Genomic DNA, 72,089 nt, shown 5'->3' on the forward strand with positions numbered 1-72,089 from the left:
GCTCATCCGACTGATCAGGTGTGGCCGGCCTTGGAGCGGGAGAACCCGGCGCGCGACGAAGGCAACCAGCAGGTCGGATGCCTTGAGGCCTTCGGTCTCGGTCAGCTCCCGGAGTTGTTGGATGGCGGCGGCACCGTCTGCTGATACCGGCTTCGGCTTGTAGCCCCGGCTGGCCCGAGGCTCGGCCGGCGTGCCGGCTACATAAGCCGGCTGGTTAATGAAGTCGACGGCCGGGTCCACGTTCTCCACGTAGAAGTAAGATTGCTGCCACATCTTGACCGACTGTGGCACCTTGATGGTGGGGAAGGCGTTCTTCGGCGACGGCAGGCGAACCGCGACGAAAGCACCGCACTGGGCCGCCACCTCCCGGACGGAGGTGCCCAGCTTTGTGTAGAAGAAAGCTCCCCACAGCTTGATGGTGGGGAGGATGCCGAGATAGCCTTCGCACATCGTGACGAAGGCGGCTAGGAGCATCACGGTGTTGGGCGTGATGTGATGAGGCTGGAGGTGATAAAACTCGAGAAACAAGCGGAGAAAGCCGCTCACCGGCAGGCCAAAGCCGCGGATGAAGTGCGAGCGGAAGACGACCCGCTCGCCCTCCCCCGGCGCCGGCGAGATCTCTCCCTCCGGCGGCACGCGCGCCTTCACGTAGCCCGCGTTGGGGAGACGCCGCGTCTCGCGGAGGAAAGTGATATGGTCTTCGTTGACATTGGACCCGTCCCAGTCTCCTCCTCGCTCGCGCGCCATGGAGAGCTCGACGGAGAAAATGGCGCGGCGGGGGAGACGAGAATGGGGCAGGGCCGAGAGGGCTCGGGGCGGACGAACTCGATGTAGACGAGCTACGGCAGCGCTCTGGCATGGCTCGGGGGCGCTGCGGTGAGAGGAAGAAGAAGGAGGCGAGTGCGGGATGGAGGGGTGCGCGTGCTCCGCCGCTCCCTCTCCTCCCCCTACTTATAGCCTATGGGCTATGAAGCCGAGGGGGCGGGCGTGGGATCATGGGATTAACTGTGCCCACGACCCCACGTTCCCACCTTAAATCGCGCGAGTTACTTTGTGCAGTAACTCCGCGGGGAAACGCAACCACCCGCCTCGGCCGCAGTGGATCCGCCCGCGTGCCGAGGCCCGGTGGTGGCAGGCCCAACCTGCAGTCGCGTCCCATCGTGCGTGTGGGCTTGCAGGCTAGCCCGTCTGGCTGGCGCCACGTGGCGCGCCCATGACGGGCGGCGGGCCGAGAAGCTTAGCTAACACGCCACCTAGTTCCCGCCGAGGCGTTCAAAGTTTCGGACAAATCCGGCTGGACGTGGCCGACTCCTACCAGCCGGCTCCCCAGGAGTCGGATGAAGCTTCCTACAGGGCACCCGGAGGAGGAAACTGTTGAGGCTCCTCGGCTCCTCAGCCGCGGCACCTCACCAGCTTCGGGGACTACTATCGGAGTAATGTGCCACGGGTAGCCTAACCCGAGTCCCAGAACCTTTCAAGAGACCGGGGCCGGCTGCGCCCCTCAAGACGTCAAGATGGAGCGCCGCCTTCTGGTGGCCGGCTGGCTGAACGGCCGACTGCCAGAAGACGGCCACACTCAGGAAGTCGGCTCCAAGATGGGCCGACTCCTAGCAGGCGGCCTCCGGAGAGGCCGGCTCCTAGCAGTCGGCCCGTGGCGCCCTCAAAGTCTCCACCCCCATTAAGAAGACAAGACAGGGTGAGGCTATAGTATAGCCCATCACCCCCGTAGCCAGGGTCGGGCGTGGCCACAGCACTCCGTACAGGCGGAGATCTCCGCCCGGCGCGGCACTGTTGCCACTCCGCCCCTGATGTCACTCCTGTCAGGCGGAGCCCTGCTCCCACGACCGCCTGTCGGTATGGCCTGAAGATGGCGGGCCCTACCAGGCAGCGAGAGCCCAGAGGACGGCGGAGGCTTCACCAGTCGGACCCGAGGGAGGCCGGCTCCTAGCAGTCGGCTCGTTCCTACCTTGGGGCCCGTGCACCATTAACCAGATGAGACCCGGAATGGCTACAGTGACCTCCCACCAGGCGGCGGGACTGTAGCCACGCTCCCCTGACCAAGCCCGCATCATTAGCATCACGGCTATAGTAATCAGCAGCCGGCAAGACCCGTAAGCGGCGGAGGCGGCCTGTCGGCTCCGTACCAGACTAGTCGGCGGGTCCCACCAGGCGGCGGGCCCCAGTAGCCGGCGACCAGAGACACTGACAGCCGGGTCCTACACCCGGACGAATTACAATTGTACCCCTAGGGGGTAGGCCTATATAAACCCCCCAAGGCACCCATGCAAAGGGTTCCAACCTGTTAGAATTAGACTCACACCTAGGGGGAGAGGAGAGCAAGCCTTGCCTTATCCTACCTCTAGCATACAGCTCGAGGAGCACCATTGTACTCACTAGTGCCTTAGTGATCATGCGGAGACCCCGCAGAGCAGGACTAGGGGTTTTATCTCCTAGGAGAGCCCCGAACCTGGGTAAAGTGCGCCGGCGTTCGTATCTGCGCCTCATCCCGCTTCCAGGCACAGGCGACGTTCTACTCGCTCCCACCATGATAAGCCATCCATTGGCATATGTAGCACCCAACCCCCGACACTAATTAAAAGTTGTCACGAGCGAAGAAATAATTCAACGGGTCCCACTTGTGCGTGTGTGTGTGTGTGTTTGTGTGTGTGTGTGTGAGAGAGAGAGACCCATCGGTCGATGCCTGTAAATACATCTTTCAGCCATATGCATTGATGATGCTCAGTAAAAACTTATATAGTTGACACAATCATATAGAACATCATAGCACACTGAACTTGCATACAAAAATTTCACGCAGGCGGCACAATCAGGGTGGAAGCAGTGGATCACTACGGGTAGGGCTATGTTGAAACCAACGAACTCGTACATAATGGTTCATCGTCTTTATCAATGACGGGGAAATATCTTGAATGTTGTGCAAAGAAAACAGACAGACAACACAATATATAAGTTCTACTAGAACATTAAGTTGACGTATAGCCCTTTCTAAAAAAAGTTCAGGTAAAAAAATAGAACAGGTCATCTGACAAGATTCAGTTGTTACCTCAAATTAGAGCACATCCAGGTAGCCAGCCCTGCCTCTTCTACCAAAGAAGCAGTGGCCTCCGCCGCGCGATGGAGTAGGCCCTATGCCATCCATCGTTCCGAGCAACACGGGGAAAGTCTAACGCCGACTCCTGTAATGGACGTCGTCGACGGCATCGGGCACCAGCGGCGGCGGCAGGACTTCGATTGATGGATTGACCACTTCTTCGACATGCACGAACACCTTCTTTTGGCATTGCGTTACTACTCGGCCAATATTCAACGACACCTCACAGGCCCAAACAAGTGTACATCATCGAAAAGACACTGAGCTCAAATTATAACTTGAAAATAGGAGATATACTCTGAACACTGGAGAATGGTGATGCCCTCATTTAGCCCACCAGCAGTTCGAGACAATAAACAGTTCGAAACAACGATATATACAACATTCAAACATTGACTAGTGACTACTACTGACATAAACAGCAAGACATGATAGTTCATAAGAAGTCTTGCTACACCACCAAAACGCACCCATCTGCAGCGCTCAGACTCTCGTGATCCATATGAGAATGACATTCTAAATAGAGGCAACTATTACATAGTAAGAGTGACATAGACGAGGATGACCAAATGACAAGGAATATGCATAACAAAAGAGAGAACTATCCATCCAGAACAAGCAGCAAAGACAACAAGTCATTCGAAGAGGGATGATCCAACACCATCATAATTTGCAGCCCCGGTTCAGCCACCAGTGATCCGGAGACACCAGTACTCCACCCTTTCGACGCAACAGCCCAATCACCTATCAACCTGAAGGCTTGAACCACATCACTGCCTGTCGGACTCGACACATCCAAGGATCAAATTTAATCCAGATGCCTTTGTCATTCTCACCTTCTTTTGGCTGCAGGCTGTATCGTTGACAATCAGGGGAGTTTGCTCCCGAAGTCCTAGGGCTCGCCGTGTAGACACATTTTTCCATAGCAAACAGAGCTTCTCTGCCATCAAGGTCCTTGACAATGGTGATCTCCTGGTTAATCGGATAATTGAGTCTGAGAAACAGAGAGTATGCACCAAGGCTGTTTACCCGCCTCCAACTCAAAAATCCTGCATGCCCCAACAAGCTGGTATCCTGCTCATAGACGTAACAACCACTGTCTGGATACTCACGTATTCCACGGTGCTGGCATACAGTGGGGTTTTTGCAATATAACTTTTCCGGCTCATGTGTCCGAATGATCATCGATCTTTTGCCGTCCTCTGATCGAGCGAGGAACCAGTTGTGCTTCCCCGTTTTTGGCAAAGGTGGTGTGATTACAAAGGGCAGTAACTGTAGGGACACTGCATCATATCAAAAAGGACATGCATTGTTAATGTAAGATCAGCATTGTTCAGAGTATGAGTAGGATAATGCAAGAAACAACATTGATATGTCCCTGTTGGAACTGGGAGGAAAATACAGGTAAATGTATATTGGGTTCAAAAATATAGACGTGCCATGCATGGTTATACTCATGTTATCTCACAATCGATTCTTCACAGGAAACTACCATGTCATGCATGTTATGTAATCATGTTCTGTCCTCACAAAAAAAATCTTCAAGGAAACTAACAGACCATGCATTGTTATATACTCATGTTCCGTGGGCAAGATTTTTGTGAGCATATTATTCTAGCTATTGATTGCTGAAGGGCGAACATAGGTATGTACACATGGTAAGCATTACATGATTTCACTAGTTCAAAATATAGAGTTCTCCATATGCACATGTACATCCCTAATGTATGGTTAGATGAAATCAACAGTGTGATGCATGTTTCTACATCATGAAAATGAGGAAACTAACATGGCCATTGATACACACTCATATTTAGTAGTATATAGATTACTATAAAATAAGGAGAATATCAATATCTTCCTAACAGTTTGATTATTCAGGGGTACAAATTGGTTGTAATGACATGGTCACAATCGCATGAATTAACTCATTCCAAATATAGCTGATTTACGGCGTCTCTAATATATTGCCATAGTTCTACTCAAATTCAGCTCAAACAGGGATATGTCAATCATCACAAAAAGTTCAAACAGTGTCATGGCGTCATCATTAACATCAGACAGAAACAACTTACATGCGCCGTCCCAGCAGTACGTGGTGCCATCTGCTTTGTCGATCGCGTAGATGATGCCATTGTGTTCAATAGCATCACAGAAGTGTGTATTAGCTTTAACGACGATCCACCGCGAGCTGAGCTGTCTCCAGCTAAAGAAGGCACCGGCGGAAGATAGGCGAGTCCCTTGTCGAACAACGCAGTTAGCTTGAAGTCTGCGTAATCCGCATGTCGTGTTGGCACTTGGCAGATTACAATCTTCTGCAAAACAAGGTGCGTCCAACTGACGATGTAATCTTGATGAGTTGGACCGCGAAGGTAAAACTCTATATCATCCAACGGATGAAGGATAATACCATGGGAGGTCTGGAAGTTCAAGAGTACCAAATTTTCCCCGTCTTCTCTGACGACAGCCATCTAGTGGGAGTTCATGCCGACCCAGTACATACCTGCAAGAAGTTTCAGGCGATGGTGATCGGATCAAATTCGAGGGAAATGATTTATGGCGACCCACTACATACCTGCAAAGAAGTTTCGGCTAATGGAGGTCGGATTGAAGTCGAGGGGCATCATGTATGCCTCTATATCATGGTGAGAAAATCTCGCAAGACCAGATAGCAGCAAGCAGGGTGTCTTGAAAAGCTTAGGCCTCGCTTCGACGATGGCCGTGTGCATGCCCCTCGAGCATGCAGCCTGCCGCAGGGCGCTCAACATATCCATACACGAACAACAGAGGTCGAGGACGTCACTGGGGAGATTGCTCCAATCGCGGCTCATATGGATGTTGCGTGGTTCGCATTCGTCCATGGTGGAGTTTGGAAGGTGGGGTTTTGGGGGGCTTGATTTACGGGGGAGAAGGCTTTCGGTGCTGGAGCGACTAGCGAGGGAATAGTGGTACTGGGGGAGGCGAGCGAGGCGAGGGTACGCGGGGGCACAGTGAGATGATGAAGAGTGACCTCAGGATCTCCGGCGAGACGGAGATGGAGATGGAGTGGTGCTAGGGAGAGGGAGACGAGGCGAGGCATGCTATACAGCGGCGGTGACAGTGACTGCACAGTGCACAATGTGAGGATGAATTTGGTAACCCGGACACGCCGCCTGGACTGGTGTCACTCGGGCGTAGGGTCTTGTCACTTCACTGTGAGGACCGGATGAATAATAGTATTTTGACCATCAAGTGTACCACAGTTGTACTACTACTACTAGTAGGAGTAGTAGGAACATGAGTAGTACTCCCGTGCTAGCATGCCTCTGGGTTCACTTCATCCTCTAGGTATCATCCATATTGCGAGCAGAACAAAATTCTTGTGCATGCGGAAGCGCGAAGAAGGACTTTTATTTTTTGAGGATAACCGCATACTCCTTAACTAGAGAATGTTGTGTCTCCCACGCACGCGACAATATCCATCCGAACCAGCTACGTCACAATTTTTTATCCGTTTGCATAGGTCCCACTTGTCAGGAGGGGTGCAGAAATAAAAAAGCAATCATAAAATGTCTCGCCACGGTGATTCAAAAGAGTGACCTCAACTAGCCAGCGGCACATGTAGCGCTGGAAGGATGGGCACGTACAGGGACAGGTGTCAGTGTCAAAACAGGCGGATCTCGGGTAGGGGGTCCCGAACTGTGCGTCTAAGGTTGATGGTAACAGGAGACGGGGGACACGATGTTTACCCAGGTTCGGGCCCTCTCTATGGAGGTAATACCCTACTTACTGCTTGATTGATCCTGATGAATATGAGTATTACAAGAGTTGATCTACCTCGAGATCGTAATGGCTAAAACCCTAAAAGTCTAGCCTGTATGACTATGATTATGATCCTTGCCTCTACGGAATAAGCCCTCCGGTTTATATAGACACCGGAGGGGACTAGGGTTGTACAAAGTCGGACACAGTCTTCGGTGTTCGGTCTTGTATCTTCACAGCCCATCAGTCCGGCCCACATACCATAGTCCGGATGCCCGAGGACCCCTTAATCCATGACTCCCTCAGTAGCTCCTGAACCAGGCTTCAATGACGATGTGTCCGGCATGCAGATTGTCTTCGGCATTGCAAGGCGGGTTCCTTCTCTGAATACTCCAACATAGTCTTCGAACACAATGACCGTGTCCGGCTCTGCAAAACGAGCACCAGGCACAACCGCAGAGAGTATAATATTTCACAAGTCCAATCCGCTGACAACTTTTTTGTAGCGTGACATCACGTCTCCACCCGGTCATTATTTCGAATCGTTTTTCGGCCTACCACTTCATATTTCGAGATGCGGTCTCACTGGCACGTCTTGTCAAAGCAGAGATCGTGTCCCCTATTGCGGGATTCTCATCAGTACAGCCGTGGGTAATCCAACCGTGTCGTTTGCACAGCCCATGGGAACAGGCGAGTTTTAAGGCGAGTGGGGAGGCTCTTGATATTCACTGCCTTTATAAGGAGATAAGGATTCCTTCCCTTCACCACGCCTTCTCTCTCTCTCTGCCCATCCATTCTCGAGCTCCAGCGCCCAAATCCTCGTCTTTTCCGCCCCAAGAAAGCACTCGATCATTTCCGGATATGGTGCGCAAGGAAAGTGGATGGCCTCCTCTGTCAAGGCGAAGGACATCATCCAGCTTCGGGAGGCTGGGTATCTGGCCAAGGAAATCGCCCACCGGCTTCCGGCAAAGGGGCAGATCATCCCCACCCCGAAGCCCAATGAGAGGGTGGTTTTCATCCCCCACTTCGTCCGTGGGTTAGGGTTTCCTCTGCACCCTTTCGTCCGCGGACTCATGTTCTACAACGGGCTAGATTTTCACGATCTGGCCCCAAACTCCTTCCTCAACCTCTCGGAATTCATTGTCGTGTGCGAGGCCTTCCTCCGCATTCCACCCCACTTCAGACTGTGGCTTAAGATCTTCAACGTGAAGCCGAAGGTGGTGGATGGCCAACACGCAGAGTGCGGAGGTGCCATGGTGATCAAAATGCCCAATGTCACATGGCCCAAAGGTACTTTTGTGGAGACCGTCAAAGAGTGGCAGAAACTGTGGTTCTATATCACAGAGCTCCGCGACGCCACCTGGGCCGCGGCTCCCGAATTCAAGTCTTGAGCTCCAATGCAGCTCACCTCCTGGCTAGAGAAGGGCCCGAATTGGTCTTCGTCGGACGAGCTGACGGCGCTGCAAACGCACATCCAAAGCATGGTGGACAAAAACATCGAGCTCGTCAACGTGATCCAGGTGATGCTAGTTCGCCGGATCCTTCCATGCCAGAGCCGGACTTGCCATTTATGGGAATTCAATCCGGACGAGCACCAGACCTTGGAACGGCTCTTCGGAACCACGCACGAAGATATCTGGAAGGTGCTTTTCAAGGGCAACGAGACACCACTGGAGACAACCGAGGACCGCGGGCATGCCCTGGCCCATCCCGCCAGTGCGGTAAGTATTTCACGTTTCAAGGTGCATACTTTACTTGCTTAGTCAGGGAAGATATCTAAACCTCACTATTTATTTTTTCCAGGGCTGGACAAAGAAGGAGGAGCGGATTCGGTGTCCGGCTCCACTGCCCGAGGAACCAGCAATTCCGCTTCTGATGAAGATGCTGGTTCCGGTGCCCTACCAGGCGCCGGAGAAGAAGGCCAAGAAGAAGGCCAAGGGGATCCGGAGTGGCCCCTGCCGCAAAGGAGCTTCGGACATGATGTTCGAAGACAACGAGACTCACTCCTCCGTCACCGAAGACGACGACGAGGAGTTGGAAGAAAGCAGCTCTCCCCCTGAGGGGGGAAGGAAGAAGAGGGCGGCCTCCACAAATCTGAAGGCAGAGGCGTCCAAGAGGGGGAAGGGCTCCCTCGCGGATAACTCCGCGTGGGACGTTGACAACAGCCCAGAGCCATGCCCCCGAAACAAGCCCTGGCCGCATCGTGAGTACTAAAAAACCTGGATGCGTCCATATATCCGGCCTCTCTACTTCATAGTCTTAACATGTTGAATTATGCAATTGCAGTCCGGCCCACGACAGCTCCCTGCGATCCTCATCAGGGGGTTCGCTGGATTCAAAGGCGATGGCCAGCGAGTCACCACCGACGGCTTACTCTCCCAAGGCCAAGGGCGACGCCGAGGTGCTGTCCCAAAGGACCTTCCCAGGCCAGGGAGAAGTTCAGGAGGCCGTCAGGGTGGCGCCAGAGGGTGACCCCTTGGCCACCGGACACCTGGGGGAGAAAATCCCCATGGAGAGTGGTGATGGGGGCCATATCCAATTCGGCCCCCAGCCGAATACCATTCCGGAGACATACACGGCTCCGGAATCAAGCAAGCAGCCTCCTTAGAAGGGAGGAGGTGCGCCTATTCCGCCAGTGACCTCTGTCCAAAAAAAGGCACCGGATAATCTGCTGGAAGCGCTGCGAGGCACTTCCATTATGGAGGAACACCGTATCCTTATGGGTACGGTGGTTGAGAGGGTTCAGTCCGTCAAGAGCAGACTGACCGAAGCCTGCACCAGCCTGCTGACAGGCTTTGAGATAAGCGACGCAAAAGAGAAAGTCATAGTATAGACAGTAGCCCCCGAGACACTGTCCGGTGTTCGAAAAGAAAATCCGGACAGAGGATCAAGTAATTTTCCTCGGAAACTAACTAAATATGTCTTATGTGAATAAGCAGGCGTCATTGCTGGCCGCAACCTCTCATGTTGCTGAGGTCTCCGGACTAAAGCAGAGTCTAGAGCGGGCCGGAGAAGAGCTCGGCCGTGTAAAAAAGCAACTGGAGGACAAGCAAGGTATGTGATGACCTTGTCTATATCCATAAAAGGATGAATGAGTTGTGCTGACCATAGTGCCATGATATTTGTAGGAGCGGATACTGAGGTGGAAACCCTCAAGAAAGCGCTGGCTGAGGCCAAGAAGAAAGCGGCAAAGGAGCGAGTCGCCCGTGAAAACACGAGGCCGGGTTTGTGAGGTCCAGCAGGAGCTCCAGGACGCCTTCAAGAAGTGCAAGTCCTTGGAGCACGATATTGCGGATCAAGAGACCGAACTCGCCAAGGCTCGCCAGAGTGCACAAGAGGCCCGGGTTGAAGCCCAGGGCGCCCTCTAGGAAATCCAGGAGGCCAAGAAAATCACTGCGGGTAAGGCTTTTATTATGCAAAGTAAGTATGTGAAGAAGAGGTATCTCTTACTAACCCGGATTTGGAGTTCTCCAGCGGCGTTTGCGGATCTACCGCGCATCGTTTCTCCTGTTGCAGAATTCTTCCGAGCTGAAGAGGGGAGCTCAACGGAGAAACTGTTCCGGTCGCAATACCTTGCGCCAGAACATCCGGTGCCCTTTAGCGATCAGCTAAAACAGCTGGTCGAACTGCATAGGGTGGCCAAACTGGCCATGAAGGACTTAATAATCCGGCTGTGGCCTGCCGAAGCCATACCCAGCAGCTATTTTGGTCTCGTGAAGCGGCTGTTCAATGCCTGCCCTCGGCTTGACGCCATCAAGTGGTCGGTCTGTATCGAAGGTGCGCGGATGGCCTTCGCCCGTGTCAAACTGCAGTGGGCGAAGATGAATGCCGTCAAGCTCACGACCGAGGGACCGCCCGAGGGCAAGGAGCACCGCACGCCCGAGTGATACATTAGCGATGTCCTGGAGGGATCCCGCATTGTAGCGGAGCAATGTGCGAAAGATGTAATCTTTGAATGAATACATTTATGTTATCTCGCCCTGTATTATGAAACAAGTTCGGCTATGTAATATAATGCTTGTTTAATATTTTACCTCCTGTGCGGCCGTGTTTATGAAATTTTGAGAGCTGGCCAGTCGTTGGCTTCAGCCCCACGTAGGTAGTACGGGGTTGTTCGGGATGGAATCTAAACACTCTTGATCCAATTGTTTGGTCCTTGAAGGAGGTGTTTAGCTCAACAAACCAGGCAATCAGACTATGTGGCTTTATCACCCTCACTTAGCCATAGGAGTTTGACAATGAAAATTTAGGCACATCCCCTAGTATCTGAACTAGGGTGCTGTAAACACCTGATCAGGTAAGAGCCGATTCATCACGTAATGTGGAAAAAATCGCTAAAGATTTGAGACCTCCGAAGAGCTGACCGGCTCACGCCGCATCATGATAGTCAGTTTTTGGCTTTCTCTACTGAGGTGCTCATCCGGATAAACCAGGACACAATCGTGGTAGTTCTCCCTTTAGTATGCTAGTCGATATAGCGGAACATCAGGTAGTAAGCACAGGAGCCGGGCAACCCAACTATTGACCAAAGACATGATTCGGAGCCAATGCATATAATGCTAAATTCGGGGTGCCGAACTATACTGTAAAAAAGTGTTCGGACTTTGTTGCCATATTATGGGTCGCAATGAAGCCCCTGGCAGAGTAAAGCGTACCAAAATCTACGGGTGCAATTTGATAAGAATACTAAAAAAAGAAAGAAGAGAAAAGGGGGTAGCCGCAAACTATTTCCATTATAGTTTGATTAATACGTCAAAGCATATTTGTACAAGTAGTGCAATAAGCCACAGGGCTATTTGACATGCCACAACCAAGGGAGAGCTATGTGCGGGTCCTGAAAACAGGTAGAGTGATCGTTAAAGAGACCACCTGAAAATTCCCTTATGCGTCAGTGCTTCTTGCCGTTTTGGTGTATCTATCCTTTCAAAAGGACCGGTTGATCAGGTCATCCACAGAAGCCTATGAAAAGAAACCTGAAAAGGATAAAAAAGGAAAAAGTGAAAGTATCTGTGCCCAGGGGCGGTCGAGCCATATTATGGATCACAAGCTAGTTATGCCTCCGTCTATGCCCATGGTATTTTGAGTGCGTAGTTATGTACGCGCGGTACGAATGCCGCCACTTGGTCGGGACTGGGACGGAGGCCAAATTGCTATTCGAGCTCTTGACGAGCTGGGTTGTCTTGCAGCGGAGTAGTCTGGACTCGTTTGACAGTGTCCGGGAGCTCGGCCGCCGAACTAAGGTTCTGCTTGAGAAGGCCGCTCTGTAGTTATGGTGCTAAAGCAGCGGTGTGCTCCTTGGTACGGAGGGAGCGTTCCGTGTTTCCATTGACTGTTATGATGCCGCGTGGTCCGGGCATCTTGAGCTTGAGATAAGCGTAGTGTGGCACCGCGTTGAATCGAGCAAATGCGGTTCGTCCAAGCAGTGCGTGATAGCCACTGCGAAAGGGGACGATATCGAAGATCAACTCTTCGCTTCGGAAGTTGTCCGGGGATCCGAAGACAACCTCTAGTGTGATTGAGCCCGTGCAGCGGGCCTCTACACCTGGTATGACTCCTTTAAAGTTAGTCTTTGTCGGCTTAATTCTTGAGGGATTAATGCCCATTTTGCGCGCTGTATCCTGATAGAGCAGGTTCAGGCTGCTACCACTGTCCATTAGGACTCGCGTGAGGTGGAATCCATCAATGATTGGGTCGAGGACCAGTGCGCCTGAACCACCATGACGGATACTGGTCGGATGGTTCCTGCAATTGAAAGTGATCGGATAGAAAGACCATGGGTTGAACTTTGGGGCGACTGGCTCCATCGCGTAGACGTCCCTGAGCGCGCGCTTGTGCTCCCTCCTGGGGATGTGGGTAGCGTATATCATGTTCACCGTTTTGACCTGAGGGGGAAACTTCTTCTGTCCCCCTGTGTTCGGTGGACGGGGCTCCTCGTCATCGTCCTTGCTTTGCGACCCCTTCTCCTTGTTCTCGACATTTAACTTGTCGGCCTATTTAAAAACCCAACAGTCTCCGTTGGTATGATTGGCTGGTTTGTCGGCGTTGCCGTGTATCTGGCATGGGCGATCGAGTATGCGGTCCAAGATGGATGAGCCCGAATTGTTCCTTTTGAACAGTTTCTTCTACTGGCAGGACTTGGAGCCACTGAGTCCAGCGTTGACCGCCGTGTCGTCAGTATTATCACCGTTGTTTCGACGCTTGTGTCTGTTGCGTCGGGGCTTGCCGTTGCTATTTCTGGCTTCCGCAGTGCCAGCTTCGCTTGCATTGTTATTGCTACGGGCTAGCCAGCTATCTTCGCCCACGCAAAAGCGAGTCATAAGTGCCGTAAGGGCTGCCATGGACTTCGGCTTTTCTTGGCCGAGGTGTCGGGCGAGCCATTCGTCCCGGATGCTGCGTTTAAAGGCCGCCGGGGCTTCGGCATCCGGACAGTCGACGATCTGGTTCTTTTTGGTTAAGAACCTAGTCCAGAGTTTCCTGGCTGACTCTCCGGGCTGTTGAATTGTGTGACTTAAGTTGTCAGCATCCGGAGGTCGAACATATGTGCCTTGGAAGTTGTCAAGGAAAGCCTCTTCCAAGTCCTCCCAGTTGCCGATGGAGTTTTCGGGCAGACTGTTCAACCAGTGCCGGGCTGGTCCTTTGAGTTTTAGTGGGAGGTATTTGATGGCATGGAGATCATCGCCGCGGGCCATATGAATGTGAAAAAGAAAATCCTCGATCCATACCGCGGGGTCTGTTGTCCCATCATATGATTCAATGTTTACGGGTTTAAACCCTTCTGGGAATTCGTGCTCCATTACCTCGTCAGTGAAGCAAAGGGGTGTGCGGCGCCTTTATATCGGGCCACGTCGCGACGTAGCTCGGATGGAGTCCGTCTGCGGTTCTCGGCCCGGGCGTGAGTATGATTGTTGCGTCCGGCTAGGTAGCCATTGTCGCGTGTCGGGGCACATCCGCGTGATCCATAGATCGATCTGTTCTGACCTACTCTACTATCCAAGTCCTGCCGCAGGTCGTATGTATGTCCCCGAGCTATTTTATCTCTGCCTTTACGGTGAGGTGGGGCGGGCTGTTGTTCGGCTTGAGTTGCCGCTTTGTCCCGACCACGTGGTGGTCGGTCAGCCACATTGCGCGATGATCGTATGGGCTCCAGCTCCTCATCATCGAACTGAGGTAGCAATTTGCGCTTCGGGTAACTTTTGGTTGGGCGCTTGAGGCCGTATTCCTTGGCTGCCAGGACATCAATCCATCTATCATTGAGTAGATCTTGATCAGTTTGAAGCTACTGCTGCTTCTTTTTCAGGCTCCTTGCAGTGGCTATTAGCCAACGCTTAAAGCGCTCCTGCTCGAGAGGTTCCTCAGGCACGATAAAATCCTCGTTGCCGAGGCTCACATCATCCTCGGAGAGCGGAAGATAATTATTGTCCTCTGAGTCTTCGTGTATGGCCTTTTCATCAGGGCTAACTTGCCCGTCTTCCTGTTCGTCCTGTTCGGATGTTGCCTCAATAGGGTCTTCATTGTCTTCGGCATCGTCCGGAGTATTGTTTTCTCCCGTGCCGGTATTGCTGTCTTTTCCCCGGCGTGACTTGGAGCGGCGCCGCTGACGTCGCTGCTTTGGTTATATCTCAGGAGGTTTACCCTCGACTGGGTCTTCCTTGTCGTCGCCGCTATTCTCTTTGGGTGTGTCCACCATGTATACGTCATACAAGGAAGTGGCCGTCCAACGTCTGGAAAACGGCGGGTTTTAGGCCTCCTCTTCTCCGGCATCATCGTCCATCCCGACGATGTCTTCAGAGCCGTAATCAGCATGTCGGTTAGGTCCTCGACAGTGGCTATGAAGTGGGCGGCGGGTGGGAAGCGAAATTCTCCGTCATCAGCCTCCAGTTCGAACCGGATATAATTCGGCTGTGAGTCCCCCGCTAAGGAGAGTGTTTTTAATGAGTTTAGCATGTCGCCTAAAGGCGAGTGCCGGAAGATGTCCACGGAGCTGAATTCGACGATCGATGTCTGATCAAGCTCGACGTGCACGGACGCACATGGTTCGGAACCTATAGCCGGAAACGAGTACGAGGTTCCGGTGACACAGATCCCACTCGAGGTTGGGTCTGTGTGCGGCTCCGACGCTGCCGAGTCTGCGGCTTCCGTGGCGGGGTTGAGCCTCCCGTCCTCGGATGGCGCGATCTGCTCCGGATCTAGGGCCAGAGCAGTTACACGCGCTATCTCCTCGGTATGGTCCGATGACAGATTTAAGTCATGTTCATCGCGGTGACAGGGAGCGGCTGCCTTGGTCTCGAATCCGTCGAAGATCAAGTCTCCGCGGATATTCGCGACGTAGTTCAAGCTTCCAAATCTGACCTGATGGCCAGGGGCGTAGCTGTCGATCTGCTCTAGATGGCCAAGCGAGTTGGCCCGCAGTGCGTGATACGTCCATTTTGCATCATGCTTTTATATCGATATTTATTGCATTATGGGTTGTTATTACACATTATGTCACAATACTTATGCCCATTCTCTCTTAAGTTACAAGGTTTACATAAGGGGGGAGAATGCCGGCAGTTGGAATTCTGGGCTGGAAAAGGAGTCTGCACAACTCCAAAAGTCCTGAAACTCCACGGAAGTTATTTTCTGAAATAATAAAAAATACTGAGCGAAGAAAATACCAGAGGGGGCCCACACCTTGGCCACGAGGGTGGGGGCGTGCCCTACCCCCCTAGGCATGCCCCCCTGCCTCGTGGGCCCCCTGGTGGCCCTCCGGTACCCATCTTCTGTTATATGAAGTTTTTCATCCGAAGAAAAATCACAAGCAAGCTTTCGGGACGAGACTCCATCGCCACGAGGCGGAACATTGGCGGAACCAATCTAGGGCTCTGGCAGAGCTGATCTGCCGGGGAAACTTCCCTCCGGGAGGGGGAAATCATCGCCATCGTCATCACCAATGCTCCTCTCATCGGGAGGGGGCCAATCTCCATCAACATCTTCACCAGCACCATCTCCTCTCAAACCCTAGTTCATCTCTTGTATCCAATTCTTGTCTCTAAGTCTGAGATTGGTACTTGTAGGTTGCTAGTAGTGTTGATTACTCCTTGTAGTTGATGCTAGTTGGTTTATTTGGTGGAAGATCATATGTTTAGATCTTATATGCATATTAATACTCCTCTGATTATGAACATGAATATGCTTTGTGAGTAGTTACGTTTGTTCCTGAGGACATGGGAGAAGTCTTGCTATTAGTAGTCATGTGAATTTGATATTCGTTCAATATTTTGATAAGATGTATGGTGTCTCTCCTCTAGTGGTGTTATGTGAACGTCGACTACATGACACTTCACCATTATTTGGGCCTAGAGGAAGGCATTGGGAAGTAATAAGTAGATGATGGGTTGCTAGAGTGACACAAGCTTAAACCCTAGTTTATGTGTTGCTTCGTAAGGGGCTGATTTGGATCCATATGTTTCATGCTATGGTTAGGTTTACCTTAATACTTCTTTTGTAGTTGCGGATGCTTGCAATAGGAGTTAATCATAAGTGGGATGCTTTTCCAAGTAAGGACATCACCCAAGTAACGGTCCACCCACATATCAAATTATCAAAGTACCGAACGTGAATCATATGAACGTGATGAAAACTAGCTTGACGATAATTCCCATGTGTCCTCGGGAGCGCTTTTCTATATATAAGAGTTTGTCCAGGCTTGTCCTTTGCTAAAAAAAGGATTGGGCCACCTTGCTGCACTTTATTTACTTTCGTTACTTGTTGCTCGTTACAAATTATCTTATCACAAAACTATCTGTTACCTGTAATTTCAGTGCTTGCAGAGAATACCTTGCTGAAAACCGCTTGTCATTTCCTTCTGCTCCTCGTTGGGTTCGACACTCTTACTTATCAAAAGGACTACGATAGATCCCCTATACTTGTGGGTCATCAAGACTCTTTTCTGGCGCCGTTGCCGGGGAGTGAAGCGCCTTTGGTAGGTGGAATTTGGTAAGGAAAAATTTATATAGTGTGCTGAAATTTACTGTCACTTGTTACTATGGAAAGTAATCCTCTGAGGGGCTTGTTCGGGGTATCTTCACCCCGACCCGTAGAGCAAATAGTTGCTCCTCAACCTACTGAACCTACTGAAAATGAAAATGTCTACTTTGAAATTCCTTCGGGTATGATAGAAAAACTGCTAGCTAATCCTTTTGTAGGAGATGGAACATTACATCCTGATGAGCACCTAATCTATGTGGATGAAGTTTGTGGATTATTTACGCTTGCAGGTATGCCCGATGATGTTATCAAGAAGAAGGTCTTCCCTTTATCTTTGAAGGGAGATGCATTGACATGGTATAGGCTATGTGATGATATGGGATCATGGAACTACAAACGATTGAAATTGGAATTTCATCAGAAGTTTTATCCTATGCATCTTGTTCATCGTGATCATAATTATATATATAATTTTTGGCCTCGCGAAGGAGAAAGCATCGCTCAAGCTTGGGGGAGGCTTAAGTCAATGTTATATTCATGCCCCAATCATGAGCTCTCAACATAAATGATTATTCAAAAAATTTATGCTCGGCTTTCTGACAACAATCGCACCATGCTCGATACTTCTTGTAGTGGTTCTTTTATGATGAAGACTATTGAATTCAAATGGGATTTATTGGAAAGAATTAAATGCAACTCTGAAGATTGGGACCTCGACGAAGGTAAGGAGGCAGGTATAGCACCTAAGTTTGATTGTGTTAAGTCTTTTATGGATACCGATGTTTTCCGTAAATTTAGCACTAAATATGGACTTGACTCTGAGATAGTAGCTTCTTTTTGTGAATCTTTTGCTGCTCACGTTGATCTCCCTAAGGAGAAGTGGTTTAAATATCATCCTCCCATAGAAGTAAAAGTAGTTGCACCTATTAAAGTTGAAGAAAAGACTATCACTTATAATGATCCTATTGTTCCTACTGCTTATGTTGAGAAACCACCTTTCCCTGTTAGAATAAAGGATCATGCTAAAGCTTCAACTGTGGTTCGTAAAAGCAATATTAGTACTTATACACCTCCTGAGCAAGTTAAAGTTGAACCTAATATTGCTATGGTTAAAGATCTCTTGGCTGATAATATTGATGGGCATGTTATTTATTTTTGTGATGAGACTGCTAGAATTGCTAAACCTTGTGCTAAAGATAAACATAGACCTGTGGTAGGCATGCTTGTTATTTCTGTTACAATAGGAGATCATTGTGATCATGGCTTATGTGACATGGGTGCTAGTGCTAGTGCCATACCTATTGACTTATACAAAGAAATTATGCATGATATTGCACCCGCTGAGTTAGAAGAAATTGATGTTACCATTAAGCTTGCCAATAGAGATACTATATCACTGATTGGAATTGTTAGAGATGTTGAAGTCTTGTGTGGGAAAACTAAATACCCTGCTGATTTTCTTGTTCTTGGTTCCCCACAAGATAGCTTTTGTCCCATTATATTTGGTAGACCCTTCTTGAACACTGTTAATGCTAAGATAGACTGCGAAAAGGATGTTGTTACCATTGGTCTAGGTGATATGTCTCATGAGTTTAACTTTTCTAAATTTCGTAGACAACACCGTGAAGAGGAGTTGCCTAGTAAAGATGAAATTACTGGTCTTGCTTCTATTGCCGTGCCTCCTAGTGATCCTTTAGAAAAAAATTGCTAGACCATGAAAATGATATGTTTATGAATGAAAGAAGGGAAATAGATGAAGTATTCTTTAAACAAGGAGCTATTCTAAAACACAACTTGCCTATTGAAATCCTAGGGGATCCTCCTCCACCCAAGGGTGATCCCGTGTTTGAGCTTAAACCATTACCTAATACTCTTAAATATGCTTATCTTGATGAAAAGAAGATATATCCTGTTATTATTAGTGCTAACCTTTCAGAGAAGGAGGAAGAAAAATTATTGAAAACTCTGAAGAAGCACCGTGCTGCTATTGGATATACTCTTGATGATCTTAAGGGCATTAGTCCCACTCTATGTCAACACAAAATAAATTTGGAGAAAGACGCCAAACCAGTTATTGATCACCAACGATGGCTGAATCCTAAGATGAAAGAAGTGGTAAGAAAGGAAATACTAAAGCTCCTTGAGGCAGGTATAATTTATCCTATTGCTGATAGTCAGTGGGTAAGTCCTGTCCATTGTGTCCCTAAGAAAGGAGGTATTACTATTGTTCCTAATGATAAAGATGAATTGATTCCGCAAAGAATTATTACAGGTTATAGGATGGTAATTGATTTCTGCAAATTAAATAAAGGTACTAAAAAGGATCATTACCCCTTACCTTTTATTGATCAAATGCTAGAAAGATTATCCAAACATACACATTTTTGCTTTCTAGATGGTTATTCTGGTTTCTCTCAAATACCTGTGTCAGCCGATGATCAAGCTAAGACCACTTTTACTTGCCCTTTTGGTACTTTTGCTTATAGACGTATGACTTTTTGTTTATGTAATGCACCTGCTACCTTCCAAAGATGCATGATGGCTATATTCTCTGACTTATGTGAAAAGATTTGCGAGGTTTTCATGGACGATTTCTCCGTTTATGGATCCTCTTTTGATGATTGCTTAAGCAACATTGATCGAGTTTTGCAGAGATGTGAAGAAACTAATCTTGTCTTGAATTGGGAAAAGTGCCACTTTATGGTTAATGAAGGCATTGTCTTGGGGCATAAAATTTCTGAAAGAGGTATTGAAGTTGATAAAGCTAAAGTTGATGCTATTGAAAAGATGCCATGTCCCAAGGATATCAAAGGTATAAGAAGCTTCCTTGGTCATGCCGGTTTTTATAGGAGGTTCATTAAGGACTTCTCAAAAATTTCTCGGCCTCTGACTAATCTATTACAAAAAGATATACCATTTGTCTTTGATAATGAATGTGTAGAAGTATTCGAAATACTTAAGAAAGCATTGATTTCTGCACCTATTGTTCAGCCACCTGATTGGAATTTACCCTTTGAAATTATGTGTGATGCTAGCGATTATGATGTAGGTGCTGTTCTAGGGCAAAGAGTTGATAAGAAATTAAATGTTATTCAATATGCTAGTAAAACTCTAGACAATGCCCAGAGAAATTATGCTACTGCTGAAAAAGAATTCTTAGCAGTTGTATTTCCTTGTGATAAGTTCAGACCTTATATTGTTGATTCTAAAGTAACTATTCACACTGATCATGCTGCTATTAAATATCTTATGGAAAAGAAAGATGCTAAACCTAGACTTATTAGATGGGTTCTCTTGCTACAAGAATTTGATTTACATATTATTGATAGAAAGGGAGCTGAGAACCCTGTTGCAAACAACCTGTCTAGGTTAGAGAATGTTATTGATGACCCACTACCTATTGATGATAGCTTTCCTGATGAACAATTAAATGTCATAAATGCTTCTCGTACTGCTCCATGGTATGCTGATTATGCTAATTACATTGTTGCTAAATTTATACCACCTAGTTTCACATACTAGGAAAAGAAAAAGTTTTTCTATGATTTGAGACATTACTTTTGGGATGACCCACATCTTTATAAAGAAGGAGTAGATGGTGTTATTAGACGTTGTGTACCTAAGCATGAACAGGAACAGATCCTACGCAAGTGTCACTCCGAGGCTTATGGAGGACACCACGCTGGAGATAGAACTGCACATAAGGTATTGCAATCCGGTTTTTATTGGCCTACTCTCTTCAAGGATGCCCGTAAGTTTGTCTTATCTTGTGATGAATGTCAAAGAATTGGTAATATCAGTAGACGTCAGGAAATGCCTATGAATTATTCACTTGTTACTGAACCATTCGATGTTTGGGGCTTTGATTATATGGGACCGTTTCCTGCCTCTAATGGATATACACATATTTTAGTTGCTGTTGATTACGTTACTAAGTGGGTAGAAGCTATTCCAACTAGTAGTGCTGATCATAACACCTCTATTAAGATGCTTAAAGAAGTTATTTTTCCGAGGTTTGGCGTCCCTAGATATTTAATGACTAATGGTGGTTCACATTTTATTCATGGTGCTTTTTGTAAAATGCTTGCTAAGTATGATGTTAATCATAGAATTGCATCTCCATATCACCCACAGTCTAGTGGTCAAGTAGAATTGAGTAATAGAGAACTCAAATTAATTTTGCAAAACACTATTAATAGATCTAGAAAGAATTGGTCCAAGAAACTTGATGATGCATTATGGGCCTATAGAACTGCGTATAAAAATCCTATGGGTATGTCTCCGTATAAAATGGTTTATGGAAAAGCATGTCACTTACCTCTCGAACTAGAACATAAGGCATATTGGGCTATTAAAGAGCTCAATTATGATTTCAAACTTGCCGGTGAGAAGAGGTTATTTGACATTAGCTCACTTGATGAATGGAGAACCCAAGCCTATGAGAATGCCAAGTTGTTTAAAGAAAAAGTTAAAAGATGGCATGACAAAAGAATACAAAAGCGTGATTTTAATGTAGGTGATTATGTATTGCTATACAACTCTCGTTTAAGATTTTTTTGCAGGAAAACTTCTCTCTAAATGGGAAGGTCCTTACGTTATCGAGGAGGTCTACCGTTCCGGTGCCATAAAAATCAAAAACTTCAAAGGCACAAATCCGAAGGTGGTGAGCGGTCAAAGAATCAAACATTATATCTTAGGTAATCCTATAAATGTTGAAACCAATGTTATTGAAACCGTGATCCCGGAGGAATACATAAGAGACACTTTCCAGAACGTTTCAGACTCCGAAAAGGAATAGGTATGTGGTACGGTAAGTAAACCGACTCCAAAACAGTTCTAATGGTAATTTTTCTCTATTTTGGAATATTTTGAAAAATAGAAAAATAAGAAGCAGTCCGGGAAGGACACGAGGGCTCCACGTGGGTGGAGGGCGCACCCCCTGCCTCGTGGGCACCTCGTGCGCTCTCCGGACTACGTTTTCTTGCATGATACGTATTTTGGTCGGTAAAAATTCATTATATAATCTCCCGAAGGTTTTGACTCCTGTATCACGCAATTGTCCTCTGTTCTTGTTTCGAGCTGTTTTTCTGACAGATCTATCATTATGACGTCTCCAAGTGCCCCCAAGGACAAGTTCTTCGAGAAGGTCATCAACCCCTACCTCGCGGAGGTGCTCCAACACCCTCAAACCATTGAGATGCATGAGGGGGTGCTACACATCCGCGATGTTGAGGGACCAAGGAGGACTGGAAGCGTGGAGACAAGGCTCGAGGAAATGGAGCAACAAGTTTTCAAGTGCCAGGAGATGGTGGAGCGTGGACTTGACTCCAATCACATGATGATTACGGAGTTCACCAAAAACCACAAGCTGAATGCCAAGGACATTGGGGAGGCCATCTTCAAGCTCCACGAGAAAATCGAGCACCTCCAAGCCCAAATCTATGACCTGCAAAACCAAAACTGTGAGTATGAATATAGATTCAAGAGGATGAGTTTGGCTGCAGATTTAAGGATCCCGGAGACTCGATCATCCTTCTATGATGGTGAGCCTATGCCTTGGAAGATGGACGACAAGCCTACTTCATCAACAACCCCTTCACTAGCAAAGGAGATATAATCATATGGGTATGGGCACTCCCCTTGGCAACTGCCAAGCTTGGGGGAGGTGCCCCGGTATCGTATCACCATCACACTCCTATCTTTACCATTTTTCTTAGTTCGATCCTTTTAGTAATATCTTGATCTAGTAGAATAAAATTTTAGTATAATTTAGTTTTGAGTTTTGCCTTATGATCCCTTTATGTAATCGAGTCCGTGAGCTATATAATAAAGATTAGTGTTGAGTCAAGGGCTTGATTATTTTGCTATGGTCTTGAGTGAATAAAAGAAAGAGAAAAGGATAAAAAGAAACAAAGAGATGATATTGATCTTATGGAGAGTAATGACTTCACATAGAAAGAGTATGATGATTAAAAGTTGTTGAGAGTTAACAAACATAGCTTTGGTCATCGTTGCAATTAATAGGAAGTAATAAAGAAAGAGAGGTTTCACATATAAATACACTATCTTGGACATCTTTTATGATTGTGAGCACTCATTAAAATATGACATGCTAAAGAGTTGACGTTGGACAAGGAAGACAACGTAATGGGTTATGTTTTCTTATATCTGAAATAAAGTATATTGTCATGGATCATCCAACATGTTGAGCTTGCCTTTCTCCCTCGTGCTAGCCAAATTCTTTGCACCAAGTAGAGATACTACTTGTGCTTCCAAATACCCTTAAACCTACTTTTGCCATAAGAGTCCACCATATCTACCTATGGATTGAGTAAGATCCTTCAAGTAAGTTGTCATCGGTGCAAGCAATAAAAATTGCTCTCTAAATATGTATGATTGATTAGTGTGGAGGAAATAAGCTTTATACGATCTTGTGATGTGGAAGAAATAAAAGTGACGGACTGCATAATAAAGGTCCATGTCACAAGTGGCAATATAAAGTGACGTTCTTTCGCATTAAGATTGTGTGCATCCAACCCTGAAAGCGCATGGCAACCTCTGCTTCCCTCTGCGAAGGGCCTATCTTATATTTTTATCTTCTACCTTATGCAAGAGTCATGGTGATCTTCACCTTTTCTTTTGACATTTTATCCTTTGGCAAGCACAGTGTGTTGGAAAGATCCTGATATATATATATATATATATATATATATATATATATATATATATCCAATTGGATGTAAGTTAGCATGAACTATTATTGTTGACATTACCCTTGAGGTAAAAGGTTGGGAGGTGAAACTATAAGCCCCTATCTTTCTCTGTGTCCGATTAAAACTCCGTACCACAAGTATTGCGTGAGTGTTAGCAATTGTGAAAGACTAAATGATAGTTGGGTATGTGGACTTGCTGAAAAGCTCTTACATAGACTCTTTCCGATGTTATGATAAATTGCAATTGCTTCAATGACTGAGATTATAGTTTGTTGGTTCTTAATGAAGTTTCTGATTCATACTTTGCATTGTGAATAGATTATTACTTGAGCATAAGAAATCATATGACAATATCCATATATGTTGCTGTTATAAGAATGATCATGATGCCCTCATGTCCGTATTTTATTTTTATCGACACCTCTACCTCTGAACATGTGGACATATTTATCGTTATCGGCTTCCGCTTGAGGACAAGCGAGGTCTAAGCTTGGGGGAGTTGATACGTCCATTTTGCATCATGCTTTTATATCGATATTTATTGCATTATGGGCTGTTATTACACATTATGTCACAATACTTATGCCTATTCTCCCTTATTTTACAAGGTTTACATAAGGGGGAGAATGCCGGCAGCTCGAATTCTGGGCTGGAAAAGGAGCAAGTATTAGAGACCTATTCTGCACAACTCCAAAAGTCCTGAAACTCCACGGAAGTTATTTTTGGAAATAATAAAAAATACTGAGAGAAGAAAATACCAGAGGGGTCCCACACCCTGGCCACGAGGGTGGGGGGCGCGCCCTACCCCCTGGGGGCGCCCCCTGCCTCGTGGGCCCCCTGGTGGCCCTCCGGTGCCCATCTTCTTCTATATGAAGTCTTTCGTCCGAAGAAAAATCATAAGCAAGCTTTCGGGACCAGACTCCGCCGCCACGAGGCGGAACCTTGGCGGAACCAATCTAGGGCTCTGGCGGAGCTGTTCTGCCGGGGAAACTTCCCTCCGGGAGGGGGAAATCATTGCCATCGTCGTCACCAACGCTCCTCTCATCGGGAGGGGGCCAATCTCCATCAACATATTCACCAGCACCATGTCCTCTCAAACCCTAGTTCATCTCTTGTATCCAATTCTTGTCTCTAAGTCTGAGATTGGTACTTGTAGGTTGCTAGTAGTGTTGATTACTCCTTGTAGTTGATGCTAGTTGGTTTATTTGGTGGAAGATCATATGTTTAGATCCTATATGCATATTAATACTCCTCTGATTATGAACATGAATATGCTTTGTGAGTAGTTACGTTTGTTCCTGAGGACATGTGAGAAGTCTTGCTATTAGTAGTCATGTGAATTTGGTATTCGTTCGATATTTTGATAAGATGTATGTTGTCTCTCCTCTAGTGGTGTTATGTGAACGTCGACTACATGACACTTCACCATTATTTGGGCCTAGAGGAAGGCATTGGGAAGTAATAAGTAGATGATGGGTTGCTAGAGTGACACAAGCTTAAACCCTAGTTTATGCGTTGCTTCGTAAGGGGCTGATTTGGATCCATATGTTTCATGCTATGGTTAGGTTTACCTTAATACTTCTTTTGTAGTTCCGGATGCTTGCAATAGGAGTTAATCATAAGTGGGATGCTTGTCCAAGTAAGGACAGCACCCAAGCACCGGTCCACCCACATATCAAATTATCAAAGTACCGAACGCGAATCATATGAACGCGATGAAAACTAGCTTGACGATAATTCCCATGTGTCCTCGGGAGCGCTTTTCTCTATATAAGAGTTTGTCCAGGCTTGTCCTTTGCTACAAAAAGATTTGGGCCACCTTGCTGCACCTTATTTACTTTCGTTACTTCTTGCTTGTTACAAATTATCTTATCACAAAAGTATCTGTTACCTATAATTTCAGTGCTTGCAGAGAATACCTTGCCGAAAACCGCTTATCATTTCCTTCTGCTCCTCGTTGGGTTCGACACTCTTACTTACCGAAAGGACTACGATAGATCCCCTATACTTGTGGGTCATTAGTGCGAAGCCACCGAATACGAAGATATGTCCGGGGAGGAAGACTTCTCCCTAAACAACATTGTTGTAGATGATTGACGGGGCCATCGAACCTCTTGACGACGACGCAGTGGAACTCTCAATGAAAGCACCAATGTCGGTGTCAAAACCGGCGGATCTCGGGTAGGGGGTCCCGAACTGTGCGTCTAAGGTCGATGGTAACAGGAGACGGGGGACATGATGTTTACCCAGGTTCGGGCCCTCTCTATGGAGGTAATACCCTACTTCCTACTTGATTGATCTTGATGAATATGAGTATTACAAGAGTTGATCTACCTCGAGATCGTAATGGCTAAAACCCTAAAAGTCTAGCCTGTATGAGTATGATTATGATCCTTGCCTCTACGGACTAAGCCCTCTGGTTTATATAGACACCGGAGGGGACTAGGGTTGTACAAAGTCGGTTACAGAGAAAGGAATCTTCATAACAGGACGCCAAGCTTGCCTTCCATGCCAAGGAGAGTCCTATCCGGACACGGGAGAGAGTCTTCCGTCTTGTATCTTCACAGCCCATCAGTCCGGCCCACGTGGCATAGTCCGGATGCCCGAGGACCCCTTAATCCAGGACTCCCTCAACAGGCCCCATTTCTTAGTCTTCCCGCGTATCCTTTTTGTTTAGTCTACCTAGCCGTCTAATCAACTGCCTGCAGGCCACTTCTCCCATTTACTTCTCCATCCGGAACCGATTTTCCTCGGCTTCTTCACTACTCCTTGATCTTCATTTGCATCCAAACCACACTGCATTCACATTGTTTTAACCTCTTCACATCCTCCTAGAGTAATTCCGAAGCCCCTATAAATAATCATCTTCTTCAGTTAGACTAGCCATCTAATCCTAATTCTCCAAACCATAGCCCTCCGGTCCAGCGGTTCCAAATGGCAAAAGAGATCGAGATGTAGGTTTTTAGCGTCCAACATGTCCTCGTCGAAGGCTCGTTGAGCATAGGTGCCACAGTCACCGACCACCCAAGGGCTGTTCGGAAGTGGATCAACAATGTATCCAACTCCCTCCAAAAGGTGGAGATGAATGTCATCGGTCTCGACGCAGAGTACACGGAGTGTGCCACTGGGAAGATCCAACGCGCCGCTGTCCTTCAGCTGTGCCTCGAAGATGATGTTTTGGTGTACCACATCATACACGCGCCCTCCATACCAGGTGAGCTTCACGATATCTTGTCTCGGGAGCACATATACTTCTGTGGGGCAGCCATCGCAGGGGACAAACAGAAGTTGGAGCCGTACAACCTTGATTTGAAAAGCATCGCTGACCTACAAACCAAAATAAAAATTCCTGTAGAAGATTGTGATAAACCGACACCATCCCTATTCGACGTAGCAAATTTTATGCTCAGGACAAATCTTCAGAAGGGTGACGAGACGCTGGCATTAAGGTTGTTTGGATGGGAGAATTATCCCTGGACGTACGAGCGGATAAAATATGCTGCCCTCGATGCCCGTGTGAGTTTCGAGATAGCTGCAAGGTCCAGAGAGCTTATTGCAAAGCCGTCTCCCACAGAAAATGAGAAGAAGAAGAAGAAGAAGATGCTGCACAAGCAGCAGGGCATTATGGATGGATGAACTATTTCCTCTCTTGTAAAAAATATTCCCTCTCTATGTATATTGATATAGATGGACTATTTCGATGGTGTGCATATCTTTGGAACAAGTAGTAGCGTGGGCCCGCTTGACTATAAGGAACTATTTATCCGCCTAGCTTTCTCTACTACTCCTTCCAGTGATCGGTATGCAATGCATGTGTCCGTAGACATGAAAGCTTGTCCATGGAAGTTCAACTACGGCGTCCATCACATTTCATCCACTGCCACTCGCGATTCCCATGACGCCGCTCCAACCCACGGCACCACGTCCCCCGACGTGCACCTCACTCCTCTTGGCCGCACCGCCCCTCTGCCTTTGTGTGCATGACATGTGGGCCAACTGAAATGCGGCGAGCATCAAGTTTCTACCACAGCCACACGCGATCCCCATGACGCCGCTCGAACCCATGACACCACACGTCCGCCGACCTGCGGCTCACCCCTCTCGGCCCCACTGCCACTCTGCCTTCGGGAGCATTACATGTGGACCAGCCACCTATCAGGTCCACATGTTATTGACTCAAAGGGAGGTGTCGTAAGGCGCTGAAGCTCAGACCCGAGGGCCCCGAGAGGTAAATGTAACTCCTGCGCCAGGCCTTGTGGTGCTACCGCTGCACGAACTCGTGGCAAACTCGAGATTTGTTTCTTTACTATACATGCACGCAACGATTTAATGGACATTGTAATCTCAACATGTGATGGGGAGCTCTAAATCTGAATTTGAAACTTATAAAACGAAAAAAATTCAAAACAAATAAACTGGGAGAGAGGGAGTATACCGTTGGATGTGTCCCATACGAAACAAGTCCCCTGGTTTGTCACCGCGAAGATGCGGTTAGAAAGGAGCACAATGTCTTCGTACTCGTACGGCAACAAATCGGCCACAGACAGCATCGTCCACCTTTGACCGCCATGTGTAAGGTTCGTGCTAACCGTGGTTCCATCGTACCAATTTAGGCGGTGGCCTATTGCATGGCTGATCCCAATGTTGGACAAAGGTTCTACGGGAACGGTGTCACCGTTGTAAATGTTGTGCAAATTGATGTTGGTACCCTCCCGTACATATGCAAGCCAATCTCCACTCGCACCGAGCCTAACCTGTGAAACAGTAGGCACGGGGAGAATTAGGAGATGGACACGGAAGTAGTCTTTAGAATGCATTTACTACGTGATCAAACTCATCTTACTTGCTCATCGGACAAAATCCGAGTGCCCCTCAACGTCGGCATCTCAAGGGGCGTCAACTTGCAACTATGGCCATGCCGCGCTGGAGAGACCCCCAAGGAAACATCCTCGTGCGTTGCATAGAACATCAAGATGCATTTGTATCAGTAGTTTATCTTGTGAGAGAAAAGGATGAACGAGGGAAGGCCTTATTTGCAAATGTGGAGAGGGGTATAGGTTTCTTTTTGCAAAATTGCCACAGTTTTCTTCCTATCCATCAGATATAAATCGGACAGCCTATAAAAAAGTAGAGTTGGTGATGATGTTGTGCCTGCCATCCTGCAATATGGGTCGTCCGATCTATATCTAACGGATAGGAAGGAAACTATGACAATTTACCTGCACTCCTCTCCACATTTGCAGATAAGGCCTTCCTTCGTTCATCCTTTTCTACCACAAGATATTGATGTTCCGTGCAACGCACATGCATCTTGCTAGTATAAGATGGGTGTGGGTACTTTTTTGCAAAATTGCCATAGTTTCCTTCCTATCCGTCAGATATAAATCGGACGACCTATACTGCAGGATGGCAGGCACACCATCATCAATAAGTCTGTTTTTTATAAGAGTAGAGTAGAGATAGAGATAGAGACTACTACTACCAATGTGCTGGCCCGTGCATTGCAATGGATCCAAAGTAGTAGAATAATACTTGTTCACGGGCTTGAAATATAAACACTCTAGTTTTGATATACATATATCAGTAAAAGTAAAGCATGCTTCACTCAAAATATATTCCTCGGGCTGTTTTGATGGTTTGAAGATAACAGGTTTAAAAAATTTGGAGCTGTTTTTTCTTACATTTTGTAGCGTGGCACGGCATTCGGTGCACCTAATCGTCTGGAAAAAAATAATTTGAGTTTGGGTCGGTGGCACACCCTGCGGCAAGATGCCCGTGTGGCCTTCTTCTATAACTAGGAAGATGCCCGTGCATTACAAGGAACATCAAGATGCATTTTTTTACAAAACACCTGTTGTGATTGACCCTTGAAGGAGTAATCCCGTGTGTAAAAACTAATGATATCTCGAGAATTTTATCGGAAAAATGGTATCTTTGGAACAAGTTTTCTCTACTACTGCTCCTTGCAGTGAGCGGTATGCAATGCATGTGTCAGCAGACATGACAACTTGTCCATGGAAGTTGAAGTACGACGACCATCACGTTTCTTGTTTCTACCACTGCCACACCCACATGCGATTCCCACGACGCCGCTCCAACCCACGGCACGACGTCCCCCGACGTGCGCCTCATCCCTCTCGGCCCCACCGCTCCTCTGCCTTTGTGTGCATGACATGCGGGGCAGCTGAACTACGGCGACCATCAACTTTCTACCACAGCCAGACCCGATTGGACGCGGTTTGCCTGCTCCGATCCGTACTCCCGCACCATCGAATTTTCATCCAGCAGCTATGACACATTTCGTCCCGGGCATCAATCCTCAGCTCGAGTACTTCTATACTAAAGGTAGTACCCGCCGGTGTGGCCATCTACGCCTCATAACGCCTCGACGCCCAGCTGTGGAACCCTCGCCACGGCCACGCCACCACTGGCCGGTTCATCTCGAACGAGTGAGTTGCGAACCACGCCACCACCATGAGAATGACATGTGGGCGAGCCGCATTTAAGGTCCGCATGTCATTGACTCATAGGCCGGTGCACTAAGCCACTGAACCTCGGTCCCGTGGGCCCCGAGAGGGAAATGTGGGGCTGTTTGGTTCTAGGCCTAATCATGCCACACTTTTCCATACAATGTTGCCACACTTGCCTAAGGTTAGTTCTTCAAAATGAGAGCCACAAGTTGGCAAGCCTCAGGGAATCTTGCCACACTTTTTGAGTGTATGTGATGTGGGACCCTAGTGTGGCTTGAACCAAACACCCACCCAAGTTGGTCAAACTTGCCTAACTTTAGGTGTGGCAACCTTAGGCAAACTTAGTCTCAAACCAAACAGCCCGGTAACTCCTGCGGCAGGCCTTGTGGTGCGCCCGCAGTACGAGCTCATGCCAAACCCGGATGAGATTTGGTAACCAACTAGTAAGCTACACGTGCATTGCACGCATGAGATTTGGTAACCAAATCTCTACTCTCTATATCTATATCTATATCTATATTTATCTATATCTATATCTATATCTATACTCTTATAAAAACAGAGTTGGTGATGATGGTGTGCCTGCCATCCTGCAATATAGGCCGCCCGATTTATACCTGACGGATAGGAAGGAAACTATGGCAATTTTGCAAAAAGAGGCCCACACCCCTCTCCACATTTGCAAATAAGGCCTCCTCTTGTTCATCCTTTTCTCCCACAACATAAACTGTTCATACAAATGCATCTTGATTTTCCGTGCAACGCATGGGCATCTTGCTAGTTATGAATAAATAACACTCTATCAACGAGCCCCATCAGACACCAAATTTCTTGGCTTCCGTGCTACAACTAGATCTTCCCCTCGTTTCTGTTTTCCAACCCGGCGGCGGGTGGGGTGCGGTTTGCCAATGGTCGGTTTGCTCAACGGCGGTCCCACATGAAAGTGAAAATGCTAGGCAACACGACTTCCCTAGCTATGTGGCGTGCCGGACGGGCCGTGGAGTACTCCCGATTCTGGGCGTGTGGGGGTGCGACGCGAACGCGGCATGCCTTTTCCTTTTACTGGCAACGTGCCCGTGCGTTGCGATGGATCCAAAGTAGTAGAATAGTAGTACTTGTTCACAAACTTGAAAGACATCACTCTTGTTTTGATATACTCCTAATATATTACTTTTCACTCAAAATATATTTCTCAGGCTGTTTTGATGAAGTGAGGGAGGGATGTGGTTGCTTTCAAGATAATAAGGGGTTTTCTGCAAATTGGAGCAGAGAAGTGGGCTATTGTTGCAAAAATGCCACAACTTACCTCACAGCCATTAGATGCTGATCTAATGGTCAGAAACGACCGATGGCAGACACACCACCATCACCAACTGAGTCTTTTATAGGAGTAGGAGTAGAGAAAAAATGTATAAATTGTAACATTGGGTTCTGCTCCTTGGCACGATCGATAGATAGAAATAACAATTGGAAATGCTAGGGCGGGGCTATTTCCGCCAGATAAGCAGGGTACGTAGTAGCTAAGTTGGCGCATCGTCGGTTTGGTCACATGCGGTCTGACATATTCTAGTGTTTCTAGCAAGATGCCCGTGCGTTGCACGAAGTTGATGGAAAAGGTAAGCACAACTTATAAATTGACGGATGGAGTACTAGTTACAGTGATGCATATAATTAAGAAAAGGGATCGCACATGTCGGTATTGACTGGAATGAGAATGCAATAGCACAATAAGAATTAAGGCCACGATGATGCGATCACATTGGTGGTTACAGGAGGCAAGAAGAAAGATGCATCAATCAACGTACGACCTCCTCCTCCTCAACTTAGTGCGCCGGGCCACCGACCGACGGCTAAGGAGCGGCGGCTTTTGTGGCGAGGTCAAGGTGCTTCTCAGAAAAGGCATCCAAGGCTTCCAGCCGGTTGAGGAAGGCCAACGTCGTAGCGTCCTCAATGGCCTTGTAGATACCTATGTAAATGATTTGCTCGTACATGTGGATGTGTAGGTCGACGAATTCTTGCAGGGCGAGGTGCCTCGCGGCAAGTGAGGGAGACCTGGACTAAGGGGTCCTCGGGCGTCCGGCCTGTTAGCTATGGGCCGGACTGATGGGCTGTGAAGATATGAAGACAGAAGACTCTACCCGTGTCCGGATGGGACTCTCCTTGGTGTGGAAGGCAAGCTTGGCGATCAAATATGAAGATTCCCTTCTCTCTAACCAACTTTGTGTAACCCTAGTCCCCTCCGGTGTCTATATAAACCGGAGGGCTTAGTCCGTAGAGGATATATACAATTATAGTCATACAGGCTAGACTTCTAGGGTTTTAGCCATTACGATCTCGTGGTAGATCAAATCTTGTAATACTCATATTCATCAAGATCAATCAAGCAGGAAGTATGGTATTACCTCCATAGAGGGGGCCCGAACCTGGGTAAACATTGTGTCCCCTGTCTCCTGTTACCATCGACCTTAGACGCACAGTTCGGGACCCCCTACCCGAGATCCGCCGGTTTTGACACCGACATTGGTGCTTTCATTGAGAGTTCCACTGTGCCGTCGTCAAAAGGGTTGATGGCTCGCCTTGTCGTCAAGGAAAATATCACCTCCGGAGGAGCCCTGGCCCCAGGCCAAAACCTCTGGCTGGCGGCTTCGTCATGACCGCCTGTTCGGCCCTTAAGCCGACGATGACCTCTCGAGTCATCGAAAATCACCTCCACGTCGATTACAAATACTCCAAACGGATGGATCCGACGGAGTTATCATCTTTAAACGAACTCCTAGATCGCATCGCCGCCTTGGGGGTCGCTACAGACTACGATCTGATTGGGCTTAAACCCGACCAGAGAGAAATTAAAACTCCGCCGATCACCCACCAAATAGCGGTAGTCGAGGACCAAGACAAATCTTCCCCTATATTGAGGACGAACTATGTTCGGATCTCCGATCTCGAGGAGCCGGACACCCACCGGAAGAAAGACACGCCTTGTCCTCCGAACATATAATCGGATGACAAGCTTAAAAAATCAGTTGATATCCCGGAGCCCGAACTGTTAAGTCCGGAAGAACTTCAGACTCCGGATCCACAATTGGACCAGGGTTCGGATTTAAATCCACCCACCCACCCAGACATAAGTGCTCTCATGAGCATACAATAGCAGTCTCAGGAAACGGTCCACCACTTCTGGGCCAGGTTCCTCCTTGTCAAAGACAAGATTAAAGATTGCCGCGACGAAGACGCGATCTCAGCATTCCGCAACAATTGCATGGACGAAGGAATCCTCAACGCCATCAACCGCCGTCGCATAATACACTTCGCTGACTTGGTAAATATCGTACAGAAGTACAACACAATGGAAAGCGCCTGGAAAACTCAGGCAGCCCGCCGGGAACCATCGGTCCCCACTCAACCCCTCGTTCAGGCGAAAAGGGCGCACCCTCGTGGCATGTCTGGTCCAATAGTAAAGAAATATAAGCCCATTACGGGGTGCGGAACCATTCTGGAAGGATGGCTCGATGGGCCATGCAAAATACACACAACACCAGATAACATACCAACCCATAGCCTTAGAGCATGTTGGATACTCCGGCAAGTGGCCAAGAGCGGCAAGGATATCCTCACCAAGAATACCCCAGAACAATACCCCCCAGAAGACGACGAACTCAAAGTATTGACGATCTTCAAGTCTTTTGCCTCAAACAATAGGCGCAAAAGGGCACTCCGTGAACTCGCCGAAGTCTGCCAAGTCGCAGCAATAAGCCCTTGAAACGACACGGCTATAACTTTTAATACCGGTGACGAACCAAGATACAGGACAGTCCGAGCACCAGTCGCCTTAGTCCTCAGTCCAATAGTGGACGGCTTTCGGCTCACCAAGGTTCTCATGGACGGTAGCAGCGGACTAAACCTCATCTATGAGGATACACTCCACAAAATGGAAATAGACAGGAGCCGCATCGAGCAAAGCAGCACGACCTTTTGAGGAATCATTCCCAGTCGGGAGGAGCGGTGTGCGCGAAAAATCACACTTTACGTGGTATTTGGCACACCGGAGAACTATCGGTCCGAAGAAATAACCTTCCAAGTGGCCTCTTTCAACAGCGGATATCACGCCCTATTGGGGCGAGATGCGTTTACACGCTTCCAAGCCATACCTCATTATGGGTATATGAAGCTCAAGATGCCCGGGCCCAACGGCATAATCACTCTCGCCAGTGACCTGGACATAGCACTCCGCACCGAAAATAAAACCGCATCCTTGGCCCTTGAGGCATTATCTGAAGCCCTCGGGCCGAAGAGTTAACCGCACTGCACTCCACGGTGGACAGGGACGATGTAATCCTGGGAAAACGACCCAAGTCCACCTCCTTCAAACCAAAAGAAGAAATATTCAAATTCCAAGTCCACCCAACGGACCCCAAGAAGACAGCATCTATCGAAGCACAACTGGACCCAACGGTCGACGCCACGCTACGAGAATTCCTGCGCGAGAACTGGGATATATTTGCCTGGCACCCTTCTGATATGCCAGGAATCCCACGCAGGTTGGCATAACATAGCCTCAATATATTGAAGGGATATAAACCAGTCAAACAAACACTGCGGCGCTTTTCCGAACCCAAACGTCAAGCTATGGGGGAGAGCTAGCCAAGCTAATCGAGGCCAGATTCATTAGAGAAATAAAACACCCGGACTGGCTAGCAAACCTGGTGATGGTGCCAAAGAAGGATAAATCATGGCGCCTGTGCGTCGATTTCAAAGACCTCAATAAGGCCTGCCCTAAGGATCCCTTCCCCCTCCCCTGCATCGACCAAATCATTGATGCCACCACAGGACACGACTCACTGTGCTTCCTCGACGCATACTCTGGATACCATCAAATCAAAATGAAGGAATCCGATCAAGCTGCAACAGCATTCATTATCCCATACGGGCCATTCTGCTTCAACTCCATGCCCTTCGGGCTCAAAAACGCCGGGGCAACCTACCAACGCATGATTCAAACATACCTGGAGAAACAGATCGGCAAGATAGTTGAAGCATACGTGGATGACATCGTCATCAAAACTAGGCACGTCAAGTCACTAATAGACGACTTACGTCTGACATTCGACAACCTCCATACATAGACATCAAGCTCGATCCGGAAAAGTGTGTTTTTAGCGTCCTTGCTGGAAAACTACTGGGCTTCATCGTTTCCAATAGAGGAATTGAAGTAAATCCAGCCAAATTCCAAGCTTTGTCACAATTGGTTACGCCAACGGACCTTAAACAGGTCCAAAAACTCGCCGGTTGCGTGGCAACTTTAAGCCGCTTTATCTCCAGATTTGGAGAAAAGGCATTGCCACTCTATCGCCTTCTACGGTGCACCGATCACTTCGAGTGGACGAATGCGGCAACGGCCGGACTGGAAGAAATAAAAGCCCTTCTAGCGAGCAACCCAATCCTGGCCGCGCCGAACCTCGGCGAACCCATGTTATTATACATATCGGCAACACACCAGGTGGTGAGCGCCGTACTTGTCGTGGAACGAGAACAGGACGGACACAAATTCCCGCTTCAGAAGCCAATATACTACGTATCCACTGTCCTCACACCATGCAAATCCCGGTATCCCCATTATCAAAAGATAGCATACGCGGTTTTCATGGCATCCCGGAAGCTACGACACTACTTCCAGGAGTTCGATCACGGTGACTTCTGAAGTACCACTCAACGACATAATAAACAACCGCGGTGCTACGGGCCGGATTGCCAAATGGGCCATCGAGCTCCTTCCATTTGACATAACATACAAACCGCGTCGAGCCATTAAATCCCAAGTACTGGCTGACTTCGTCGCCGAATGGGCAGAGGCCAAACTCCCTAAAGAGCACGGCACATATTCCAACTGGGTTATGTATTTCGATGGTTCTGAAATGCTGGCAGGACTACGATCAGGCGTCGTTCTAACGTCCCCCACTGGAGACGTAGTCCAATACGTACTCCAAATATTATACACAGACTCCAATAACGCAGCTGAATACGAGGCCTTATTGCATGGTCTTCGGATGGTTGTCTCCATGGGCATACAACGCCTGGAAGTGCGCGGGGACTCAAACCTCGCAATAGCTCAAATAAATGGAGACTTTGATGCCAAAGATCCAAAGATGGCGGCTTATCCTAATGTCGTCCTAAAAATGTTGGCTCGATTCGAGGGGCTCTAGTTTCATCACGTGGCCCGAGAAAGTAATCAAGCGGCGGACGTCCTTGCTCATATCAGCGCCAAGCGCGACCCCGCCCCACCTAACATCTTTCTGGAAAGGCTTTTTAATCCATTCGTGGTGTGGCAAGGGGAGAGCGGCAACACCAGTCCGGATCCGAACACAACCCTAGATTCCGAACACACCGATATCATCGGGGGCTCAACCACCGAAATAACACCGTCGGCCCATCTCATTATGGCAGTCATTGCCCCATGGACCGAACCCTTCTTGGCCCACCTTAATAGGAAGGACCTCCCTGAGGATTAGAATGAGGCCCGCTGCAGTGTCCGGCGTTCGAAGGCCTACAAGGTTCACGATGGAGAGCTCTACAAGAAAAGCGCTACCGGAGTCCTTCAAAGATGTATCTCCGAGGAAGAGGGGCGGCAGCTCCTGGCTGAAATTCATGCCGGTCTCGGCGGGCACCACGCCGCAGCTCGGGCCCTTGTTAGCAAGGCCATCCGTACAGGTTTTTATTGGCCGACGGCCCGATTAGATGCATAGGACCTTGTCCAACGTTGCACCGGATGCCAACTCTTCACCAACCAAAGCCATATGCCCCCACCGCCCTACAAACAATCCCCATCACTTGGTCGTTCGCGGTCTGGGGGCTCGATATGGTCGGACCCCTTAAAGGAGGAAGCCATAAGAAAAAGTATCTGCTGGTCATGGTGGATAAATTCACTAAGTGGATAGAGGCCAAACCAGTTAAAACGGCCGAGTCCGGGCTGGTGATAGAATTCATATTCGGTGTTGTACACCGTTATGGTGTTCCACATAGCATCATCACCGATAACGGCTCCAATTTCACAGCCGATGAGGTGAAAACCTGGTGCGCTAATCTGGGCATCAAGCTCGATTACGCCTCTGTCTATCATCCGCAAACAAATGGTCAAGTCGAACAAGCCAATAGTCTTATTATGAGCGGCATCAAGCCTAGACTAGTGCAGTCTTTGAAAGAATCAGATAAGCACTGGGTTGAGGAGCTCGACTCCGTACTCTGGGGGCTGCGGACCACGCCCAATCGCACTACCGGATATACACCTTTCTTCATGGTGTACGGCGCAGAGGCAGTGTTATCCTGCGACATTATTCATGACTCGCCTCGAGTGCGCATGTATGAAGAGAGAGAGAGAGGCCGAGCTTGATCGGCAGGACAACTTAGACGCCCTGGAGGAGGAGCGCGACATTGCAAAAGCCTATTCCGCATTTTATCAACAGCAGGCTCGCAGGTATGAAAGCAGAGAAGTGCGGGCCAAAACTTATAATGTTGGCGAACTCGTTCTACGCCTGCCGAAGAAGAAAAAGGACAAACTCAAGCCCAAGTGGGAGGGTCCCTTCATCATTGATGAAGTTCTCACCGGAGGAGTGTACCGCCTGCGTGATGCGTCAGACAATCGCCTAGAGCCGGACCCCTGGAACGTGGCCAGACTCCGAAGATTCTATGCCTAGCGCCGAACTCTTTGTTCGTCTCCTTCCCCCTATTGTTTATATCATTTTTTCTCTCTTTTCATTTTTTCTCTTTAGCCGTAAAGCTTTCGTGCGGCTAGATCGTGCACCCCTGACATATACATCTTCAAATATGTACGTCCATTATACCTGGGGGGCTTCTTGGACAGAAGCTTGCTATTATTATTATTTTCCGAGCATTAAGCTCATCACATATGCGTTCTTCCCATATGTACCTTTTCTTCGCCATTATATGCATCGATATGACTTCAGTTTTGGCCAAGCTGGGTTGCCTGGCTCCTGTGCGTATGCCCTATGTTCCCATTAGTTCGGCTAGGGCATAATGGGAGCACCTCTGCGATTGTTACTGCCAGGTCATCCGGATGTGTACCTCAGACTGGGTGAAGCCAAAAGCTAGCATTCTTAAGGGAATATTCGGTCGGTGAATTAAAGATGTTTTTGTATTCACTCCACTGTGAACCCCCAGAAGTTACATATACTGCGATTTTTTAATCACAGTTCGGACATGCACATTAACGCTTGCACACCCAGGGAAAGGAACCCTTAACGAAACTATTCTCTCTGAAAGATGTTTCTTACAATCTAAATGTAATATAACATAACTAGCCAGATACAACTTGTCTGTTCAAGCAACTATGACCCCTACGCCTGGTTTCCACGCATACCCCGGTTTATTTTGCCGCTCAGGTATTCGGAAGCACTCCGCACCTTCGGGTCCAGAGGTTGAAGCGAAAAGGTCTGCCATGACAATCATTTTACAATTCAGCTAGAGTTACATATGTCAAGGAAAGTACATAGTCACTTAGACTCAAAAATTTCCTCCTCTATACCGTCCAACAGGCTGTCTAACTTACAATCCTATTGGGAATATTTGGCGGCTACTGCTACCTGGTCATATACCAGACTAATGGGAACTTCCTTTCCATCTGACCCTAGAGGTCCGACTCAGGCCATGCGATTTCGATCAAGCTTGGTATACCGTGTTTTCACCATGGCCCAGGCCTCTCGCGCACCCTCCTGGCAGGCCGATATTTTCCATAATCGGATACGCTGCCGCGCTCCCTTGAATAGCTCTACAAGCTCCTCCATACTTCCTGGAGGGGAGGCGGATGGCCATAAGGCCTTGGCAACACTCCGCATTGCCTGCCGAGCTTGCTCGTGCATTTGGGACAGCCCTTGCAGTAGATCGCTCGATGATCGGGACACCTCCTCTTTGGGATGGCCCGTCAGCATACCTACAAACATAACTCTGTCAGATCCTTTCATCTCCGAATTACTATAAGGTAAGTTCGGCCACATACTGAATAGGCCGCCTTGTAGCCTTTTATTTTCCTTTAAGGAGTCAGCCAGCTGGGCCCGCACATCTTTCAGCTCTTCGCCCAGCTGGGCGTTGAAATCTTGGAGCTTGTTTTTCTCCTCCCTGACTCGGGTCAGCACACGCTCGCCTGCGGCGTGTAGTCTTTTTGCCTCTTTCTCTCCCGCCTGTACGGTTTTCAGCTTCTCCTCTAGTTGATCTGACGATCCTGTCATGAGATAAGCAACAGCGTTAGCATAACTGGTATATAATTATTATTTCTCGATGGAGGGAAATATTACCATAGGACGCCTTCTTGGACTTTTCCAGTTCGGCGGTAACAACAGTTAGCTGTGTCCGACACTTTTCTAGCTCTTGGGTTAGCAGGTCGTTCTTCTCCGTAAGAACCTGGTTATACAACGATCCTCAAATCAGTTGTACCAACTGCTTCAAGTCTCGGGGGCTACGGGCATATGGTAATCATATTCGGACAAAGTAAATTTATCTGCACATCTTTTAAATGTTGATTGGTGGCTCTGGTAAGCCTATCTCGAGCAGCTCGGATGTATGCATCAGCCGAGCTGAAGGCATTAAACGACTCGTCTGAAAAGCTGGGGTCTCATAAAACAGCCCTTCAGCGCGGATGGTTCATGGCGCTCTCCACTTCCGAGTTGGTGACGGATACATCATCCGAATCCTCGTCTGGAGGATGATCCGGCATCACCCACGTATCAGCCCCCGCCCTTACGGCAGGATCTGGATCCTGGATGTGGGGAGTATGACCGGCCGGACCCCCGGACATAGTACGGCACACTCTTTTCCTGATACAGGACAAACAAAAATGTCACAGTCGGATGTGACTGCCAAGGGGCATATTTGCAAATCCATACCTCTTCGATGAAGGCTCAACCGTATCTTCGTTTGCCTTCCTCTTCGAAGGCTTGCCCGGCGTGGGGGCCGCTCTCTTTGGAGATGCCCCTGGGGCAGCATGGCGCTTTTCTGAACGCCTCCCCTTTTGAGCATAGAACGGTGCGGTGGGTGAGGCGGAATGAGAGGACTCTTTTGGATGAGATGTCTCCTGATTACTTACGTGTGAAGCAGGGAGAAGACCGGGATAATCGGCGGTGATGGCCACTTCTGTGCCGTCATAGCTCGCCTGGTAAAACACCCCGTCCTCGAGCACCACGAATATATCCGGATCCTCTTCGAATCCGGGGTCAAGGTCCCGATTGTGGCCCTCGGGCTGCGGGGCGGGGCTGTGAAGCCCTTCGGAAATCTTTCGACAGTGCTGTTATAAATGGACGGATTAATATTCATTGAAAGTAGTTCAGGGAGTGGGGTGAGTAGAGCAGAGGAGTTGGGACTTACCCAGCTAGGAGGACTGTACATGGAAAATCCATCTCTGCGCTTAATATGCAGAAATTCCTCTTCCTCCCCTTTCAACAGCTCGGCCAATATTTTGGCCAAAGCGGCGGGAGTATTCGGACACTTCCGGCTGCAGCGGGAGGCATCATCTTCCCCATTGTAGTGCCACATGGGGAGACCTCTGTATTAGAGTGGTTGAACCCCCCACACTATGGAAGTCGCCATTACTTCGACTATTGATAATCCGGACTGAGCGAGCGTCCTTATCTTGCTCATGAGTTGACAAACTTCCGCACTATCTTCCTCCTCGAGGCTCCGAGGGCGCCAGCTATGGTGTTTCTTCAAAGGAACGCTTGTGAACTCGGGAAGACCCCTCCGAACTGGGTCAGGGAGTGCGACGTCCTCAATATAGAACCATTCGGAAGGCCACTCTTCGGATGCCTTCTTTGGTGTGCCGGACAGGTATCCGGTCTTGGCGATGCACCATATTTCGGCTCCGCCCACTTCAAATATTGATCCCTCATGGTTGCGCGGGACGAGGCAGAATAGCTTCCTCCACAATTCAAAGTGGGCCTCACAACCCAGGAACATCTCACAAAGAGCGACGTAACCCGCGATATGCAGAATGGAGGCAGGAGTAAAGTTGTGCAGCTGGAGGCCGTAATACTCCAGAAGCCCTCGGAGAACGGATGAATTGCAAATCCGACACCTCTTAGCAGATAAGTGACGAAGCACACTCGTTCCCCTGGATGGATTGGGGAAATTTTTAGCTTGAGCCCCGCCATTGAAGGAGGTCAGTCATGCTCGAACAGGGACTAGATCTGTGGGGGGAAGGAATCCCTGTGTTTGCAGCTTCACCAGCTGACCGTGAGACACGAAACATGTCTCCCACTCGCCTTTTTCTAGGCCACAGGGACGGGAGGCGGAGCTGGGAACGCTAGCCATGCTGGAATGGACTTTTCTGGCGAAGCTCTGAGGATTTTTTTCCGTGTGGTGCTGAATGGATCTGAGATCCAATCTCTTTAATAGACGCTTTTCTTACATGGCGGTGTTATGTGCAAAAATACCCTGACCTCTCGCATTCGCTCGACACGTGGAGGCTGAAGTTGCTGATACACAGAAGCCAAGGGGTATGACATTAAATGGAAGGCTGAATACATCTCTTTGAAGTCATCGGAGGAGGAACCCTCCTTGCAATGCCGAAGACAATCTGCGCGCCGGACACCTCGTCATTGAAGCCTGGTTCGGGGGCTACTGAGGAAGCCCTGTACTAAGGGGTCCTCGGGCGTCCGGCCTGTTAGCTATGGGCCGGACTGATGGGCTGTGAAGATATGAAGACCGAAGACTCTACCCGTGTCCGGATGGGACTCTCCTTGGCGTGGAAGGCAAGCTTGGCGATCAAATATGAAGATTCCCTTCTCTCTAACCAACTTTGTGTAACCCTAGTCCCCTCCGGTGTCTATATAAACCGGAGGGCTTAGTCCGTAGAGGATATATACAATTATAGTCATACAGGCTAGACTTCTAGGGTTTTAGCCATTACGATCTCGTGGTAGATCAAATCTTGTAATACTCATATTCATCAAGATCAATCAAGTAGGAAGTAGGGTATTACCTCCATAGAGGGGGCCCGAACCTGGGTAAACATTGTGTCCCCTGTCTCCTGTTACCATCGACCTTGGACGCACAGTTCGGGACCCCCTACCCGAGATCCGCCGATTTTGACACCGGCAGCGAGCGCGACCTCCAGGCGGACATTCTTCGTGGCGTCGACGGGCAGTCGCAGGGCCACCAGTGCTTGAAAGGGGTACCGGCCATGGAGGCCGATTAGGGTGGCAGGCAATGAGGAGCCCGGGCGCGCGGGCTGGAGGAGTACGACGATGTCGTCCTTGAGCTTCTTGAGGACAGTGAACTTGTTGGTGGTGGCAACGATCATCTGGTCTAACTGAGAGTCGTAGTTGGCATCAACGACGGCCATCCAACAGCCGATCGCGAACACCGTCTGAAGACGATCCTCGGCGCCATGCCGCAGGCCGGCGTCGTGGACCATATGGCACAGCCGCTTGCCGCTCGCGCGCATCGCCGCCATGGGTCTGGAGTGAGCACTTTTGCGCTTAGTGTAGGTGCTTAGGCAAATGCTTAGGTGCGTACGATGTGGTAGATGCATTGGAATGGAGGGGCGCCTTTATATGAGTGCAAACTGCGTTGCATTCACATCGTGCAGCTTCTTTTCCCGGTCCTCCTCCCATTACTTACCTCATGTATGCACGATGCTAATTGAAGGAGGATGCATCATTGGTCGTTCAACATTTCGGGAACCTCTACCCCTCCCTCGTCTGCATTAAAGCCGTATCGGGAACTGCGCCGCCCGCTGCACGCCCGACTGAACACGCCTCCTCGCCTCCATCAAACCCCTCCGTTAAACCCGCATGCAAACCAAGAAACCTACTCCGGCCACACGTCCGTTATGAGCGGGCCGAAATTAAACGCAACACCGGCCGAGCTCCTCCCGTCCGCCCTCAGTTTAAACTAGGCCAGACGCCGGCCAAACTCCTACAGTCTGCCCTCTATTTAAACGAGGCCAGACAGACAGCAGGCAAGAATCGCACCCCTCCGCCACTCCCCCATCTCCTCCTTCACCATTTTCTCCACTCTTCCGATGGCTTCCCAGGAGCCATTCTCCGGCATACTACCCGGCTGGGTGGCCCACCGAGCCCTCCGGATACGGGCGAGGCCGCTCGGTGCTTCATCAACCTCGCTTGGACCAACGGAGCCAGTTGCTGCCCCCATCCGGCGCGTGGTTCAGCAACTCGCCGCTCCAGTTCAGCTCGATGAGGAGTGGCGAGTTGCTCCACGCCGGCACAACAGCGAGCACGCTGGTACAGGCGTCATCGCTGCCGCGTCGTACCGTGCCACCAGTGTCTGCGGTGGCCGCGCCTCCCGTGTCTATGGGCGCGCCTCCCGTGCCTGCGGCAATGCCATGCAGGCAGAGACAGAAGCCGGGTGTGTGGAGAGCGACGAGTCGGTGGCCAGCTTCTCCGTGTCCGTCGCTATCATCGAGGAGAAGTAGAACACGGGAGGCCGCCGCCACTTGGATCCCATGATGGCCACCGCTGAGGCGACGATTGCGCATTCAGGTGGTTTCTTTGCTGCTTCGTCTCTTCCGAGGACCTTCGTCGACCCCGCAAGTGTCTGCGGGACATGAGGAAGACAATGGGATCCGCGGGCAGCCATTTAGATTAGGTACTCCCTCTCCTTCTAGCGGAAAATATTTGTTCTAAGAATGGATAAATTAGATGTGTCTATAACTAAAATAAGTCTAGATACATCCATTTCTAGGACAAGTATTTTTGGACGGAGGGAGTATTAATTATACCAAGAGAGCCGGATTAGCACCGCTTAGTTCATGTAAATGTAATGAAATCCATCATGTTTATATGAAGATCCGGCTTTTTTATACGAAATCATGCATGCTTATATGAAAACAGTCCGTGTTTGCACGAATTTCATCTGGTTGGTTAGAGTTGTGAAGATGTATGCCGCTGGCATTTGATGTTGTCCTCCGCGGAAGGAAGCGGGAGGAAATTTGTCGGCTGCCATTGGAGATGCTCTTATGCTGGAAATAATAGTCACATCCAATCCATTTGAGTTAATTGCGTGTATGATTCTCTCTCTATAAAAAGTTAATTGCATGTACAGTGTACACGTGACTTGCAAGGTGGCTACAGCTTCGTAGAGAAAGTTAAAAAGAAACAAGTCCATCCTTAATCTTGTATTCTAAGTACTCTGTGGGTTCCACTATCAGTACAGTAGTGAAAGAAGTATATATTAAATAAGTAATATATAATATAAAAATCTAAAGTTAAAGACAGAATTTGAAATCAGGTCATCGCGTTGCGAGCATCCGGCGCTAACCAGTCCAGCACATTTTTGTTGTAGACCATGCTGGAGATATATCTCCATTTCTACTCTTATACTCCATCCGTTCCTAAATATTTTTCTTTTTCAGATTTCAAATGGAGTACCACATACGGATGTGTATGTAGACATATTTTAGAGTGTATATTCACTCATTTTGCACCGTAGTAGTCACTTGTTGAAATCTTTAAAAAGATAAATATTTAGGAATGGAGGGAGTAGAAAACAGAGTTGGTGATGATGGTGTGCGTGCCATCCTGCAATTTAGGCCGTCGGATTTATATCTAACGGATAGGAAGGAAACTATCGCAATTTTGCAAAAAGATACCCACACCCCTCTCCATGTTTGCAAGTAAGGCCTTCCCTCGTTCATCATTTTCTCTACTCTTACTAGCAATGTGCACATGCGTTGCAACGGATCCAAAATAGAATAATACATGTTCACAAACTTTAAAGAAAAACACTCTAGTTTGGTGTATATATCACTAAAAATATACTCGTATTAGGTTTCACTCAAAATATATTCCTTGTGGCTCTTTTGATGAGGTGGGGGAGGGATGTGGTTGGTTTCAAGATACTAAGGGTTTTCTGCAAATTGGAGTAGAGAAGTGGGGTCTTGTTGCAGAAATTCCACGACTTACATCATAGTCGTTAGATGCAGATCTGATGGTCAGAAATGACGGATGGCAGACACACCTGTAAAAGACTCAGTTGGTGATGATGGTGTGCCTGCCATCCTTCAATATAGGCCATCTGATTTATATCTGACGGATAGGAAGGAAACTATGGCAATTTTTCAAACAGATACCCACACCCCTCTCCATATTTGCAAATAAGGCCTTCCCTCATTCATCCTTTTCTCTCACAAGATAAACTACTCATATAAATGCATCTTGGTGTTCCATGCAACGCATGGGCATCTTGCTAGTCTCTCAGAAGATAAACTACTCATACAAATGCATCTTGATGTTCCGTGCAACGCACGGGCATCTAGCTAGTTTCTTTTAAAATAGTTACTGCGATAATTGGGTTGAAGTGATATATTATATGTCTGCCCCCGAATGATTTCAAACTCACTAGTAGTAACAAAGAAAAGGTTGTCTTGTTAATTAACAGAAAACAGGGTGAAAACTATCACATGAGGCCAGTGAAAACAAGGCACATTGGGTTCAGCGCCATCGTCACTACAGCTGTGCGCACGCGAGAAGTCTACATATCGAGGGGGCTACGGAGAAAAAGACGTATCTCGTGTGTTTGAGCGAGGCACAGTGACACAATGTTTGAGAGAGAAACCGATTGACAGATTAAGATCAGATCGAGTTGTCACCCTTCTACTGTCATTGTTGGGGTTGGGGGTTGGGGGGGTGGGGAAGGGGAGTGAGAGAAAGATGTATCGAGAGTGTGCGCGGTAGGCACAGAGGCACACCTAGCGAGTGTGTGTGTGTGTGTATCTGTGTTTGTTTGAAAGGGGAGTAGATAGATTACTATCAAGATCGAGGTGCCACCCTACTCCTTCGGTGTTGGGTAGTGTGTGTGTGTGTGTGTATGTGTGTTTAAGAGAGAAGCCAGTCGATAGATTAGTATCAAGATTGAGGTGTCACCCTACTCCTTCGGTGTCGGAAAGTGTCTGTGTGTGTGTGGGTGGGTGGGTGGGGGGCAGTGACACTTACATATCTCTACTCTTATAAAAAACAGAGTTGGTGATGATGGTGTTCCTGCCATCCTGCAATATAGGCCATCCAATTTATATCTAACGGATAGGAAGGAAACTATGGCAATTTTGCAAAAAGATACCCACACCCCTCTCCACATTTGCAAATAAGGCATTCCCTCGTTCATCTTTTTCTCCCACAAGATAAACTAATCATACAAATGCATCTTGATGTTCCGTGCAACGCATGGGCATCTTGCTAGTAGGAAGAAGGAGTTTGTGTGACCCATATCTATATTAAGGGATAGGTAGATAGGATGTGTGCGAGGCATACTTAAAGCATCACGGAGATAAACAAACGGTGTTCATGCAAGTGCCAGAAAAAATGAAGCGATAAACAATGTCTACGTGCGTGTGTGTGTGAGAGAGAGAGCGAGATCTCAAAACAAAAGGTGCTCTGCTGGAATCCCATTGTATGTATTCATATGGTTCCGGAACTCAAGTTAACCTTAGGCATATGTGTGAGAGATATAATTATCCTTTGAGACATTAGTGGCTGTGGGTGTGCAGAATTAAAGGGATGGTCATGTTCGACAGAGAGAGCGTGTGTGTTTCTGTGTGAGAGACTTGTAGGACGGGGTAGAAAGACGAATTCTAACCTTGACGGAGGGAGAGAAATACACGAAGTGCGCGTGTGTGATTCCGATGCCCACAGGGAAATGAGATATGTATGCGTGTGAGAGAGATTGCACAATTCATTCACGTATCACTATCTAGCGATCATGGACGTGCATCGCTTGAACATAAATCAATATCTACTTCGTATCGTGGCCAAAGGTACAATATCGATTCAACGCTATAAAGATTGGACACTCACATATCACATTTTTTCTATCTAAATAAACCTTTTCAATTGTGCATGCCAAAGTTACAGTGATGCTTCTTCAAACAACCAATGTAGCTATCATGTAAATGCACCATTGTTACTCTTGCATTCAAATTCATTAGTCTTGGATGATTTAAGGTTCTATTATGAAGTAATATATGTAATATTCATATATGTATTTCAATGGGTACGCAATTTATGAAATGGAGGCTATGTAATCATATGAGGTAACACTTTTAAGTAGCAGAGTACAATATCCATTTCTTTTGTGGGACTACAATATCCATTTCTTTTTGTGTGCCTCTAAACTAACACGTCAATGCATTATGTTTAAAGTAAATAACCAATGGCATTAAATTATCTATTTACACGAGAAATACATAGGTTGAGCGTTTGATCCCTTTTTTTGTGAACGCGCCTCTACACCCGTACGATTGGTCGCGCCCGTGTGAACGTCCAAGTTATCAGCGCATCATCCCGAGTTATTGTCTTTTTTCTGGGGTGGACTTCACACCAATTATTAACTGCTGACGCGTGCCCTGTGTACACAGTCTCGCATGACCTTCCCGCTAGCATGGTCTAAAATTAGTTAAAACTGGATACGAACGATCCCGCGGGCGGCAAAATCTCCCGCCTCCTTCTAAAATTTCCGCCTCCTAGTCTTTAGCATGCGAAATTCCCCTTTTGTCCTTGGTCCACGGAGCGCCCTCATCTACATAATAGGTCAGGGCTGCTTTGGTAACTTCCGGTTCCCCCCACCACACGGCACCCGCATTTCCTCCCCCCTCCTGCAAAAACGACTAACTCCACAGCACCAGAGCATCTTACATCACGCCGTCCGTACTTCATCGGCCTTTCTACCACTCCCCTCTCGAAACCCTAGACTGCTCATCCACCGGCGTACCAGAGCCCATTCACTGCCAGCGGCGTCCACCTTGCTGGATCTGCTTCTGCGACCGCATCTACCCCTCCCACCTCCACTAGGAACAAGTAGACTGCTCATCCACCACTGTACCACAGCCCATTCAGTGTCGGCCTTGTCCACGGCGCCGGATCTGCTTCGCCGGTACTCTCATCAACCGCAGCGCATCTGCAACACCTCATTCGTACTCCCCACCGGAGACGCTTCGTCCACACCCCACCGGAGCCGCCCCACCGACAGCCTCTGATCCTCTTCGCCGACACCTTCGTCAACCCTACCGGAGCCGCTTCACCGACACCATCGTCAACCCTACCAGAGTAGCTTCGCCTATACAATTCTCAACCCTACCGGGGTCGCTTTGCCAACTCACAAGTGCAAGGCCACAGATCTGCTTCGTCGCACCCTCATCCAACCTACCGGAGCAGCTTCTGACGCCCCGTCCACGGCTGCAGATCCGCATCATCGACACCATCCTTAACCCAACCACCGGAGCAGCTTCACCGACGCCCTCGTCCACGGCCATAGATCCGCTTCGCCCACACCGTAGTCCACCCTACTGGAGCCGCTCCACAAACACCCTACTCGACGGTTCTAGATCTCCTTACCGGACCCCGAAAGTCAGCACAGCGTCATCACCCTTGACATTTCTAGCTTGATTCCCACCGTCTGGCAAGATGCCAACCACACGCCACAACCTAGGTACTTGTCACCTTTAAACCCGTCCAGCATCACCTGCCCGATGAACTTCAAATATACTAACAGGTCGCTGTTACCTTTATGCAGCTGGCAAAAACTACAAGGACGATGTTTCTTCTGGATCTAACAGCTTGGCCAACCAAGATCCTGGACTGAGGCATTGCTATGATCTTGTAAGTGCGTTTCTCTCTTGTATTGCTGTGTGCCTGCCAGCATGCTTTGCTAGGATTTTCGACCAGTAATCCCTTTGTGCAGACAATGATTTCTACTACTGGCTGCTAAATTAGATATGTAGATGTCATACATGATACTACCTCGTACCTCCGTTCCTAAATATAAGTCTTTCTAGAGATTTCACTATAGGCTACACACGGAGCAAAATGGGTGAATCTACACTCGAAAATGCATCTATATACATATGTATGTGGTCCATACTGGAATCTCTACAAAGATATATATTTAGGAACAGAGGCAGTACATTACACAAAATCGTAGGTGGCATGTAGGAATTCCAGTGCACTACATTAGGCTCCCTTAGAGTGCCTGCTAATCCAGCACACAGAGTCATGGCTAGTTTATGTTACACACACAATCATTAATAGGTGGTTTAAATATGCGCAAGGGATATGCAATGTATTATCATGTAGAGATGTCTGAAATTAGCCGTGTCAACTTGCAGATAGGGTTACACAATGAAAAAGTACAAGATGTATGTGGCAATTTCATGGAACATCGCAAAAAAGGAGAGGCAACGGTGAGCCTATACAGTGTGCTATGGTAGGTCACTCCTCCATTGCAATCATCATGACATGTTATTTGTATGTCAGTTCTATTGGCCAAGTTTCTTAGGGACAGTTATTACGAGTTATCCTAAGAAAATAAGCACCTGTGAATATAAGCTCCAGGTAATAAGCCAACCAGTTCTTTTCATTGCATTCCTTTTCAGCTTATCTTTGGTATGATCAGTGAAAAGTCTAGATTGCATTATATTTTTTCATTTTGCTGCCCATATGAAAATTAATTTGACTTGCAAACATCACAAATTGAACCCAGTGCAGTAATTAATATGATAGGAAAACAAACCATCACTATTTGTTCAAAATGCAAATACAAAGATACCCTCTACTTGGCACAATCTACTTTGGTCAATGTCTTCCATAGAGATCCCATTGCCTAATTTAAATGAAGAATGCATGACCCACATTTAAATGAAGAACAATTATCTATTGAAATTCGATGGTCCAAGTGGCTGGTTATTATCATATAGCAGCACCACCTGAAAGCATCATATAGCAGCAGCAGCTCATAGCAACTCATCATACAGCAGCAGCAGCAGTGTGCAATTCATCATATACCAGCAGCAGCTCATAGCAATTCATCATATAGCAGCAGCAGGAGCAGCTCATAGCAATTCATCATACAGCAGCAGCAGGAGCAGCTTATAGCAACTCATCATATAGCAGCAGTACAACTCATAGCAATTCATCATATAGCAGCAGCAGGAGCAGCTCATAGCAATGCATCATATAGGAGCAGCAGAAGAAGCTCATAGCAATTAATCGTATAGTGGATCAGAATGAAAATTTGGCAAAAAAATCATAGGAGATCCTCGCCTTGTTGGATGAGCTCATCCTTCAATAGCACCTCAAGGCCACTGCCTGGGAGGAGGGGAGGGGGAATAAGGTGCCTTCTGCTGCAGTGTGGCATCATCCATAGTTGTGCGACGCCCGCTGGAGTAGTGCGTTGGACGGACCACAGTGGAGCAGCTGTTGGAGACCATGAGAATGAGGGGCGGCGCCAGAGGGAGGAGCAACCAGGGAGATTTGCCACTACCTGTCGGCCATTTTTCCTAGCTGGACAGAGCATCATTGAGGACCAGGCCAGATGGGTCCGGAGGCGACGACTCGCTGGAGGAACCCTAGGGCTGCAGGCAGGGGATCGAGGTAGAGGGAAAGGGGAGAGGAGATGCAAGCGAGCAGGGCAATGAACACTTGCGTGTTCTTTTTTACTTGAGGGTCAGGTGTGACGTGGGCGTGAGCAGTTGCATTTTGAGTGTAATATAGGCAGACAACAGAGTCATTTCACTATTCCCCTTCCCTTCAATTTTTAGTGAGCTTCTATCCAAAACACCCCCCTCCAAAGCGAAATAAGTTAAGCCAAGCACATAACTCAAAAATGACTTCTTTACATCTTTTATGGCTTATTTTGACAATAAGCCCTGAAAAGGCGGAATCGAACTGGCCCTTAACCTGCAATTCAATTGTGCGTGCAATGATTAGTCACTCCTGCCTCCTATAGTGTACATTTAGGCATCATCATACATGGCATAACCTAATACATGTGCATTCCATTGTAGAATCTGGAATATGCAATGTTTATGTTAGTTCATACGTTGCACATGATGTTTAAATGCCCCTTAAATCTGGTCAGTCAAGTGATGGTCTTTAAGCCTCCTTCTTTGCTTCTTTTCTTGATATGTAGGATTTGCTCACACATCTGTTCAATTGTTGTTTGCATCAGCCAGCCATACTAGGACTGTTTGCTTTGATTACTTGCTGTTCTTGACCTAACACTCTAATAAAGCTTGTCAACGATTTAAACACTAAGAGCTGCTGTAGTGGGGCCTTGTCTAACTCATAGGTGACATAAAGGTTTGGCTGTACACTAAAGTAGGCTCTCCAAGAGTACCTGGAGATCCAGTTCGAAGGTATGCCTAGTTTTTACATAGTGCAGACATAGTTAATGCTCATTTCATTGTGTGCAAGTGCAAGAGATGTGGCATGTTTCATTATATGGTATTGTTTTGTTATAATCTCATCCTTTTGTGTTGTTCAGAGTCTGGAAAGTATGCAAATTTATCTTCCAAGGAGACGAGTAACTAGTTTGTGTCGCCTTGAAGAGGGGGTGCAATGAAGATAAGATTGAGGATTTCCAAGTACAAGATGTTAGGAAGGAGCCTTGCAAGAGAAGTAGGAGCTGCGCTGAGCCTGTTCAACCAGTTAAGGTAAGTCACTGTATCCAACTCAACAGTTCAATTCCTTGTTTGTTTCAGGCATAGCTAATTTGCTCTTTTCAATTGCTTTATTTGTCCTCAGTTAATGAGATGCCCAAATAATGATGCCTGATGTTGGGTACTTGTATAACTATTAGTTGACATAATTAAAGGCCTTACCTTTTAATTACTCTGGCGAAGTGTGCCTGAAGCATTGAAGTCTATTAACCAACTATTATTGGATGAGGCTCACAATCTAGTTTATACTAGGCTAATGATTGCATAGTTTTCTTGCTGTAGTAGGTTTGTATGAATCTCTCTGTTGTTTATTATGCTCCCTAAGACTTTAATTGAGCCACAGAATGGCCAACTGCTTGCTTACTTATACACAACATGTTGTCTAAATTTGTAACTTGTCTGTGTTTTGGATTGGGCCCCAACATCATGCTCCTCTGGTGAGCTAAGATAGATTTCTGTATGCAGGCTGCACAGACTACCTTTTTTATAATTTTTAAAATATCACCTCCTTGTGCTTCATGACGTGTAACATTATTGTTAGTCTTGTTTTGCCATGTACAAAATAGTCTGTCTTGCCCGCTTCACTGTTGTAGCTATATTTTTGCCCTAGTCATGTGTACTTACAGAAACATTTCAGGATGAAGTGACATCAACACAAAGATCTGCGAGCAGTACGGCATGGCCGTTACCGAATGAATATGGATTGGAATTGGAATGTGTTGATGTTCTCGAGCATCAACTAGAGGTGGCAAGACAACATGTACATGATTCTCAACGTACAATCAACAAGTTGAGACTGGACATGCAGGTATTAGATGCAGGAGTCAAAAAAAATGAAACAAGACACTGAGGTAACCACGAAGGAATTGGAGATTTTGCAGACTGAAATTTGTGCTATATGAAACCGGCCAATCCTTTTTTCTGAAGAGATTATAGTTCAAATGGTAAGTTCTGTTGATGCGTGTCCATGATGTATGAGCTTTGTTTGTCCAGTGTATGTAATTTTCTTTTTGTGTAAGGTTTATAATCACTGGTGCCGAACTATAATGCCCAGTGAGTATATTCGGCTGTAATTTCTTTATTGTATAGTGTAGGATTATTCTACGTTTCTATGCTTTTTATTGTATAGTGTATGTTTTTAGAGGCGATAGTATAGAGTAGGATAATTCTTGAATATATCGTTGAAACGGGGGCCAACATGCCCAAACATTTCCTGGACGCCATACAAACGAACAAACATGTGCAGTCAAAGCGGGCCTTAATTGGGCTGGTCAAAATAATATTAAGTGGATCCCAAATGGGCCCACCGTAACAACGGCTCTTAGTCAATTCAGACTTCTTATCCTAGAATACCACCATGCCCTCCACCACCGAGCCCTCCACCACCATGCCCTCCACCACTGAGCCCTCCACCACCAAGCCCTTCCTTGCCGTCGATCATGGTGATATCTAGGATGTACTCATGGATGGTCTATTGCACTGGGATTTCAATCCTGGCCTTGCAGTGGCTGAACAGGTTCGTCGTCGTTTCAGATCCACGGTCCACTTCTCTCCTTCTGCCTCTACCAAGGAATTCTTCTTGGTGGTCACTTTCTCATCTGCCTCTTTCAAGCTCTCCGTTTCTTCGGTTAGTCTTGCGCTTCAATGCTGTATTGGTGGCATTGCGGATGGTTTCAATGTGATACATTTACATGATCGTGCTTATCGGTTCTCTGTGGCTTCGAATAAAGTTGGTCATTTCATTTATGGGCTTAGAGACCAAATTTGGCCTGACTTTATATGTCATTTCAATCTTTTTGGCCATCACCATCATTTCTGGTTGATGGTTGATCACAATAAAGATGATGAGGAGATGGTTATTCCTTTGGCTCTCTCTCGTAGCCCCATAGCGGTCAAGACCAATCTGGATTTCTTACGTAATTCTGAGGCACCTATTGGTCATCAATCATCTGAATTGCTTAAGTTTGGTTTGATTCAAGTTCTTGATCATGATGTTCATCCCGATCAGCCAAATCAGGAAAGTGCAGAGGGGAACACATTTAAGGCTGTACCCGCCGATAAAGGGATTGTTTTTCGTCAGTTTGATCTGGTGACATCACAAGATAAATTGGTAACTAAGAAATTTGTGGGTATTAATTGTCCTTCCAAGAGTTGGTATTTGATTCCGGATGACACGCTTTACCATATTCTGGATTTATGGCAAGCCAAGTATGAGAATGATGATATTACGACAGCTTTGAATTTATTGTCCGTGCCTAATAGGCAATATATTATTGCCCGTTTGGGTCTATGCCATATTTGTTCAAAAGTTGGCCACATTGATGCTGATTGCACGTTTCAGATCCGTAATTTAGATAATTTCTCTGGGAAGGTTCCTTCGTGCAGCATGAGATCTGCTGATACGTGTCAAGCTAGTTGTGATTTCTGCAATAGTTTCTCTCATATTGCCGCTACCTGCCCATCTAAGTTAATTTGTCTGCATTGTGGGTTGCTGGGCCATTTGGGCTGCCAATGTGGAGCCGCTACAGCCTTATACCTCCGCTGGCAAGTTTCCTGCAAGGCCCAAAAGACTAAACCGAGTATACCGAGGAGTCCCAAACCTTCCTTGGTCAAACAGATTTGGGTGCCCAAAAACAGGACTATTGTGGATTCTGTGCTGCAGAAAGGTATTCTCTCACCGTCTCCTCCGCTTCCGGCTCTTTCTCATTCGTTGAGCCTGCCACCCATAGTCCTGCCATTGCAATCTCCCCCTGCTCCTTCACCCTTGCCTGACCCCAAGCTGCGCACTGGTGCGGCCATGGCGAACTTCCCTGCTGTGCCTTTCCGCTTTGTGCCGGAGGGAGCTGCGCTCGAGAGGGGGTCGGACCACAGGCTGCAGAGGAACACCATAGTCGTGGATGACCCTCCGTTGAGCCACGATAGGTATGCTATTGTCACTGTTACCCCCGCAGTTCTGGATCATCGCAAGGAGTTAGTGTTGCAAGATGTACTTAATATCCTTGGAGATGACTTTCATCTGAATATCCCCGATGCTTTTGTTTATCCGATTGGAGTTGGAATGGTTGCTTTTGAGGATGTTTTTATTAGGGATGAGTACATTAGAGAAAGCCCTCACCAACTGGATCCTGTTGATGAAAGCATGACATTCTCTCTAGTTCCGCATGATGAAGGGGAAAATATGCGGTTGTGTCCGTTTCAGTATGTTGCCTGGATACTCTTTCTTGCTTTCCCAATGGACTACCAAATAGATCACTACATCAATAAAGCGGCATCCTATTTTGGTAAACTTGAATTATGGCACAGACCTGGGCAGAACAAGGAGAGGGTGCTGGTGCGTGCCATAATCAGCGATATTGCTTTGGTTCCGCATAGTCTGGTTGTAAGGAGGTCCAGTCACCTGCCAGGGATGGTGCGCTCGTGGTCGGTGCCAGTTTATATCTTGAATGGTCGTCACACGATGCCTGGATTAGTTGGTAATGAGGATGACCCCCCCTCCTATGAATGCTTCGCCACACCCATACGGGCTGTCGTTCCTATCTGCAGCGCAGCAGTGGCAACTCGATCACCAACAATGGATTCAACAGCAGGTAGATGAAGCTTGGGCTCAGGGGCTACCGCAGCAAAAGCATCAACAATTGCAAGACAACGGCTGGGGAGCTTGGCCTGTTGTGCCGCCACCATACCGAGGCTTCAGTTTCAGAACCTACTTTCAGTACACTGGAAATTCTCTGATGGATGGCGTGGAGCATGATAGTAATTTTTCTGATGATCCGCAGGATGAATGGTCAATGTACTCAGATATTTCTGAGGCGGCAGATAACTTTGTTCGTGGTGTTGACACCCCAAGGTTGCAGTTCGTCCGTGCTTCTGGCTCTGTGAGGTTGGTGGTTGTTGATCCTTTTGCTGCTCTGCTTGACACCTTTGGTTTAATTTATGCCAGCATCTGGACACCTAGACTCTGCAATGATAGCTCTCCACCCAGCTCTTTTGTTGCCTCTCAGTTCCCTATCAATCCGCCCAACTTGTTTGCGATTGTGGGCACTGCCATGGTTCACACCTGGAATCAATGCTGCAATAGTGTAATGAGGGAGGAGTGTATTTTGGCCAGACTTCCTAAATCTCTCTTTTTGGACAATGGGACCTACACTATTTGCATTTCTGTTGAGCCTGCTGGGTTGAAGTACATCTCATCATTTGCTCTTTCTGGTCTGAATCTACTTGGCACTACCGGGGAGGATGCTGCTGTTTCAAGCGCCCAAGGTCTGAATGAAGCTGCCTGTTCCTCTTACTGAACTAGGGATTGAGAGCAGTGGGAATGTTTGTCTGGTTTCTGATGAGGAAGCGGTCAGTGTGTTTGATCATTTTGGAAAAATGATCTTGGATGAGCCCGGTCATGTGGACACCACCCAACTCCGTCGCAGCACTTGATCCACCTGTTACGATGGGTTTCGTGTCCCTCAGCCTTCAGATATAAAAAAGGGCGTGTCCAAGGTGAAACCAAGGAAAACTCCTGTTATCACTCGCAACCTGTATGCTACGGCCCCGTCTGGTATTCCTGTTGTTTTGGATGTCAGTTCGGAGCCTGTCCCTGCTCCTACACCAATCCCAGTTATCCAAGAGATTGGCATTGTCAGATGTGGAGTGCCGCCTGAAGAACTCAATGCTGAGAAGCTGATGGTTGCTCCGCAAGCTACACTCCCTCCCAAAGATGCCGTAAACTAGGAGGTGGAATATCCTCTGCTGGAATGTTCGTGGAATTAACGCGGACAAAAAACACCTTGCTATCCGTAATGCTATTGATATAAGTGGTTGCGATGTTATGTGTTTGCAAGAAACTAAGCGTGAGACTTTCGATAGGTCTTTTGTTAAAACTATTTGTCCTAAGCGACTTGATATTTTTGCTTTCATTCCCTCTAATATGGCCTCGGGTGGTTTATTTACTGCTTGGAACTCGTCTGTTTTCTCTGGCTTGGTTTTCCTGGAGGAGTCTTTTGCCCTTGGAATTAAATTCACTTCTTTGCACTCCAATGTTGTGTGGAATCTAATCAATGTTTATGGCCCGTGTGATGGTATTGATCGCTCTAACTTTACGGCGTGGTTGTTCAGTATGCACATTCCAGTCTCTGAAGATTGGATCTTGGCTGGGTATTTTAACTACTGTCGTGCGCCTGATAACAGAAGTAGGCCGGGTGGCAATGCCAACGATATGTTGATCTTCAATGATTTTATCCGCACCCAGTCGCTAGTTGAACTACCCATCAAGGGTAGGGCGTACACATGGAGTAACATGCAAGATGACCCTTTGCTGGTGTAATTAGATTGGTTTTTTTCCTCGATGCACTGGACTTCTTCCTACCCTAATACCACTGTATCGCCCTTGGGTAAGCATGTTTCAGATCACGTCCCCTGCGTCATTGGCATCGATTCGTGCATCCCTAAGAGCAAGGTGTTTCGTTTTGAAAACTACTGGATACAACATTCAGGGTTTCACGAGATAGTGCAACGCTCTTGGAGCCAACCTTGTCATGCGGCTAACTCAGCGGCTTTGATCTGTAGAAAGTTGAAGAAGCTGCGTTATGCTTTAAAGTCCTGGAGCAAGAAAATCTCGAGATTATCAATTCTTATTGATAATTCCAATGGAGCGCTTCTGAATTTGGATACTTTCAAGGATAAAAGACCTCTTACTATTCCAGAAACCAATTTCAGAATTATTCTCAAGGCTCACCTCCTCAAGTTACTGGAGTATAAACACATGTATTGGCAGAAAAGATGTACAGTTCAGAGATTTCAAGTTGGGGATGGTAACACGAAATTCTTTCATGCAGTGGCCACAGAGAGATACCGCAAGAACTCAATATCAACACTCAAACTTGATGATGGTATGCTGATTGATGACCATGTGGGTAAAGCGTCCTTTTTGTTTACTTCCTATAAACGGGGACTAGGCTCTTCTGACCCTCCAAACATGCGCTTCAACTTACACCACATCATCAAGAAAGTGGAGGGGCTTGATGAATTGACATCTCCTTTCACCACGGATAAAATTGACCTAGTGGTCAAGGAGATGCCGGTGGATAGAGCGCCGGGGCCAGATGGATTCAACGGTTGCTTCCTGAAGTCATGTTGGAATATTATAAAACATGACTTTTATAAGCTTGTCATGGATTTTATGAGGGGGTCTAGACCTCGAAAGCATTAATACTGGGTTCATTACACTGATTCCTAAATGCCACTCCCCGGAAACAGTAAATGACTACCGACCGATCACCCTACTGAATTGTTGTCTGAAGATCATTACCAAGCTGCTTGTGAATCGTCTACAGAGGATCATCTTGCACATTATTCATACAAACCAATACGGGTTCCTCAAGTGTAGATCGATTCAGGACTGCTTGGCTTGGGCGGTCGAGTACACTCATCAATGTCAAGCGTCGGGGAGAAAGGTCTTGCTGCTGAAGCTAGATTTCGCCAAGGCGTTTGATACTATTGAACATGCCCCTATGATAGAGATTATTAGAGCGATGGGGTTCAATGAGAAATGGCTAAACTGGATTGCTTGTATCTTTAAATCAGGAAAATCTTCGGTCCTGCTCAATGGCACGCCAGGGAGGCAGTTCACTTGCAAACGGGGAGTGTGCCAAGGGGATCCTCTTTCGCCGCTCATTTTTGTCCTAGCGGCTGACCTGTTGCAATCTGCCATCAACCATGCCTTCCGCGAGGGGATACTTCAGAAACCAATCCTGTCAGCTGAGGAAGACTACCCGGTAATTCAGTATGCGGACAACACGATTGTCTTTCTCCCAGCTGCGAAGGAGCAGGTTGAGACTCTGAAAAAACTCCTGTTGGACTATGCTACTTCCATTGGTTTGCGACTCAATTTTCAGAAATCAACCCTGATCCCGATTAATGTTACACCCGCTGAGGCACTGGCTTTTGCTAACATGTTTGGTTGTGTTGTGGGGAAAATGCCATTCACATATTTAGGACTCCCGCTTGGGACTACTAAACCCACAGTAATGGACTTCATGCCTCTTGTGACGTCTGTTCAGAGAAGAGTTTCTGTGGCCGGTAACTTGCTAGACTACGGATCAAAACTCACCTATGTTAATTCGGTGATGTCATCGCTTATGGTGTATGCCATGTGTTCTATCAGGATCCCTCCTAAGATAGTGGAACATCTGGATAAAATCCGTAGAGATTGCTTCTGGAGCAAGAAGACGGAGGATGGGATGAAAAACACTTCTCTGGCCTCCTGGGAGCTCGTTTGCCGCCCCAAGGCTGTAGGGGGGCTTGGGATCGTGGACCTTTAAATTCAGAATCAAGGCCTTTTGCTCAAACAGCTATACAAGTTTTACAATAAGCTGGATGTGCTGTGGGTGAACCTGGTATGGAGTTCATATTACTTAGTCGATGTACCACATGCCTCGGAACCGTGTGGCTCCTTCTGGTGGCGGGATCTCATGCAGTTATCGGACATCTTCAGAGGAGTGACCGAGATCAAAATTGGGGATGGTAGCACGGCCTTATTCTGGAAGGATCTCTGGAGTGATCAACCTCTTGAGACCTCATACTCGAGGGCATTTTCATTTGCTAGAGAGAAGGATGTGTCAATACAGAAACTGTTGAGGTCTAGCACCATTGGAGAGGCTTTTCACATACCGTTCTCTCCCCAGGCAAGAGTGGAAGTTGAGGAGATTCAGGCATTAACTGCGGGGTTTAATCCTGAGAGTGACAGAACCGACAAGTGGTGCTGTGTCTGGGATGCTAGAGGGCTGGGAACATTCAAATCAAGTGACTATTATAAGTTCTGCTTTAAGGATGTTCCCGTGGATGCAGTTTTTCCTTGGATCTAGGAATCCAAATGCACGAACAAGTGGAAAGTTTTTTCTTGGCTTCTGTTTGCAGATCGTCTGAATACACGAAACATGCTGAGGAGGAGACAATACAACCTGGAAGGTGATGTGTACACCTGCCTGCTTTGTGACTCGCCCACGGAGGAAATGGTGGCCCACCTGTTCTTCAAATGTCCATTCACAACCAAGTGTTGGGATGCGATTGGGATGCACTGGCATGATTCTCAATGCAGGCTGGATCTCATCCATGGGGGAAAAAGGTCCTGGGGGAGACCGTTATTCATGGAAACTTTCATCATCGCAGCTTGGGGTGTGTGGAAAGAGAGGAATAATAAACATTTTAGGAATGTGATGCCCTCACTGGAGTCTTGGAGGGACAGATTCAAAAATGACATGTCCATGATGGTACATCGCACGAGAGACTCTCTCCACCCCTTCATCAGAGGATTGGTGGCTGCCATCTGACTTCTACCCCCCTAGTCTGTTTTTTAGTTGGTTTTGTTACCTCTTTGTTATAGTAGTTTGTCTTTTAATACCCAGTTCTCTACCTTGTAATTATGGGGCCACACCTCCCCTGATCCTGGTGTTGCTTTAATTTAAAAGTCAGTAGGAGCCTCTCCTACTGTCAGTGAGCTTTCAAAAAAACAACGGCTCTTAGCAGGCCGTCAACAGGCCTAAAGCTCGATAGGGCCATATAAATGGAAGTGAACACTTACGATGGATGCCACGTGTCGGTCACCCTTGACAAAAGCACTTCTATGACGCGCGATTTATCATCATGGAAGTGGACACTTCCGTGATGATAATTTTCGTAATGTCATGGAACACGTCTACGACAGCATAGCTATGACTATCTTGATTCTGTCATAAATTTGTCATGGATGTACATGCATGACAGAAAACGTGACCTACTGTGACAAACACGTATCATCACGGAAGTGTCTTTTTTTTGTAGTGCAACAAGTAATATCACATAGCTAGCCGGATACAACTTGTCTGTTCAAGCAACTATGACCCCTACGCCTAGTTTCCACGCATACCCCGGTCTATATTGCCGATTCGGTATTCGGAAACACTCCGCACCTTCGGGTCCAGAGGTCGAAGCGAAAAGGTCCGCCATGACAATTGTTTTACAATCCGGCTAGGGACAAATTTGTCAATTGAAGTACATAGTCACTTGGACTCAAAAACTTCTTCCTCTATGCCGTCTAACAAGCTGTCTAGCATACAATCCTGTTGGGAAAACTTGGCGGCTATCTTTACTTGGTCATATACCAAACTAACTGGAATTTCTTGTCCATCTGACCCCCGAGGTCTGACCCGGGCCATATGATTCAGATCAAGCTTGGTGTACCGTGTTTTTACCATGGCCCAGGCCTCTCGCGCAGCTTCTCAGTAGGCCGATATCTTCCATAATCGAAAGCGCCGCCGAACTCCTTGGAATAGCTTCACAAGCTCGTCCATACTTCCTGGAGGGGAGGCGGATGGCCACAAAGCCTTAGCAATGCTCCGCATTGCCTGCCGAGCCCGCTTGTGCATTTGGGATAGCTCTTGCAGCAGATCGCCTTGAGATCCGGACATTTCATCTTTGGGACGGCCAGTCAGCATACCTGCAGACATAAATCTATCAGCTCATTTTTTTGCTGAATTACACAGAGGTAAGTTCAAAAGTATACTGAATATGCCGCCTCGCAGCCTCCTATTTTCCTTTACGGCGCCAGCTAGCTGGGCTCGTACATCTTTTCGCTCTTCGCCCAGCAGGTTGTTGGAATCCTGCAGCTTGTTCTTATCATCCCTGACCTGTGTCAGCACACGTTCGCCTGCGGCCAGTTGCCTTTTGGCCTCTTGTTCACCCGCCTGTGCGACTTTCAGTTCCTCTTTCAGTTGATCTACTGATCCTGTTATCGGAAACACAACAGTATTAACATTACTGGTACATGATTATACTTTTTCTGGATGGAGGGGAACATTACCAGGCGGTGCCTCCTTGGACTTCTCTAGTTCAGCGATAACAACAGCTAGCTGAGTCCGGCACTTTTCCAGGTCATGAGACAGCATGTTGTTCTTCTCTGTGAGTACCTGATAATACAATGATCCTTAAATCAGTTGTTTCAACTGTTTCAAGTCTCGGGGGCTACTGGTACATGATTACCAGATCTGTACAATGCGTACTTACCTGCTTATCTCTCAAATACTGGTCAGTGGCTCTGGTAAGCCCATCCCGAGCAGCTCGGATGTACGCATCAGCCGAGCTGAAGGCGTCGAACGCCTCTTTAGCAAATCCGCGGTTGCGGAGAGCGGCCCTCCGGCGCTGATGATTCATGGCAGTATCTATTTCAGAATTTGTGACGGATACATTATCCGAATCCTCTGAAGAAGGACAACCCGGCATTACTCCCGTGTCTCTCCCTGCCCTAGAAGCAGGGTCTGGAACCTGATGGGTGGGGGCGCGACTGACAGGCTCCTCGGACACGATCCGGCGAACGCTCTTCCTGATTAAACACAGCGGACAATGTCATAGTTTGATGTGACAACCATAGGGCATATTTAAAGCCATACCTCTTTGAGGAAGGTTCGGCCGTGTAATCATTTTCCTTTCTCTTCGAAGACCCGCCCGGTGCAGGCACCGCTCTCTTCTGAGACGCCTCTGGTGCAATATGACGTGTCGAGCGCCTCCCCTTTGGAGCACAAGATAGTGCGGCGGGTGAGGCATAACGAGAAAGCTCCTTCGGAGGAAATGTCTCCTGGTTACTTACATATGAGGCAGGAAGAAGGCCGGGATAATCGGCTGTGATGGCCACTTCTGTGCCATCATAGCTTGCCTGGTAGAAGACTCCCTCCTTGAGCTCCACGAATATGTCCGGATCTTCTTCGAATCCGGGATCGAGGTCCCGGTTATGGTCCTCCAGCTGTGGAGCGGGGCTATGGATCCCCGCGGCGACCCTCCGCCATTCCTATTTGACGGACGGGTTAATGTCGGTTAAACATGACTCGGGGAGAGGATTGAATAAAGTGGTGGGATTAAAACTCACCCAGCTAGGAGGATTGTACATGGAAAATCCCTCTCGGCGCCTAAGACGAGTGAACTCCTCTTTCTCCCCTTTGTACAGATCGGCCAATATTGCGGCCAGGGTGGTGAGGGATTCCGGACCCTTTCGTCCGCAGCGTGAGGCATCATCTTCCCCATTGTAGTGCCACATAGGGTGCCCCCTGAATTGGAGCGGCTGAACACCTCACGCTATGGAAGTTTCCATTACCTTGATTATTGATACTCCGGACTGGGCAAGTGTCCTTATCTTGCCCATTAACTATTGGACTTCTGCGCTGTCTTCCTCCTCAAGGCTCCGAGGACGCCAGCTGTGGCATTTCCTCAATGCAGCGCTGGAAAATTCGGGAAGGCCCATCTGGACTGGATCGGGGAGAGCGACATCTTCAATACAAAACCACTCCGAGGGCCACTCTTCGGATGCCTTCTTCGGCGTGCCAGACAAGTATCCGGTCCCGACTATGCGCCATATCTCAGTGCCGCCCACCTCAAATATGGATCCCTTTTGGGTACGAGGGACGAGGTAGAAAAGTTTCCTCCATAAATCAAAGTGGGCCTCACAGCCCAGGAATAGCTCGCAAAGAGCGACGAAACCCGCGATATGCAGGATGGAGGCCGGAGTGAGGTTGTGCAGTTGGAGGCCATAGTACTCCAGGAGACCTCGGAGGAAAGGGTGGATTGGGAACCCGACGCCTCTTATTAAGAAGGATATGAAGCACACTCGCTCCCCCTGGTTGGATTAGGGAAATTTTCCGCTAGGGCTTCGCCTGTAAAAGAGGTTAATCCTGCTCGGACGGGGACCATATCCGCGGGGGGAAGGAATCCCTGCGTTTGAAGCTTACTCAGCTGGTCATGGGATAATGAACATTTCTCCCAATTGCCTTTTTCATAGCCATGGGGGTGGGAGGAAGAACTGGGAACGCTAGCCATGCTCGAATGGTTTCTCCTAGCAAGCTCTAAGGATTTTCCGCCTAGTGTGAGATGGCATCTGAGATCCAATCCACTTAAATATACGCCTTTCTTACATGGCCAGGGTGTTATGTGCAAAAATACTCTGACCTTTCGTGTTCGCTCGACATGTGGAAGCCGAAGTAATGGAGGCGCAGAAGCCTAGGGGTACGACATTAAATGGAAAGCCGAGTATAATTCTTCGGATCAGACGCTTCGGAGTATTCGGGGGAAGAACCCGCCTTGCAATGCCGAAGACTATCAGCACACCGGACACATCGTCATTGAAATCTGGTTCAGGGGCTACTGAGGGAGTCCTGGATTAAGGGGTCCTCGGACGTCCGGCCTATGTGACGTGGGCCGGACTGATGGGCCATGAAGATACAAGACAGAAGACTTCCTCCCGTGTCTGGATGGGACTCTCCTTTGCGTGGAAGGCAAGCTTGGCGCTCGGATATGAAGATTCCTTCCTCTGTAAACCGACTCTGTACAACCCTAGGCCCCTCCGGTGTCTATATAAACCGGAGGGTTTAGTCCGTAGAGGCAATCACAATCATACATGCTAGACATCTAGGGTTTAGCCATTACGATCTCGTGGTAGATCAACTCTTGTAATCCTCATATTCATCAAGATCAATCAAGCAGCAAGTAGGGTATTACCTCCATCAAGAGGGCCCGAACCTGGGTAAACATCATGTCCCCTGATACGTCTCCAACGTATCTATAATTTTTGATTGTTCCATGCTATTATATTATCTGTTTTGGATGTTTAATGGGCTTTACTAAGCAGTTTTATATTATTTTTGGGACTAACCTACTAACCCAAGGCCCAGTGCAAATTGCTGTTTTTTTGCCTATTTCAGTGTTTCGCAGAAAAGGAATATCAAACGCAATCCAAACGGAATGAAACCTTCGGGAGAGTTATTTTTGGAACAAACGTGATCAAGGGGACTTGGAGTGGACGTCAAGAAAGAAGCAAGGAGGCCACGAGGCAGCGAGGCGCACCTGCCCCCCCTGGGCGCCCCCACCCTCATGGGCCCCTCGCAGCTCCACCGACCTACTTCTTCCTCCTATATATATCCATATACCCCAAAAACATCCAGGAGCACCACGTAACCCTATTTACACCGCCGCAACCTTCTGTACCCGTGAGATCTCATCATGGGGCCTTTTCCGGAGCTCCGCCGGAGGGGGAATCGATCACGGAGGACTTCTACATCAACACCATAGCCTCTCCGATGATGTGTGAGTAGTTTACCACAGACCTTCGGGTCCATAGTTATTATCTAGATGGCTTCTTCTGTCTCTTTGGATCTCAATACAAAGTTCTCCTCGATTCTCTTGGAGATCTATTCGATGTAATTCTTTTTGCTGTGTGTTTGTCGAGATCCGATGAATTGTGGGTTTATGATCAAGATTATCTATGAACAATATTTGATTCTACTCTGAATTCTTATATGTATGATTTAATTATCTTTGCAAGTCTCTTCGAATTATCAGTTTGGTTTGGCCTACTAGATTGATCTTTCTTGCAATGGGAGAAGTGCTTAGCTTTGGGTTCAATCTTGCGGTATCCTTCCCCAGTGACAGCAGGGGCAGCAAGGCACGTATTGTATTGTTGCCATCGAGGATAAAAACATGGGGTTTATATCATATTGCTTGAGTTTATCCCTCTACATCATGTCATCTTGCTTAATATGTTACTTTGTTCTTATGAACTTAATACTCTAGATGCAGGCAGGAGTCGGTCGATGTGTGGAGTAATAGTAGTAGATGCGAAATCATTTCGGTCTACTTGTTGCGGACGTGATGCCTATATACATGATCATGCCTAGATATTCTCATAACTATGCACTTTTCTATCAATTGCTCGACAGTAATTCGTTCACCCACCGTAAATTATGCTATCTTGAGAGAAGCCACTAGTGAAACCTATGGCCCCCGGGTCTATCTTCCATCATATTGCTTTCCTATCAATTTAGTATTTCCGCTATCTTTTATTTTGCAATCTATATCATAAAAATACCAAAAAATATATCTTATTATCTCTATCAGATCTCACTTTTGCAAGTGGCCGTGAAGGGATTGACAACCCCTTTATCGCGTTGGTTGCAAGGTTCTTATTTGTTTGTGTAGGTACGAGGCGACTTGTGTGTGGTCTCCTACTGGATTGATACCTTGGTTCTCAAAAACTGAGGGAAATACTTACGCTGCTTTGCTGCATCACCCTTTCCTCTTCAAGGGAAAACCAACGCATGCTCAAGAGGTAGCAAGAAGGATTTCTGACGCCGTTGCCGGGGAGATCTATGCCAAGTCAAGTCAAGTCAAGACATACCAATTACCCATCACAATTCTTATCCCTCGCATTACATTATTTGCCATTTGCCTCTCGTTTTCCTCTCCGCCACTTCACCCTTGCCGTTTTATTCGCCCTCTTTTTCCGTTCGTCTCTTTTTGCTTGCTTCTTGTGTGCCTGTTTGCCCTGATGGCCTTACCTAAAAACGTTGATCCTCACCTTAGGAGGTTGGGAGAAATTGAAAACAACATTAGAAGCTTTATGACTTTGCAATTTGAGCATAATGATTTCTTTAGAAACGAGCTTAAAGAACAAAAAAGCTTCATGGAGTACATGAATAAAGAGCTTGATGATATGTCTAAGGAGTTTTATGGTTTGAAATCTCAGTTTTCTCATCTTGAAAACTTAATTGCTCAAAATTCGGATAAGCAGGCCACCTTAGTTAATAAGATGGCCGCCAAACCGGAAGAACTAGAAGGTAATAATGATGAAGATCTAAAAGTGATTGATGTGTCTCCTATTAAATCTTTGTTTTACAATATGAATCTTGATAATGATGGGACTGGAGATGAGTCAACTTTAGTTAAAAGGCATCCCAATGATTTGGAGTTCTTAGATCTTGATGCTAAAATTACTAAAAGTGGGATTGAAGAGGTCAAAACTTTAGATAGCAATGAACCCACTATTTTGGATTTCAAGGAATTTAATTATGATAATTGTTCTTTAATAGATTGTATTTCCTTATTGCAATCCGTGCTAAATTCTCCTCATGCTTATAGTCAAAATAAAGCTTTTACCAAACATATCGTTGATGCTTTAATGCAATCTTATGAAGAAAAGATTGAATTGGAAGTTTCTATCCCTAGAAAACTTTATGATGAGTGGGAACCTACTATTAAAATTAAGATTAAAGATCATGAGTGTTATGCTTTATGTGATTTGGGTGCTAGTGTTTCCACGATTCCAAAAACTTTGTGTGATGTGTTAGGTTTCCGTGAATTTGATGATTGTTCTTTAAATTTGCATCTTGCAGATTCCACCATTAAGAAACCTATGGGAAGAATTAATGATGTTCTTATTGTTGCAAATAGGAATTATGTGCCCGTAGATTTCATTGTTCTTGATATAGATTGCAATCCTACATGTCCTATTATTCTTGGTAGACCTTTCCTTAGAACGATTGGTGCAATTATTGATATGAAAGAAGGAAATATTATATTCCAATTTCCGTTAAGGAAAGGCATGGAACACTTTCCTAGAAAGAAAATTAAATTACCTTATGAATATATTATGAGAGCCACTTATGGATTGCATACCAAAGATGATAATACCTAGATCTATTCTTGCCTTTATGCCTAGCTAGGGGCGTTAAACGATAGCGCATGTTGGGAGGCAACCCAATTTTATTTTTGTTTCTTGCTTTTTGGTTCTGTTTAAGTAATAAATAATTCATCTAGCTTCTGTTAAGATGTGTTTTTGTGTTTTAATTAGTGTTTGTGCCAAGTAGAACCTTTGGGAAGACTTGGGGAAAGTCTTTGCGATCTTGCTGTAAAAAACAGAAACTTTAGCGCTCACGAGATTGGCTGCTATTTTTTAATGAAGAGCGCTATTTAGTTGATTCTTTTTGCAGATGATTAATAGATAAATTACTCACGTCAAGAAATTTATTTCAGAATTTTTGGGGTTCCAGAAGTATACGTTTGATACAGATTACTACAGACTGTTCTGTTTTTGACAGATTCTGTTTTTCGTGTGTTGTTTGCTTATTTTGATGAATCTATCGCTAGTATTGGAGGGTATGAACCATAGAGAAGTTGGAATAAAGTAGGTTTAACACCATATAAATAAAGAATGAGTTCATTACAGTACCTTTAAGTGGTGGTTTGTTTTCGTATACTAACGGAGCTCATGAGATTTTCTGTTGAGTTTTGTGTTGTGAAGTTTTCAAGTTTTGGGTAAAGATTTGATGGATTATGGAATAAGGAGTGGTAAGAGCCTAAGCTTGGGGATGCCCAAGGCACCCCAAGGTAAAATTCAAGGACAACCAAAAGCCTAAGCTTGGGGATGCCCCGGAAGGCATCCCCTCTTTTGTCTTCGTCCATCGGTAACTTTACTTGAGGCTATATTTTTAATCACCACATGATATGTGTTTTGCTTGAAGCGTCTTGTATGATTTGAGTCTTTGATTTTTAGTTTACCACAATCATCCTTGCTGTACACACCTTTTGGGAGAGACACACATGAATCGGAATTTATTAGAATACTCTATGTGCTTCACTTATATCTTTTGAGCTAGATAGTTTTGCTCTAGTGGTTCACTTATATCTTTTTAGAGCACGGTGGTGGTTTTATTTTATAGAAATTATTGATCTCTCATGCTTCACTTATATCATTTTGAGAGTCCTTTAGAACAGCATGGTAATTTGCTTTGGTTAAAAATTGGTCCTAATATGATAGGCATCCAGGATGGGTATAATAAAAACTTTCATAAAAGTGCATTGAATACTATGAGAAGTTGGATTCCTTATAATTGTTTTGAGATATGGAGATGGTGATATTAGAGTCATGCTAGTTGATTAGTTGTGAATTTGAGAGATACTTGTGTTGAAGTTTGTGATTCCCGTAGCATGCACGTATGGTGAACCGTTATGTGATGAAGTCGGAGCATGATTTATTTATTGATTGTCTTCCTTATGAGTGGCGGTCGGGGACGAGCGATGGTCTTTTCCTACCAATCTATCCCCCTAGGAGCATGCGCGTAGTACTTCGTTTCGATAACTAATAGATTTTTGCAATAAGTATGTGAGTTCTTTATGACTAATGTTGAGTCCATGGATTATACGCACTCTCACCCTTCCACCATTGCTAGCCTCTCTAATACCACGCACCTTTCGCCGATATCATACACCCACCATTTACCTTCCTCAAAACAGCCACCATACCTACCTATTATGGCATTTCCATAGCCATTCCGAGATATATTGCCATGCAACTTACCACCGTTCCGTTTGTTATGACACGCTTCATCATTGTCACATTGCCATGCATGATCATGTAGTTGACATCATATTTGTGGCAAAGCCACCGTTCATAATTCTTTCATACATGTCACTCTTGATTCATTGCACATACCGGTACACCGCCGAAGCCATTCATATAGAGTCATATTTTGTTCTAAGTATCGAGTTGTAATTCTTGAGTTGTAAGTAAATAGAAGTGTGATGATCATCATTATTAGAGCATTGTCCCAAGTGAGGAAAGGATGATGGATACTATGATTCCCCCACAAGTCGGGATGAGACTTCGGACGGAAAAAACAGAAAAAGAGGCCATAAAAAAAGCCCAAATAAAAAAATAAAAAAATGAGAGAAAAAGAGAGAAGGGACAATGTTACTATCCTTTTACCACACTTGTGCTTCAAAGTAGCACCATGATCGTCATGATAGAGAGTCTCCTATGTTGTCACTTTCATATACTAGTGGGAATTTTACATTATAGAACTTGGCTTGTATATTCCAACGATGGGCTTCCTCAAAATGCCCTAGGTCTTCGTGAGCAAGCAAGTTGGATGCACACCCACTTAGTTTCTTTTGTTGAGCTTTCATATACTTATAGCTCTAGTGCATCTGTTGCATGTCAATCCCTACTCACTCACATTGATATCTATTGATGGGCATCTCCATAGCCCGTTGATACGCCTAGTTGATGTGAGACTATCTTCTCCACAACCACCATTCTATTCCACCTATAGTGCTATGTCCATGGCTCATGCTCATGTATTGCGTGAAGATTGAAAAAGTTTGAGAACATCAAAAGTATGAAACAATTGCTTGGCTTGTCATCGGGATTGTGCATGATTTAATATTTTGTGTGATGAAGATAGAGCATAGCTAGACTATATGATTTTGTAGGGATAACTCTCTTTGGCCATGTTATTTTGAGAAGACATGATTGCTTTGTTAGTATGCTTGAAGTATTATTATTTTTATGTCAATATTAAACTTTTATCTTGAATCATTCGGATCTGAACATTCATGCCACAATAAAGAAAATTACATTGAGAATTATGCTAGGTAGCATTCCACATAAAAAATTCTGTTTTTATCATTTACCTACTCGAGGACGAGCAGGAATTAAGCTTGGGGATGCTTGATACGTCTCCAACGTATCTATAATTTTTGATTGTTCCATGCTATTATATTATCTGTTTTGAATGTTTAATGGGCTTTACTAAGCACTTTTATATTATTTTTGGGACTAACCTACTAACCCAAGGCCTAGTGCAAATTGCTGTTTTTTTTGCCTATTTCAGTGTTTCGCAGAAAAGGAATATCAAACGGAATCCAAACGGAATGAAACCTTCTGGAGAGTTATATTTGGAACAAACATGATCCAGGGGACTTGGAGTGGACGTCAAGAAAGAAGCGAGGAGGCCACGAGGTAGGGAGGCGCGCCTGCCCCCCTGGGCGCGCCCCCACCCTCGTGGGCCCCTCGCAGCTCCACCGACCTACTTCCTCCTCCTATATATATCCACATACCCCAAAAACATCCAGGAGTACCACAAAACCCTATTTCCACCACCGCAACCTTCCGTACCCGTGAGATCCCATCTTGGGGCCTTTTCCGGAGCTCCGCCGGAGGGGGAATCGATCACGGAGGGCTTCTACATCAACACCATAGCCTCTCCGATGATATGTGAGTAGTTTACCACAGACCTTCGGGTCCATAGTTATTAGCTAGATGGCTTCTTCTCTCTCTTTCGATCCCAATACAAAGTTCTCCTCGATTCTCTTGGATATCTATTCGATGTAATTCTTTTTGCGGTGTGTTTGTCAAGATCCGATGAATTGTGGGTTTATGATCAAGATTATCTATGAACAATATTTGATTCTTCTCTGAATTCTTATATGTATTATTTAATTATCTTTGCAAGTCTCTTCGAATTATCAGTTTGGTTTGGCCTACTAGATTGATCTTTCTTGCAATGGGAGAAGTGCTTAGCTTTGGGTTCATTCTTGCGGTGTCCTTTCCCAATGACAGCAGGGGCAGCAAGGCACGTATTGTATTCTTGCCATCGAGGATAAAAAGATGGGGTTTATATCATATTGCTTGAGTTTATCCCTCTACATCATGTGATCTTGCTTAATGCGTTACTCTGTTCTTATGAACTTAATACTCTAGATGCAGGCAGGAGTCGGTAGATGTGTGGAGTAATAGTAGTAGATGCCGAATCGTTTCGATCTACTTTTTGCATATGTGATGCCTATATATATACATGATCATGCCTAGATATTCTAATAACTATGCACTTTTCTATCAATTGCTCGACAGTAATTCGTTCACCCACCGTAAATTATGCTATCTTGAGAGAAGCCACTAGTGAAACCTATGGCCCCCGGGTCTATCGTCCATCATATTGCTTTCCTATCAATTTACTATTTCCGCTATCTTTTATTTTGCAATCTATATCATAAAAATACCAAAAATATTTATCTTATTATCTCAATCAGATCTCACTTTTTCAAGTGGCCATGAAGGGATTGACAACCCCTTTATCACGTTGGTTGCAAGGTTCTTATTTGTTTGTGTAGGTACGAGGCGACTTGTGTGTGGTCTCCTACTGGATTGATACCTTGGTTCTCAAAAACTGAGGGAAATACTTACACTGCTTTGCTGCATCACCCTTTCATGTTCAAGGGCAAACCAACGCATGCTCAAGAGGTAGCATCCCCCGTCTCCTGTTACCATCGACCTTAGACGCACAGTTCGGGACCCCCTACCCAAGATCTGCCAGTTTTGACACCGACAGCCTCCTCGGGCTAGCTCTTGAGGAGCGGAGATTCCTATGCAAGTGTAAGTGCATATAGTGCCACCCCTAGTTGGTTTTGGAGTATTGACGGCAAACTTGGTTGAGGGACTAATGTGTTTTTGAGAATTGCAGGATAACACAGGTAGTAGTTCTTTATTGATTCAGTTTAACTACCAGAGATGACACCTAAGAATATATGAAGACATTGAAGACAATGGTGGTTCATGAAGACATTCACGATGAAGATTGTGACATGTGAAGAATTTCACTTGAAGACTATCGAGTGCAAAGACATAGTTATTTCATAGTTCCCTTTTCTTCTTTGTTGAGTCATAGGAACCACCGTACTGTTAAGTGGGGTCCAAGTGAACAAAGTCAGAGTGACTTATGTGATGCTCAACTAAAATCCTATGTCTTCGAGTGAAGAAAATGAGAGCAAATCTTATCCAGAGCTGGACGAGTCAGCTTTACTTGTAGCCCAAGTCAAGCTGCCACGTGTGTTTGAAATCCGACCGTTGGACACGTGCCGGTTCCTTAGTGACCCATGGTCATTTCGGGCATATCAGGTCGGTTTGCCTCCTGGCTGTAAATAGCCCACCCCCTACACCATAAATTTGTGGCTACTCAGAGTTAGTGCACGGCTTTTGTCGTTTGAGAGCAACCCACCTTTGAAGCCTTTGAGAGAGA

This window comes from Aegilops tauschii, chromosome 2 (assembly GCF_002575655.3).
Source record: "Aegilops tauschii subsp. strangulata cultivar AL8/78 chromosome 2, Aet v6.0, whole genome shotgun sequence".
NCBI lineage: Eukaryota > Viridiplantae > Streptophyta > Magnoliopsida > Poales > Poaceae > Aegilops > Aegilops tauschii.